The sequence below is a fragment of the Grammomys surdaster genome, unplaced genomic scaffold (assembly GCF_004785775.1).
Source record: "Grammomys surdaster isolate TR1022 unplaced genomic scaffold, NIH_TR_1.0 126013, whole genome shotgun sequence".
NCBI classification, from domain to species: Eukaryota; Metazoa; Chordata; class Mammalia; order Rodentia; family Muridae; genus Grammomys; species Grammomys surdaster.
Window position 1 is genome coordinate 2839577 of NW_021620828.1, and position 71080 is coordinate 2910656.

Genomic DNA, 71080 nt, shown 5'->3' on the forward strand with positions numbered 1-71080 from the left:
TTCTATTTCAGAGATTCTTTATTGATTTGCTTTCTAATAAATTCCAACTGAAAACAGTGCTTTTTAAAAATTTTTCCCTTAGGTCCCTATGATAGAGAATATGTGTGTGTATCAGGAGCCAGAAAGCTCTTGGAAAAGTCTCACAGACAGCTCCCAGCCCAGCTCACAGGGCTGTATTGAGCATAAACAGATGATCAGTAATTAGACACTGTTAGTAAGAAGCACTGGGAAATGCACACTCTATCCCACCTGGGGAACTGCAAACTCCTTGGTGGTCAAGACTGTGCCCTTCATTCGTAGGTCTCTCTGAACGTGTCGATTGACACATTAAGAGCGAGTCTGCTTTTAGAGAGAGACCCGTGTGTTGGGTTGGCTTGTTAGTGGTTTGTGGTATTAGAGATGAGACTCCAGTTCTTGCAGGTACTCTGCCACTGAGCTGCCCCCTAGCCCAAGGAGCATGAATTTACTGTCAAGTGGATGAGACACATGATAGGCATCTTCAGGAGGGTTTTGACATCTCCCTTGAGAACTTCAAGGACCCAAGGAATGAACATTTGTCCAAGATGGCTAAGTTGTCCATCTGCCTGGATTCAGGGACCACGTGTGCTAATCACTGAAGCAGTGGTGTCATGAAGCTTATGATGGGAAAATAACCACAAGGAAATGGCACACGGGGACTGTCAAGTCCTCTCATCCGTGCTTGGGGCCTTTAGACAGATTTTTAAGAAGGAAAGAAGACCAAGAGCCAACATGGATCACCTCTCTCGGGATTTATGTCATCCTGATGCTCCCAGTATCTTCCATCACAGCCAACTGACAGTCAAGCGAATGCTGTCGTCAGTTAAATTGTTGTAAAGTCTTTACACTGAGAGAACAAGACCCAGTCTGAGAAGAACAAGTTGAAGGTGAAAGGAAGCAAGGACCAAAAGAGAGCATCTTGGGATATGTCTTAGCTAGGTTTTATTACTGTAATAGAAGAAACTGTGACTTGGGGAAGAAAGAACTTACTTCATCTTACATGGCCACATCGCAGTCCGCCATCAAATGAAGTCAGGTAAGGAATCTGGAGGCAGGAACTGAAGCAGAAGCCGTGGAAAACCTGCTTTGCTTCTTATGACTCGCTCAGTTTGTTGTCTTCTACACCCCAGGACCCCCTGCCCAGGGACAGCATACCCTGCCTGTTGCCTATGCCCTCCCCAACCAGTCTTTATTCAAGAAAATGACTTGCCTACAGGCAATCTGATGAAAGCTCTTCCTCTTCTTCCTCCTCCCTCTTCCTCCTCCCTCTTCCTCCTCTTCCTCTTCTTCCTCCTTCTCCCTTTTTAGATTTATTTTATATATGTGAGTACGCTGTCGCTGTCTTCATACACACCAGAAGAGGGCATCAGATCCCATTATAGATGGTTATAGATGGTTGTGAGTCACCATGTGGTTGCTGGGAATTGAACTTAGAACCTCTGAAAAAGCAGTGAGTGCTCTTAATTCCTAAGCCATCTCTCCAGTCCCTCCCTGAAGATATTTTCTTAGTTGAGGTTTCTCTTCCCAAATAACTTTAACTTGTGTCAAGATGACAAACAAAAAACAAACGAACAAACAAACAAACAAACAAACAAAAAACCCTAGCAGTTTGGGAAGGGGGTAAAGGAGATTGAATATGACCAGATACAATGATATAGGAATGAAGATATCATAACATTATTTTTTACTCTAGGAAGTTATTTTAGAAGTGATTGGCATGCTCAGTTTAAAACAGTCAAGTGAAACAAAGCCTGGTAACTCTGACAGAAGGTGTAAGGATTGCTGTGGACATGTTTGGTCTTGTGTGATGAGAAGAAGGCTTATCCGTCTGGATCAGTGGTCCCCATCCTATTAGGCTTACACAGAATGTCTGCAGGTTAGCAGGACCCTCTGGGACAGCAGCAACAATCAGTATTGCTATGACTTCAACGGCCTGGATGATTCTTGGAATGACTTTATTTTCCCCCTGGATCTCCTAATCTAAGAGGATTCTATGTCCTGGGAAGTCCATCAGCCCTCAGAACAGGCAGCATCCACAGCAGAGGACTAATGTCACGCTATGAGAAGCACCAGGAGTGAACACCTGGCAGAGCCCATGACTGAAGGAGGCCAGAACTCTCTCAACAACTGTGTCACAACTGTCTTTCCTCTTGTATCTGCAATATGGGATGGTATTGCTTCTGTGAACTTCTCGAAATTGCACTTTCTTGCTTTTGCTTCCTGTGTTGCCCACTCTTATCTACAGTGTATTTAGGGAAATGATTATACCAAAAACAGGCACGGAGTGTTTTTGTTTGGCCTAAGCGTGAACATTCCACTCATTCTGTTTGTGACTGCAACCAGGATTTTTGTACATGATGGTTTCTGACCTGGCAGGGAAACAGATTTCTGCATTTAAATATTTTAAATAGTTTTGATAGGGTTTAAGGTATATGACATTGTCTTTTGGCCTCTGCAGGCACCTGCATGCACATGGTATACATACATACCCCCAGGCACTTAAAACCACATATAAAATAAACATTTTTAAAGTTTAATATTAAGAGTACTTCAAGTACACATGATTGATGGGGGAAAAACCAACTTAAAGACAGCCTCATTGTCTCTATTCATATTTGAAGCCTGGATCTGTGAGCATAAGGACAGAGCCTTCAATAAAAGCCACCACACATCTCCCCAGCACATGCTCCCCAGACCCAGGGCATCCAGGGCAAGATACGGATGAGACCAGCTTTTCTGCCTGGGCATCCGATGGGAATCAACATCTGAGACATCAAAAAAAAAAAAACAACAAAACCAACAAAAAACAACAACAATAACAACAAAAAACCCACAACACTGAGGTTTCTTCTCACATCCAAGGTCTGTGAGCTTCACTTTGAGCTCAGAGGGTCACACCAGATCTCAGATTCTGAACAGTGACAGTGCAGTGCCCTCTAGATGTAAGGACTCAAAACCAGCATCCCTGAAGGGTGCTCCCGAGGCTCATCCATGGGAGCCATAGAGACCACACGTGGGCTCTAGGGAAAGGCTGTGCGCCTGTACACTAACATGAACAGCCAGGTACATCTGAACCTGCAGTTAAGTGGAGAACCCTAGAAGGTGGTAGGGACATGGAGCAAGCCCATAAAGGGAGCCTTGGTTTCTATGTACTAACTCCAGTGCATGCTAGGATGTATGGCCTATCTGGACTATCTGAATAGCCCAAGTTCCTTTGAACAGAGTACAAATAATGGAGGACCCCATCCTGACCCCTTCTGATTCAGCAGAGATGAAATCAGATCAATCCTAGAATGTTTGGGTTTTTGGTTTTTTTTTTTTTTTAAGTTCTTCTGGGAGCTCCACAGGGTCCTCCAGCAAGAAGTGCTCCAGGGAGCTGAAAATGTTGCCTCTATCCCAATGGACAAACTTTATCTTCATTCTCAACATTTCCTAATTGGAGAGCCTTGCATCTACCGTTGCTCTTGTCAGGTGTGGTACATGTCTCTCACACCCTGCAGAAACAAGGCTAACGGCCTTCAGATACAGCTGCTGAGTATCTGAGCATCTCTTTGAAGGAAAGTCTGTGGAAATCACTTCCTCCTAAGACAAGTGGAAAGAGCCAGAGGCCTGCTCTCCAAGCCTCTCCAGGAACCCAGCCAGCCATGGTGGGTGACAGCCTTTCCCATTATTCCGGCAAAGCTTATTTAACACCCTCGGTTCCTCCAAAGCTGGAGAGTTGCATCATTCCTCTGATGGCCTTGCTTTTGTGAATTCCCTTAACAGTTCATCCCCATCTTGCTAATTTGGCTCCTGTGGAGCCTGGGAGTGAGCAAAGCCTTTCTCAGTAGTATTGGAACCCTTGAAAATATTTGTTCTGTTCTTTATTCCCAAAACCTCCTCCTTCTCACCCCTCTTCTCAGGGAAGATTCTCAGTACCGTGAACTGTCTCACAGGAACCTCCCAGCCCGTACCATTCTTGACCAGAAGAGGAAGCGTAGAGTTAGCAGTCAGCAAATGTTTCTGAGAAGTTTGCATTTCAATCCTGAAAGCCAGTTAGTCTGTCAATTAGCTAAAGTGTTCTGCTCTATTTATGAACCATTTTGTGGCTGCTGCTAGCATTGTTGCTGGGGGTTTTCCTTTTTTAAAATTGTCTTTATTTTTGATAGCTTCATACATGTATATGATCACCTATGACCGTATCTGCTCCATCAGCCTCCTCAAACTCCTCTTATCTCTCGCAACATGCATTCTTCCAACTTAATGTCTTATCTGTTCCCTTGACAACCCATCAAGACCAGTTAGTGTTGCCCATGCATGTATGGGCGGAGGACAATCTCTGAAGCATGGGAAACCCACCAGTGACCACATCCTTGGAGGAAAAAAAGACTCTCCTCCCCCAGCAACAATTTCCTGCCAACAGCCCATTAATAAGGGGTGGGGCCTGAAAATCTTCAATTCTGTCTATGGGGGGTTGGGGAGAAGTTGGTTTGACCTTGTACAGGCAACCACAGATGCTATGAGTTTGTAAGTGCAATAGCTGCATCTGATCTAGAAGATAGCATTTCATCGCACTCCTCTCCACCCTCCAGCTCTTGCATTCTCTCCACTTTTTCCTCTGTGGTGCTCTCCATGCCTCGGTACGGGATGCTCTCCGTGCCTCGGTGCAGGATGCTCTCCATGCCTCGGTGCGGGATGCTCTCCGTGCCTCAGTGAAGGTGGGTGTTGATATAGATGTCCAGTTTAGGCCTGAGCACTTAGCCTCTCATTCTCGACACATGGATCAGTAATGTCTGTGCATCCGCCGCTGCCCACAGCACAATGACACTTCTCTAACCAAGGCTGAGGGCAGCCCAAATCTGATGGCACCAGCAGTTGGAGACATTCATTAAGCTTTTGAAATAGGGTCTTGTGTGGCCCAGGCTGGCCTTAGACTTCCTTCATAGCTGATAGTGACCTTGAACTCCTGATCCTCCTGCCTCTATTTGCAAAATGCTGGGTTACAGGCATGTGTCACCACTCTCCCTTGTGTCCATTAAATATGAATGAATCATCTATTAAATAAGACTCAGACATAAGCAATTAAATGTCAGGTAACTTTTATCTAACCTTGGAGTGACAAGCACATATTCCCTAAAGATATATCCTAGAAGAGAGTTTGGTTTACTAAGAAAAAAAGTGATGTCTTTGCCACCTGGTCTTTGTCATTAAGGAGTAGGTCACACAACTCTGGCTCTGATGGGCTATGGGAGTTTATGTGTCATTCAAAGGGCTTAAGAGATTTAGAGTCCAAGCTGGTCACCACCACTCTCTGTGTGCATTGGCCACCTATACTTAGGCAAGTTACATAGACCCTTCCCGTTGGTTTCCATATGTATATAAAGGAAATATGTAATGGTCTCCTTATAGGGTTGTTAAATGAGTTAGCACAGGAAAAAACTAAACAGGCTGTTAAGAGGACTTGGTCTCTCAGTGAGCGTTGCCTGTGGTGATGACTCATCCTGGAGAAGCCTCCTGGGGCATCGGCAGACTTAGTTCTAACTCTACTGGGGTATTGCTTTGTGACTTCAGCATTACAGATTCCAGCTCTCCATTCCTTCGCATATGACATTAAAACACTAGCACTGGGGAGATAGCTCAGTTAGCAAAGCACTTGTCACATAAGCATGAGGACTCAAGTTTGATGCCCAGGACCCTCTTACAGGCTTGTAATCTCAACCTGGGGAAGGAGAAACAGGAGGATCCCAGGGACTTGCTGGCCAGTCAGCATAGTTTAATTGGAAAATGCTAGGTCCTAGTCAGAGACCGTGTCTCGAAAAATAAGGTGCATAGCTCCTGAGGAGAAACCCTGAGGCTGACCGCTGATCTTTACTTGAACGCACATACATACACACATGAACACTCCCAGAAATGGCAACACACACACACACACACACACACACACACATTTTTTTTTGAAGGCCAGCCTTAGTGAACACATCTTTAATTGCTGCAATCAGGAGTCAGAAGCAGGCATTGCTCTGTGAGTTGAGGCCAGTTAGGGCCACGTAGTGAGACCCTGTCTTGGTAAATAAGTAAATTAACAATAAATACATATTTAAAATATTAATAGCACAGTGTGTCTGTCTTATAGAGTAGCAGTGAAGTTCAAAGAACTAGCAGATGAGAAACACTCTGTAAACTACAGAAGCTTGGAGCCAACTGGAACTGGAGGTGGAACGGGCAACTCTACTTGCCTCAACCATGTGCAAGCATCCGTGTGCTTTACACGATGGCTACTTGTCTTTATCTGCTTCCTCCACTGGATTTGTCGAATCTTGCTCTCTCTTTCATCAGCTCTGATGTCTATCTTGTGGGATACTCATCCACTGTAGGAACTCAGTAACCTGGGACACTGCATCAGCAACAATCTCCTTGTGGCCATAGATTGCTGATGTCTGTTCCAGGAGTCTGCCCTCCAATGGACTGATTATGTTAGCTCTGCCTTCAGCCTCCTACCCCACACCACACACCCCACACCCCATACCACACACCACACACCACACACCACACACCCCACACCCCTGCATCAGACCCACCTCCACAGAGGGCATGCACAAAGCAGTTCCTGCAATGAGGTATCCACTCACACAAGGTCCCAGGGTGTGGACACCGGCTGCGGAGGTGCACAGTCCTGCAACTCCTGGATGCTTCCTGCCCTCTGACCCCTCTGATCAGCCAGCAGTGCCATTCCAGTCCTCCAAATAAATCTCCTTCCTATTGGCAAAGCCATAATTGCCAGTTTAGTTCCCTGCCTCATCCAAACGAGGGAAACTGAGAAACCAGATCTTGCCATTTTTCCTGACCTCAAGACCTTGTTTTCTTTCTTCTTGTCATGAGGTCTTTGCGAATGGTAATGGGTGGGGGGGGGGGGGAGATTGAGCTCTTGCTTCCACCTAACACACCCTTCCTAAGGTATGTGTATGGTGGGTGGGGGGGTTCTCATTTGTCTAACACCTGCCTAATGCAGCAGCCAAGCACATGGCAGCTGGAGGTAAGAGGGCTTGAGCAAACTAAAACAAGCACACTGAAAGGAGATGAGTTAGCAAGGAGGCGGCTTTCTGGTTTTCTGGGTTTGTTTGTTTCAGTACTGCTGGCTGCCTTCACATTTCCTGATGGAAGTGGGACAGGTCAACGGATGACCCAGGGTCACAGATAACTTTTGCCCACACATCATTCACTTATGGGAGCACTGGCTTGAAATTGAGGGGCGTGTCCATGCATGTATGTGTGTGCCTGGAACTGACACGCCTTCCGCAAGCCTAAGAAGTCTGAGCTTTTTCTTCGAATGGATGATTACAACACAGAGGATGTGGCGGCATTGTTTTTCCTGCTTGATGTCACACCACCACCCTTTAAAAAGTCCCGGGGAAAAAAGGAGGGAATCTAGCCAGGGATCCCCACCTCAGTTCTCAGCTTCTTCCTAGGAAGAAGAGAGAAAGGCCAGCAAGGTCCCAGCCTGTCTGGGAGTGTCAGATTTCAAACTCAGCATTAGCCACTCAGCGCTGTGCAATGCTGGGGACCTGCCTCAGACTTCTGGTGGGCGCTCTGTGCACTGTCTGGAGCTTGGGCACTGCCAGTGCCTATCCAGACACTTCCCCACTGCTTGGCTCCAACTGGGGAAGCCTGACCCACCTGTACACAGCTACAGCCAGGACCAGCTATCATCTACAGATCCACAGAGATGGCCATGTAGATGGCACCCCTCATCAGACCATCTACAGTGAGTATGGGCTCCAGGTTGGGAAAGAGGGGAAACTCTCTGCTGTTGACCTACAGAGGTATTGGGGAAGCCTTGGGCTAGATGGATTTTCTAGCTTCTGTATGTATAGGTGTGTGTGTGTGTGTGTGTAACCTAAAAGGAAGATCTTTTTTCTTCCTCTTTATTTGACTTACAGGTTTTTCTCGACCTGAATAATTGCTATTGTAACCCATTTCCAATAATGAGGGACAGTTTTCTTTCCTTTTGTTCAAGAATTGGAAGGAAAGATCGATAGAAAGACGAAGGCTCCAAGAGAATAAAAACCCAGACAGAACTTAACTGGGAGAGACTAATCAGGGTTGCATAGTGAGACTGTCTCAAAACCAAACCCAACCTTCTCAAGAGACATTATGTTAAAGACAGACCACGAAGATGCGTTGTCTTTGCAAGTCTGACTGAATGCATCCACTCAACAGGTATGCAGGGTGTTCCCAAAGCATCCTGTGTGGTTGGGTCTTCTCTGAGAAGCTGAAATGTGTTTAGTTGCTAACAAAACTGACTAGCTGGTGGTGAACTCACTGGTGATGTGAAACAGTTGAAATATTCTTAAGGATGGGGTCTATGGAAAATTGAATCACAAGCCATACCTGTCAATCAGCTAGATGTATTCAACGCAAAGCCCCTTCCAGCATAAGGAATAATACATAAAAAATAGAGTGACAAATTGGGAAAGACATATTTTCTATTTTACAGACATAGAAAAGGTATTCTAAATGGGGCTAGAGAGAAGGCTCAGTAGCTAAGAGCACTTGTGGCTCCTGCAGAGGGTCCAGGTTCAGTCCAACACCCAAGTGGTACCTTACAGTGACCTCTAACTCCAGTTCCAGAGATCCAATGTCCTCTTCTGACCCCCAATGGCACTGCACAAATGTGGTGCACAGAAATACACGCAGACAAGACAGACATACACACAAAACAAAGTCACTCCAAGAGGGTACAGAAGATGCAGCTGGGTTCGGTGCCAGGTAAAGCCCTGAGCAGTGGTAGTTTGCATTTCACTGAAGAACTTTCTGTAAGGATTACGGTTGCCTCTGTGCTGTTGTGATAGGTGAACCCGTTTCCTGGATGTGCCCTTGCTGTGCGAACAACCTTCTCTCTGCTAGAAACCAACAGACCTAAAACCTAGCAGCCAGGTACAGGCACATGCAAAGCCAGCATCTTACACCTGCCCACAGGCAACATTGACAGGAGATGTGAGGAGGAAGAGGAAGAGGAAGAGGAAGAGGAAGAGGAAGAGGAGAAAGAGGAGAAAGAGGAGGAGAAAGACTCTCTCTAAATACAAGGCATGTTCCCAAACACAGGGGGATAAAGGGGGGCCTTGAGGTGACCTCTTGGAAGTCGTGTTTGAGTCTGACGGGGAGAATCTGGGTACACTTCATGGGTTCCCAAAACTGCTTGTGTTCTGTGGAACAGGACCTACAAGATGCCTGACACCACACAATCCTCTGTCACTGGAAATGCGACATAATTCTTCATAGACTTCTTAGCTCCCAGTGCATTATCAAACTTTTAGGAAATGCCGTTGTACCCCTCTCCCTGGAAGACAGCCCTGACTTCCGCTGCACGACTACGTGTGATTTCAAGTGCTGGACAGTAGATAAGGGTGAACTATTTTGGTTCTAGAGATTGGGAATTTGTTTTTAATTAGAGAATGCACATACAACTTTCCTAGAATCATAGAATCTCTTTGCTGTAAGGTGGCCTTTCTGCAGTCAGTCTGGAATGGTCCAGGCTTAGGTTGGGAGGATTGTGAGGTTAGTCTATTTTGAAAGCAGTCTAAAGGGTAGACCTTTTTCCTTGGGAGCTTACAGACATCAGGATTAGAGGATGCCTGGAGCAATGAATGTGGCTGAGAAGCAATAAAATGTATTAACCTGATTTTAGCTGTGTGTAATTTTTGTCTTGTGTAAGCTTTGCCTTTGGGGGGAAAGGTAACACTAATCTGAGGTACTAGTCTCAGTTATTTGAATTTCCATAAGAACGACCCTTTACCTAGTTCTTACCTTTACATGCTAATGATATCATCTTCCTCCTAATCAATTACATATTTACAGCAGAGCATCCTTTAATTATGACCTCATTTATTCATTTTATTCCTTTATTTTACTTCATCTGTATGACTGTCTTGTTTGCATGTATGCCTGTACACCACATGCATGCAGTACCACTGGAAGTCATTACATCTTCAGGAAGACAAAATGAGACAAATGCTTCTACTGTCCCATTTCAAAGGTTTTGCTTTGGTAAATTCTTGGTTAAGATTTGAGTGTCCGACTCCTACTCGGGTGGTTGGTCTTGACAAGATGGAATAATCTTCCTTAAAGATGCTCCAAGCTCCCCTGAGCTCAGAAGGCTCTTGGGATCTCTTCGGGGTCAGTAAGCTTTTTCTAATATGGACAAGGCCAGCTTCTCACTCTCTATCATGCAGAGAGTTTGCAAACTGAAGAAGAGGCTTGCTTATCACCTTGTTTGGTAACCCACTCTTTTCTTCTGGCATGTGGCTTAGCATGTGCTTGGCCAACTGAGTTTTCTGCTCGCTTTTGTTGGTTTCATAAAACAAACAAACAAAACCCAAGCACTACCCCCCCCCCGGAAGCCACTCGCTTACTCTGCAGGGAGTTTTCCATTAAGACTGACCCTAGAGTAAAGACATGTAGACTGTGCTCACTGTCTGCAGTGCTACCAATCAGGCAAGCTGGCATGATGTCACGGTGGTCAACCGTCGACTTGTGTTTTTTTGTTTTTTTGTTTTTTTGTTTTTGGTTTTTTTTTTTTTGGCTTTTTTTTTTTTAAAGCCATTAGCCCATTTGATTGTGGTAACCCTGCAAAGCAGGCTGGAACTGCTATGTTATACTCTGGAGACAGGGGCTGTGGCAGCGAGACTCCTGTGGCCACAGGGTACTTAAGGAGCCACATAGAGGCCATCCTTTGTGGGCACAGACACTTGGTGTCCCCGTGGTACTTTAGCACTTTCTCTGTTAGAGGCCACAGCTGCAGGGCAGGAAGATGTCACTGACCTGAGTTTGAATCCTGCTTTGTCTCTTAAAGATGTTTCAAAACTGCTAAAATGATAATGATGTTCATTTTAACAAACCAACAGATGTTTTGAGAATTTAAAATGGAGTACTTAAGAGAGCACACAAAAAAAGAAAGAAAGAAAGAGAAAAAAAAGAAAGAAAAGAAAGAAAAGAAACTTCACTAAATGTAATCCCCTGGCCCCCATTTGATTGAACTGCAAAGCTCTTAGGACATAAATTCCTCCGTATTTCATATGTACGCCTGGGTTTACATAAATCAGCCATATTTCTGAGACACATAGGCTGACATCATTTTGGAAGAACGCATGTGGTACCTCTCTACTCTTACCAGTTTTCCTGAATGCTAACCCACAACAAATGAATGTTCCTGATTGGTCCTCTCTGCCGTCATCTCCTCAAGCTCATGTGTACCCTCATTCCCTCTGAGCCATCAGCCAGCTTCAGTCTGTACCAGCTTCTGTTAGGCAATATCTAACCTTAGCCTGCTCACTCCCCTTGAAAGTCTTCGTTTTGAGTCTATATGGGATAGGAAAGAGGCCATAGGCTTCAAATCACCCTGTAACGCTCTACCATATGCTAGGCACAGACTGTGTTCTTTCAAGGGGGATTAAAAGTCCTACTGGGGCAGGCTCCTTGGGGCTGTGAAGTTCCAGCAGGCAGTTGGAAGTGTCCTCAAACATTTAGTAAATTATTTCTAGCAGAAAATGTCAAGTCTTGCTGAATCACCATTCATTTTACAACACAGTGTTGCTTAAATCTTACCTTTAGTACAGAATGCCCGTTTAAAGGTATTGACCATTGTTTAAGTGAAGATGATACAAGCATGCTTCAGGCCTTAGTCAAAGGCAAGTTTGTAAGCAGGGCTATTAAAAGATGCCCAGGAACAACATCTACGAAGAATATCTCCAAGTGAGAAAACCACAAAGGACTGGGTCCAAAAAAGCAAATTCTATCTATCCCCTGGTATCTAGTAAATATGGGGAAAGGCTTTAGACATGCAGATGTGGTAAAGCCAGGTAAGGGGCACACACTGTAGACTCTGAGCATACAGGTTAGCACATGCAGTGGGGTGGGGGTGGGGGAGAATCAGGCTCTATACAGCTGGGTCTTTGAATAAAATTCAACATAGATTTTAAAATCATAGAAACAGATGTCTAAGACAGACACAATGGCTGCCCCAAACACTAAAAGATACTAGCCAGGCAAAGAGGGAGGTAGCAACCAGATGGAGGGCAATCTGTATGCTGCACAGATGCAGGATTATTGGGAGAGCAAGGTTCCTGTGAGGTAGGATGAAGCAGGAGGTGAGTACTGTTGATGTTGGAGTTGGGGTCACAGGGAATGAGAGAAAGTTAGACACGGAGGGGCTGGGTAATGCCATCCTCTACAGAGAGGTGTCTCTGAGGTGTCCTTTCAGAAAGCATTTCAAGGAAGGGATGACTGCCTATTTTGACCTGAGAGGTCCTCTTGCAGGTGCCCTGATGATTACGTCAGATGATGCTGGCTCCGTGGTGATAACAGGAGCCATGACTAGAAGGTTCCTTTGTATGGATCTCCGCGGCAACATTTTTGGATCGGTGAGTTTCTTTATGTGTTGGTCACTACATTATAATGACCGTCTCTCTCTCTCTCTCTCTCTCTCTCTCTCTCTCTCTCTCTCTCTCTCTTTCTAAGACTTGATTTTTAAAATCGTATGTCTGTGTGTGGGAACTGAACTCTGGGACAGGAGAATGTACAGGCGCTTAATCACTGAGCCACTGAGCCATCTCTCCAGCCCTTACTGTAATTCTCATCAGGGCTGTAGAGATTCCATTTACAGTGTCCCTTGGTCATTCAGTCTCGGTAGGGATTGCTCAAGATTTTATAGCTGAATGAGCTATAGTACAACTGAGTGAGGGCTTTGGAATGAGGCTCTGGGCCTCTAGTCTGCCCTGCCCCACGACCCATTCTTGCATGGAACACGGTCCCCAGTATGTCATGTTCTGAAACATGCCAATTCATGCTTTTAGCTTATACATTAGAAAGGGTGAGAGGCTGTTGGCATCTTCTCAGTCTGTTACCGATCGAGGCTTCGGGTAATGCCCATCACTCCTCTCAGTTTCAGTTTCTTCCCTTGGATTAAGTGGAATGGACCACGTGACCCGCAGCCCTCCCTCCTATTCATGACCTCCGATTAATGTCCTGTGCCCTCTGGGTGATGGCTGGTCCTTCAGATCATGAATCAAGGTTTTCTGAACCTAAAGGCTTAATGCGTAGTCCCAATAATTTTGAGGTAGTAATGAAGAAGGACCGGTTGATTCGGGAATCTCTTATCAATGCCCACTATAAGGTTCCTGAGGTAAAAGTTTTCTGTTTTGTCACTGGTGTGCACCTCCCAGAACCTACAACACCATCTGCCCAGGGTAGATAGATAGCTACACTACACAGGAAGCCCTCACCTCTAGAATTCTTTGTGCAGTTTAGGAAACAAATGTAGTATGTAAAGATCCAGGTAGGCACTCAAGAAAACTAGGTACTAATGGGAGAGTAAGGTTCAAACCCAGGATATCTGCTAGCAAGCGCATGTCACAGATCTTCAGTCTACAGCATGTCTTCATCTTAGTGTCCTCACTTCTATTTGACGCTTCCAAGTCCATCCCAGTTCTAGTCTCTAGGCAAAGAGACTAGCCACAACCAGTTTCCAGCCAGCTTTAAAAGGTATACAACCCAGGCCCAGTGACACAGGCTGTCAATAGCAGCTACTTGGTTGACAGAGGCAGGAGAACTGAAAGTTCAAGGTCTCCCTCTACACATAAGAGTTCAGGAGCAGTCTGGATAACTGCAAGGTTCTGCCTCAAAAAAAAAAGAAAAAAGAAAAGAAAGAAAGGACAGAGAGAGAGAGGGAGAGGGAGAGGGAGAGGGAGAGGGAGAGGGAGAGGGAGAGAGAGAGAGAGAGAGAGAGAGAGAGAGAGAGAGAGAGAGAAGAGGGAGGAGGAGGAGGAGGAGGAGGAGGAAGAGGAGGAGGAAAAAAGCCTGGCGGTGGTGGTGCACGCCTTTAATCCCAGCACTTGGGGGGCAGAGGCAGGCGGATTTCTGAGATGCAGCCTGGTCTACAGAGTGAGTTCCAGGACAGCCAGAGCTACACAGAGGAAACCCTGTCTCGAAAAAACCAAAAAGAAAAGAAAGAAAAGGAAAGGAAAGGAAAGGAAAGGAAAGGAAAGGAAAGGAAAGGAAAGGAAAGGAAAGGAAAGGAAACACATAGCATAGCATCTGTGAAAAATAGTCAATCCCCTGGAAGGAGATAGAGGGGCGAGGGGGGAGGGGTTGGAGAAGATGAATGTTAGTCTAGTGCTCCCTGCAGACAGTAGAGACAGATAGATATAAACAGAATGAATGAATACAAATACGAACGAGAATAGGAATGTTTAGTTCTCCCTGCGGCGAGCACTGAACAAGAAGAGTGTCATCAGGTCTTTCTGAGCCCTGCCCCAACAAGCTGGGAACGCTAACCCAAGGTCCTCCAGGAAGTGCCCTCCAGAGAGACCTAATAGCAGCCACTCTCCTGAAGCCTGAGCCAAATTCAGCGCTTTCCTAAGAGGAAGGTGCAGAGCTGGGGAAGCATCACCTAGCGGAGGGGCGGTCCTCACTTCCTCCTGTTTCCCTTCTCTTACAGTATCACTTCAGCCCAGAGAACTGCAGGTTCCGCCAGTGGACGCTGGAGAACGGTTATGACGTCTACCTGTCGCCGAAGCATCACTACCTGGTGAGCCTGGGCCGCGTCAAGCGCGTCTTCCAGCCCGGCACCAACCCACCGCCCTTCTCGCAGTTCCTGGCGCGCAGGAACGAGGTCCCGCTGCTGCACTTCTACACCGCGCGCCCAAGGCGCCACACGCGCAGCGCCGAGGACCCGCCCGAGCGCGACCCGCTGAACGTGCTCAAGCCGCGGCCCCGCGCCACGCCGGTGCCGGTCTCTTGCTCGCGTGAGCTGCCGAGCGCAGAGGAAGGTGGCCTGGCGGCCAGCGACCCCCTGGGGGTGCTGCGCAGAGGCCGTGGAGATGTTCGCGGGGGTGCGGGAGGCGCGGATCGGTGTCGCCCCTTTCCCAGGTTTGCCTAGGTCCCCAGCCCCAGCGGCCTCCGCCTCCATCCTCCAGTCAGTTCAGCCCACGTGGAGGGCTGGAGTACCCTGAGGATGTCTGTTTCTCTCCCCTTCCCTATGGGCCTGAGAGTCACCTGCGAGGTTCCAGCCAGGCACCGCTATTCAGAATAAGAGCCAACAGTGGGAGGCTGGAGAGGTGGCACAGACAGTTCTCAGCACCCATAACTACCTGTAATTCTAGTTCCAGGGGAATCTGCACACACACACACACACACACACACACACACACGCACACACACACGTAATTTTAAAGGTTAATTTGTTTTAAAGACCCCAACAGGTAAACTAGACACAAAGCTCTTTTTATTTTACTAACAGGTAAACTAGACACTTGGCCTTTATTAGCTGGTCTTTGGCCTAGCATTTTTATCGATCATTTAGCACGAAGAAAGAGTTCACACACAGGGAAGAGGCCATGTCTGCAGCTCCTTGTTACTGTTCTGGGACCCACACTTTTGAGTTTGAGTTTGTGCACCTTGACCTTAAGGTCTTCACTGGACACTCAGTTCTTCCCTTTGGGAAGAGCTTTCGATTGGAGGCTGACAGGGAGACCCAAACCGAACATGTTCCAGAGTTCAGCCTCCCTGCTGAATGAACAACACCTTTTGTCAGATTCACCAAGCCAAGGCGAATTCGCCAAGCCTGCTTACTTTCCAGGCTTCTGTGGTAGAACGTGTCGGTAGCTTTCTGAATTTGCCCTGGCTCAGCAAAGTCTACCTTACTAGAGTGGTTAGGTTAGGGTTTCTGTGAAGTGGAAAGAAAAAAAAAAGTGATGTTTTGTTTTGATTTGGTTTGGTTTTGGTTTCCTAAGTGAAATGGGATCCAGGATTAGCTAGCTAAAGTCAGGGGGGGACTCCTGCAGGGGTTAACCCCAAAATGGCAGCTACTTTTGGGAACTCTTAGGGCATTAAACAAAGACATCTTCCATTTGTTCCAGAATCCTCAGGGCTGTCCTGGAAGTGAGCATAGCCTCACAGTGAACAGCAAGAAGTGTTAGGCAGGCTTTGAGGTTCTCTCCCCTTCTGCACCTTAGCTGATGATCAACTCCAACAAAGGACACCCCTTTTCTACCTCTACACGAGAACCTGAGGGGCACAGTCATGGCCCAGTCCTTCAGACAACTTCGTGTTCCCCACTGTCTCATGTACCCAGACTTAGACATGGATCCACTGCGTTTGCTCGTCAGAGGAACAGCTTCACTCCTGAAGTACTAACACTGTGTATAGCAGCAGATACCATGCACCCCAAACCTTTCCTTCGCTGGCTTTCATTTCCCGTTGGGGTATTGGTCTGTACAATAGCCACCAGAAGCCTTCCTACTGAGGCAACTACATGGGAAAATCCAGAAAGAACCTGAGTAGCAAACTGGTTGTAAACTCACAAGCCCCACACCAGCATGGGGCTCTCTTTTTGTCGGAGCCAAGAAAGGTCATCTTGTAATTTCTTAGGTCCCTTTGCATGTGGCAATATTTATTTTATTTATTTGAAAGATTTTTGCCTATCACTCTATATTTATAGTTATTTATAAAATATAACCCCACTTTCTGTCCTTGTGTTTTAAATAAAAATAAGATTTCTCTCAGCTTCTGTCTCTTACCCTCTCTGGATGACCGCATAGATGCATGTTGAAACACAAGAGTAAAACTGGAAAATCTGGAAAAAACAGAATAGGAAAAGGAAAACGAATTTTCAAAGTAAAAATTTCTTCCATTTATAAACATATTCAACATTTTTTTTTACTGATCAAAAAATGATGAAATTCTATCAACATTGGGCTTCTGATTACCCAAGTGATTCCTTAAAAGAAATTTTAATTTGAAGAAGACACACTGGCATAACCGGACTGAAACCTCAGTTAACCAGATATACGATTGTATTAGTCTTCAGTTAACCAGAAATACATCATATTAGTCTTCCATCATTAGTGACAAATAGTGGGCCTGATCACTTGATGAAGATAAAAGGTTTGAGCCACACTTTGGAAGTTCTAGTCCACAACCTACAAGGCCTCGGTTCTCAGGTCTGTGTGTGTAGACAGCACATTGTGGTGGGAGCCTGTGGCAGAGGAAAAGAACTTCCTTGCAGGAAAAAGAGGCTTAGGCCCAACTACTCTGTACACCCCCAATGGTCTAAGAATCTCTCATGAAGCCCTGCCTCTTTATCTCCCAACAACACCACTGGCTGGTGTCCAGGCCTTCCACACATGGGGTGAGATTAGCTCTAAACTACAGTGTATGTTCTTAATAGACAGTGTTACTACCCTGTGAGATTCTGCAGAGATTCGGCAGCCAGACTGCTGGATGATGTGTTTCCTGGGAAGTTGTGAACAAATGTGTACTCACTCCACTTGGGAAACAGAATTGACAAAAGTTCAAGTATAGATACTCTCAAAATTCAGCTTGGTGAACCAACGTGTTTATCAGGATTACTTACGGGAATAAGGATGAGGGGCCATCTGCCAGGGTATATGACTTAGCTGTGTCACCGAAGCCAGCATGGGTAAGAACTGAAAGCTGGAACCCTGGAGCTCACCGCACAGCCTGCAGGCAGCTCAGCAGTTTGGAGAATGCCTTTTCCAGGCTCAGCTGGTCTGGTTTTTGAGCCTGGGGAGTCACTGGTTAGAACGGCCTACTTGGAGATCCTTCTTGAGGACAAAGGATGTGGCATCTCTCATGAAAAACACTTTATCCAAATGCCATCTTCACATTGATGGGATATTTTTATGCAGTATTTGCATAAAACAGGAAAGGCATATTGGAGTCTGCTATACTTTAGATTTGAATGTCTCTAGGACCCTAGTAGGAGGGGGTGAATCCCTTGGGAGGTTTTAGTTAGGTCATTGGGATTGTATCTTTGAAGGGATGATGGACTCCAGGCCCTTGCCTTCATGTTTTACCTCTTAGCTTAAGGAGAGAAGCTCCACACTGTGCATTCCTTGCCATGACCAGTTGCTTCACCACAGGCCTCAAACCATAGAGTTACGTGGTCAAGGGTTAGGCCCTCTAGAATGGTAAGCAAAAATGAAGCTTTTTTTCTTTGTAAGTGATTGGTTCAGGCATTTCTTCACAGTAACACAAAGCCAGCAGTTCTATCCATTTCTTTCCCAGACTGGTGAATGTTCCATCTGTCCTTGGGTAGCTAGGTGACTGCTAAACCTGGGTATATTCGCCTAGGAAGATCCATTTCACTTAAGGTAGGGCTTACATTGACTGAGCAGAGATACACGACAAAGGCATTAATTCAAAAATTCATTATGTGCAAATGTAAATATGCATATATGCAAATGTATATATTACAAAATATATTTACCTCTTCTAAAAAAAAACCAAATACTTTCGACACATTTTGAATAAACTTGAAAATTAAACTTATATGTAAAAATGCATAGGGGTCCGGGGAGATGGCTCAGCAACTAAGAGCACTTGTTCCTGACTGTACTGGGCTTGTTTCCAGCACAACACGGCAACTCACAGTCATCCATAACTCCGGTTTGAGGATCTGGAGCCTTCTTCTGGCCTCTGTGAGAACCAGAAACACACAGTGGGCATTCATACATACACGCAGGCAAACACTCATACATGTAAACTATCTCTGAACAAATAAAAGAAGGGAGGGGAAGATGGCACCCCAGTTAAGAGCAGGTACTGCTCTTGTAGAGGACCTAGGTTTGGCACCCAGCACCCACACAGTGATTCACAACTAGCCTTAATTCCAGTTCCAGGGGACATGTGACCTCCATGGTGCATATACACACACACAGGCAAAACACATACCATTAAAAATAATCTTTTTTTAAAGGAAAAATGCACAACCAACTAGAAGGTTTCTATGTATATTAACAGGATAGCCGAATTACACAGTGACTCATTGGGGTAGTTGAAAAAAACAAGCTAAGAATATAACAGCAGAGGGGTCACCAGTGCAGGGGACTGTCCATTTCTGTGTGAGGGAGTACACGTGGGCTTCTCAGCAGTTGGAGCTTATTGGCAGGTAATCCTGGTTTTCACTTATCAGATTACTAAAGTTGAGGGAGTCGGCACCTAGTGCTGGTATAAAGAGCTGAACACTGAGAGAGACATGGCTGAGTAGCAGGGGTTCAGGGTGCCATCTGGGTCAGACAGGATCTGGAACCACCAGACTGCACAGGAATGACACAGTAAGACTCCTTGGGCAGTGTGGAGGGACAGCTGCAGTCCAGCATTGAAGGGGTGAGAGAGAAGCATCTTGAGTTTGAGGCCAACCGGATGACATCGCAGTGAGACTGTCTCACAGCCCCTCCCACCAGAGACTTCCCTGTGACTCTGACCTACAGAATACTGAACAGACATAAACACCTTCTATAATCAAAAGATGCTTTATTTATTCAGTAGAACATTGGTTACAATTAAGTAGATCCACACATTCCCAAATAAATAGTGCTTCAAGCAATGCAGGTAAAGGGAAGACTACAGATAGCTGGGTATTCATGTACATTTGAAAGGCATTGGAACAATACTGTCCGATAAGCAGAGGCAGGCGGATTTCTGAGTTCGAGGCCAGCCTGGTCTATAGAGTGGGTTCCAGGACAGCCAGGGCTACAGAGAGAAGAAACCCTGTCTCGAAAAACAAACAAACAAAAATACTGCCCGCTAAGAAGCGGAGGACTTCCCGTGGTGCTCTGCGCCTGCGCTACACTGGAGCACTGGCTCACCTGGTCTTTCTTAAACGGGCAGGTTTGTTTCGATTTTTCTCCTTTTGTGTTCCCACCACCCCACCCCACCAATACTGAGGATGGAACCCATGGCCCACTGAGCAACACCTCCAAACCCTTCAGGTTTTTACAATTTTCCTCTCAAATTCACATATCCAATACTGGCAGAAAAAAAGGCAGTGCCGGGCACCCTAAGAATGGAGTAAACACTGGACTTTATATACAACGTAGATGACAGTCAGAGGAAACGCTGACCTCACAGAAAGGCTGCAACATCCACTCCTGGCATTCACTTGGCATGCCTCCTTCTGTGATGTGAGGCACATGCAGTTATTAACGTGGTAATTCAAAACTCACCGCACACTTCATTCAGATAGACTTCTTTTAACACTACGGTGAGATTTTGCTAACAGAATAAACTGGGAAGAGGGAGGGTAGGGGAACTTCCTTTTTGCTTGAATTTTCCATAAACCTGAAGTTGCTAAAAAAGAATCTTTGTAACAAATCTACATAGTGGAATGTGAGTGAGTCTGACTAGAGGCCATGGAGGTAGGGCGCAGCTCAGTACCAAGATGTGTACCAGTTCATCTCTGGGAGCTTGTTGGGGGCAGGTGAGTTCTGAAAAATTATCCTGTTGCTAGGCAAAGCCGCTGTTGTTTTCTTCTCACCTGATTTTAGATCAAAATAACACTTTTACTGCTTTGAGGTAGCTTATCCATTATGCATTTTTTTCTGGCCGACTTTTAACATGTTCAAAATGTAACATTTTATTGTCTACTCTTAGGGATGTGAAAATACAGGCTGATAAGAGGAAATCACTGTCAGGGGAGCACAGAGAGTCAGGCCAGATGAAACTGCAGATGAACCCAGCTGTCACAACAGATCTCTGGACCACTGTTGATACCTGAAGGCTTGTTGGGGGGGGGGGGAGGGTTTGGGGAGGGAACCTCCACAGAAGTAGGAAGAGAACCAAAACCCACAGCCTTTTTGTGTTTCCCCCCCAATACCGAGGATGGAACCAGGGCCCACTAGTAACACCACCACCCCCCCAGACCCCTCAGGCTTCTGTAACTTTCAAATTCCCGCACCAACACTGGCCCCAATGCTGACACGACTTGTGAGCTGAAGTTCACTGTCACCCATAGGGCAACTTTTCTGTGGCCTCCTTAATCATGTCCTTGAGTTTCTTGGGACATGGCCACACTTTGGACTCATGGTGTTAGTGATGTTTTTGTTCAAGGTACATAAGCATTTGGAATCTCAAGTCCCTAGTTTGGGGCCACTAGTACCCAAAGTGGTAGTCACCAGCTTCACAAAGTGTCTAGACAGGGGAAGGACAAACCAACTGTGAGCCCTGACCTACATCTTCCTCCGCAGGTGAACTGTATTGTTTCTAGGTTTCTGAAGTTTGTTTGGTGCCTCCTGTTCAATCAGCTCTCAATCCCACCAGCTATTCCTGGCGAGACTCCTCTGTATCTGGGTCCAGTGCTACAATTACATTCTCCTCATGTAATTCCTTTCCCTGAGGCTGTGGTGTGGGCCATGCATTTTCAACAATTCAATCGGTTTCCTAATTAAGGACTGGAGCTGCAATCAAAATTCCTTTCCTACAGCGCCACCTGGAGGGCAGACGATCCCCTCATCTTGCCTTCGGGATACCAGTTTCCAGCACGTCTTTAGATCATTCTTCAACTGGCAAGTCTTTACACGCAGGTTGGAGACAAAGCGAGGGATAAGTTGAGCGGCCCCCACCTGCCCCATTTGCCTGGAAAGCTCCTTTTGCCTTCTGTTCAGAGGATCCTTAATGTGTTTTGATCAAGTGGTGTGTTCCTTTCTTCCCACCAGGCTGCTTTTATTACTTTTGTATGCATGTGTGCAAGAGTCCGCAGAGGCCCAGAGGGGGCACTGCCCCCCTGATATGGGAGTTGCAGGCAGCTGTGAGCTGCCCAACTTGGGTAATGGGATCTGAACCGGGGTTCTCAGAGTAACAGGAAGTACTCTTAACTGCCCACCCACCCCTTCAGTCCCTCAGCTATATTTTGAGGTAATAATAATATCCCAAGAGCCAGTTTCTCAGGAAGACACTAGAGCGTAGAGCCATTTTACCTTACACACTGATGACAGTAAGAAGGTTCGGTCACTTTGGACTTTGACACAATCACTGCAACTATGCAGCAAATTATTTAAACCGTTCTTTCTTGCAAGCACTTGGTAAGCAAGTGGAAAATCATACAATCATCTTCAAAAGCCAACACCATCTAGACATCAAAAAAGGCCAATGAAAGGAAGGAAGCATGTGGAAAGAAGGCTACTCATCCCCTGTGTGCAATGCTGAATGTCCTCAAAGTTAATATAGTTCAGAGACATAATGGGACGGAGTGACAAAATCACTGTAGAAAATGATGTCTCAGAAAAGCCAGGTTGGCTGTGAGTGGACTCCCAATACTGTCTGAAACAGCCAGAACCCTGGTGGGTCTTTATCACATGAAGGAGCAGAGGACGAAAACACAAGAAGCCGAGGCACTCCCCTCAGAGGCGCCACTGTACGGCTTTAAACTCAGTGTTTCTCAGTCACTCCGTTGAGATGTTCCTGGAGGTTCATACAGACGCACTGAATCAACGGCTCGCGTGCTTCCTCGCAGTCTATGATGAAGACGCTGATCCCAGTGTTGGGAGTGATGGATGAAAGTTCAAATTTGTCTCTTGTTGCCGGCAATGAGCATCTGAGGTCACTCAGAAAATAACCAAAGAGGCTTCTCATGTAAGCTCCATGGCTCACAACTAAGATGCTGGCTGCTAAGCCCAGAGCGCCACCTTTGGGATTCGACCCCAAGCTGCCATGTTTTCCCACAGGGAAAACCTCCGCCAGAGAGCTTTCCAAACAGTGGCTTGGCGCTCCAGGGAAGACGCTTTCTCTCTGGCCTGTCTTGTCCAGGATTAGCTGACAGATGAAATCAAAGAAATCCTTTCCACGCATTTTTACCTACAAGAAAGAAGAGAGAGAAGAAATCAAGGGAAGTGAACGATGCCCTTAAAATATAAGTCTGAAACACAACTAATTATTCCAACCCCAAGGTTTCTATGGGACTTCAAAAGCATCACTCACTAATGAAGACATTAAGAAAACAGGAAGGGTTGGAGAGATGGCTCAGTGGTTAAGACTGCTCTTCCAGAGGTCCTGAGTTCAATTCCCAGCAACTACATGATGGCTCATGACCATCTGTAATGGGATCTGATGACCTCTTCTGGTGTGTCTGAAGATAGCTATAGTGTATTCATATATACAAATAATTCTTTAAAAAAAAAAAAAAGGGAAAAAGAAACAAAAAAGAGGAAGGCTGGGACAACGCCTCAGCAGGGAAGTCTCTCTCCATACAGGCAGAGACCAGAACCCTGGGTGTCCAAAGGTGGAGTCGGACTCACTGGGTGCACCCACTGCCTGTGCCTATACTGCCTCAGCTCATGTCAAGTTCTCCTCAGCAGAATCTATCATCAGTAATGGCTGCTGACTCACAGAGTAACTTAGAAAAATGGGGTGGGGCATGGGGGCGCTCAAAGCTTGCAAACCACTTGACTGTCAATCGCAAATACCATATCAACTGGTCAGAACTTAGTGCCTAGGTCACTGGCACACTGGCAAGTTCACTGCTGTGCCAGCCAGCGACCTGGCAGCTTAAACGACGTAGCCAGGCTACGTACCTGCTCTACCGTTTCTCCTCCAGGTGGGGTGAACATGGGACACTCCTCCCCAGCAGCTTTGGCCATGGCCCGAAGCTCGCTTAGCGGCCTGCCTTCTGCGACCCCGTACATCTGCAATGGTCCAGTTAGATCAAGGTTCGGCTTACACATGGACATAGCGGTAAAGGCCTGTGAAAATCTGAAACCCTCCTGGGAAGGAGCTCACAGTCCTTCCCCTATCTGTGACCCCGTCTGCTCAGAATACAGTAGGTGTTAATGAGACTCAGCAGAGGCTCAAGCCCTAGGCCACAGTAAGAACCTTGATCTAGGTCCAGGTGGCTGTGGGGAAGAACTTCCCGAGGCTAACCCAAGCAGACAGTGGGGCTTTATCAGACAAACATGGGGTCTGCCCAGTTCCAGGGACAGAGAGAGATGTGCTCAGGGCAACACTTGGGCTGCCTTACCACCCAGCACCCAGTGCCACGCCTGATTCTATGTTTTCAGCACTGGTTCTCAGGCACAGAGCAGGAATGTCCTTCTGCCAAAACTTTTGACTCTTGAACCACAGAGAACACACGCAAACTGAGAGGTGGGCCTTCTAAAGTGCCCTCCCATTCTGTTGTTTCTACCCAGGATCAGAAGGAAGCAGAGCTGACGGGGATGCTCCTGAGCTTGGAGTCGGTATTGTAGGGCACAAAAAAACAAAAACAAAAACAAACAAACAAAAAAACAAAACAAAACAAAAAAATCCCTGAATACTCTAGGCGGCCTGGGTTCACATCTCAGCCTGGAAATCTCCATGTGCCTTGCCCAAAGCTGAAATCTCAGCTTTCTAAAGACTCATTTCTGGTATACAATCTGGGTAAAGAAAACCAACCGACACTCACAGGGGTGGGGGAGGGGTAGGATGGAGAGCTCTTTGCCTATACCTTAAATCTCCCACAGTGTAAACAAGTTTTTACCAGTGTAACTATACTGACTGGATTTATGTATCAACTGGACACAAGCTGGAGTTATCACAGAGAAAGAAGCCTCCCTTGAGGAAATGCCTCCATGAGATCCAGCTGTAAGGCATTTTCTCAATTAGTGATCAAGGGGGGAGGGCCCATTATGGGTGGTACCATCCCTGAGCTGGTAGTCCTGGGTTTTATAAGAAAGCAAGCTGAGCAAGCTAGGGGAAGCAAGTCAGTGAGTAACATCCCTCCATGGCCTCTGCATCAGCTCCTGCTTCCTGACCTGCTTGAGTTCCAGTCCTGACTTCCTTTGGTGATGAACAGCAATGTGGAAGTGTAAGCTGAATAAACCCTTTCATCCCCAACTTGCTTCTTGGTCGTGATCTTTGTGCAGGAACAGAAACCCTGACTAAGACAATGACCTTCTTTTATAACTCAAGACACTTACCTCAGAGAGTTAGATAAGGCACTCTACATAAATAATATGTAGCATGACAGGTGAGTAGAGTCCCAGCCCTGTCCCTTCCCCCCATTCCTTCCACCCTCTCCTGGATCCTCCTGCCTCTGTGCTGAGAAATAAATCCAGGGCTTCGAACGTGTTCTACCGAGTTATCAGCTCTAGATCTTGATTTTTTTTGAGATAAGGTCTACATAGCTGAGGCTAGTCTCAAATTAAAATTAATAATCCTCCTGCCTCCACTTTCCAAGAGCTGAAATTACAGACGTGGGCTGCCACGCCCAGCTACACAGATCCTTAAGTTAATCCTAAATTCCCAAGAAAGGGCTGGAGAGACGGCTCAGCAGTTAAGAGCACTGGCTGCTCTTCCAGAGGACCCTGGTTCGATTCCCAGCACCCACATGGCAGTTCACAACTGTAACTCCAGTTCCAGGGGATCTGACACCCTCTTCTGGCCTCAGAAACCAGGCATGTTCACAGTACACAGATATACATGCAGACAAAACACCTACACATAAAAATATATTAATTGAAGCTAAATTTCTGAGGACTGCAAGTGTGCTTAGCCAAGTGACGGCTCATGGTGAACGTGCAGTAGAAAGCAACACAAACAAGTTACCCTTTCTCGGAGTCTGGAGTCATACTTCACCGCCATGTCTTTGCAAACTCTGCTTTTCTCCAAAATGCCGTGTATGGTCTGAAAACCAAAAGACAAATGTTTCTTTCTGTTTTTATAAGAATGGGTCACCATGAAGTTTCAAAGGCATGCCATTCTACTTTTTTAATTATTAGCAATAGTTGTGCTGTGCAAAAAGCTGCACACACAACCACAAGTTTCTCTGCCTGGGGCTGCAGCTCCCTCAGTGGCAGAGAGAGCACATGCCTAGCCCACAGGACACCCAGGGTTTGTGGCTTGTCTTCATGCCTAACCCTGGTATGTCTGTCTAGTCCAATTCAGACTACCACCTGCTTTTATAAATAAAGGCTCAATAATACCCAGACACATGGCTCACTGATAGGCATTTTCTCTCCCTTGGCTATGCAGATAGAGGTCAGATTAGATCAGATTAAACGTAGATCAGCAGGTTTATTAGGAGGCAGCTTTCTCTGTGTGGGTTCACAGATCTCACAGGCGAAGTCACGCATGTGGCCCAAAGCAAGGGGGTTTCATAGATCTCAGGCGAGAAGTGATGATGTGCCAGCCATGAGCTGGACTATGTTCAGACACAGTCAGAACTGAGCCTCTGGGCGGGCACTCTTGCGTGGGTTACCAGAAACACGGAGACTAGGGGTGATGACTTGCTAGCATAGTTTTTTCTGTGCAGGTCGGGTAGGGGAAGGAGGGCAGGGTTGTGCAGCTTGTTGGGGGGATAAGCAGGAGTTCTGCCCTAACAGGACTGTTCAACCCCGTGCAACTGCATTCATACCCCATCTGTGTGAACAGAAATGAACATAGACATCACAGACTGACAAACCTGGAATACTTATTATCTTACAGAAATGTTAGCTCCCACTGTGGCTCTTTCTGTGTGTGGTACACATGCACATGTGCACACTGATGTGAGTGCCCTCCTAGAGGCCCTGAGCTGACCTGGAATGTGTTCCTGGTTCTCTCTCTCCTCATTACTTATTGACAAAAAGTCTCTTGTTAAACCTGAGGTTCACCAGTTCTGGCTTATCTAGTTAGCCAGCTTGTTCCAGGGGTCTCTCTCCCTTCCTTCTCCCAATTGCTGGGACTTCTAGTGGCTCCCACATGTGCCCATCTGGGTTCTGGGGACACCGCCCCTCCATATACCTTGTGGGTTTTGTTGTTGTTTTATGTTTAGTATTTTAGTGTGCAAGCGTGAGTGTGTGCGTGTGTGCATCATGATTTGCATGTGTCAGAGGACGACTTGAAAGAGTTTCCTCCTTCCATTACATGGGCTCCAGGGATTGAACTTGGGTCATCGGGCCTTTACCCACTGAGGCATCTCAGCGGGCTTTAGAAACAGGTTTTACAAGCTCCATGTTGTTGGGATTCTGACCCATCGGCCTAGACAGGTAGCCTGAACTCACCTGCTTAGTCCTCGTGAGATCACTGGAGAAGGCATGCGTGAACTGCACATTGCTCAGAAACCGACCAGCAGCAGCTGCTTGCCTAAACCCAGTCTCGGAAAGGGGTGCATCTACTCCTTGTCCTGTGGTGGGACAGAACCATTCAAACATGTATCTAAGCAAAGTCACATGAAAGGGACCGAAGCCTCAGTGATTACTGTGACATGATGTGATTTCCCTGGTTCTGGACCACCTGACTTCTTAGCGCTGACTCTAAACACCATGACGTGAATCACAGCTCTACAAAGACTTTCCCACTCGAACACTTCCCTGAAAGCCACTTGTCTCGTGGGAACCCACACTGAGCACTGGCCGTCTGAGCTCCTCCCACTTTTCCATCTGTCTGTTTCTCCACTGGATGTTCTACACACGGCAGGCTATTCCTGCAGGCTGCAGCCCGCGACAGGGCCACTACTCGATTTTCTCCTCTTCAGTCCACTGTCTAAAGGCCAGCGCTGTAATGATGTTACTCCTCTTCCTTCAGTCCTCCTCATTTCACTGAATAGGACGGCTCACACCTATAACCTCAGTCCCTATAAAGCTGAAGCAGGAGGATTACAGTGAATTAGAGGCCTTCTTGAACTATGTAGTAAGTGTGGCTGGTACAGGCCAGCCTTGACTACGGAGTTGTACTGTCTCAAAAGAAGAAAGGTGAGATTTAAATAATTATTAAAATACTATGAAGCCAGTGGAAACACAAAGCAGACAAGGAAGGACCATCTCAAAAGGAAGGAACAAAAGGAACTCAAGGATGGAGCAGGCTTCTGAGCTACACTCAGACAGGAGACAGAGGCATTCCGCTGTCAGCACATGCTGACATGCAGAGGAAGTGGCTGTGTGGGCCAGAGGGCTGGAAACCACAACTGAACTGAAGCCACTGAGCCTGCGAAGAGTGTACAGGAGTCTCAGATCAGAAGGAAAAGCCAGCACAAATCCTCTTCAGAGAAAAACACTCTCAATAAGGAATAATAAATAAACTTCCATTCATTTAAGGCAAAAAAATAAAAGGTCAACTCAAAAATTCAACATGCACCTATGTGCATGTGGTTGTACACAGAGATAGATGTTCAACCCCCAGCCCCTCCCCGACACACGTGTAAATGTCTCACGAATGAAAGCCAGGAGGAACGGGGAAGGGATTTAGAACCACTGAAACTGAATATTAAAGCCAGCAGTTTAGAGATAGAGACAGAGTCACAATAATTGATGAACACAACCCACCACAAGGTGATTGTCTTCAAAAGGATTTCTTTTTTTTTTTAAGTGAAGGAACTGATGGGAAAAATCCTTCTCTGGGCAACAGTTTTGCAGAAGGGAGGTAAGGACCTCAAACAGAGCTGAAGACATGGTTCAAAAGGCAGCACAGGCACTGGGGGGAGCTGGACCATTCCACGGATGTGTTATGGTCAAACAAAAGGGAGACCTCTCTTAGTTTCCGCTACTGTAACAAAGCAGCAGGGATCAGGGGGCTCATGAACCGAAGTCCCCTGCCGCTCACTGCTCTGGACCGGAAGCTCTGTGACAGGATGACGGGATGCCAGGATGCTGGGCTTCCTTCTGCAGAGCAGAGTGCTGAAGCTCAAACGTCAGACAGAAATCAGGAGAGCTCCCTGGGTGTCACCCTGTAAGTCAAGTCTCCTTGGTGAAGCAGTCCCGATGATGGAGTCACCTCCCCAAGACACCAACATTAGTCTACAGCGTGCATCTAACTGGACCTCCAAAGGAATAAAGAAGTAGAGGCCAGAAGAATGAAGAGACAGTGATGGCTAGCTTCCTGAAATGGAGGAAAGGCATGAACCTAGGGGCGGGGAAAGCACAAACTACATGAAGTAGGATAAATAAAAAGGGGAAATCCCTGGGCCACTGGAGAGATTGTTCAGCAGTTAGAACACTGGCTGCTGGCTCACTCACTCAGCCTGCTTTCCCTGACTTGGCGTCCTCTTCTGGCCTCCTGGGACACTGCATGTAGTGCACAAACAATATGCAGGCAAAGGGTTTACATGTTCAAATAACAAGTAAATGTTTAAAAACCCTTGTAGGTACAATAAGGGAAAATGAAGAACAAGAGCCAGTGAGAAGATTTAAATCGTGGCTACAGAGACTGATAAGGTGGCCGGCCACTCCCTCACCACTGCTGACAAAGGACCTGACTAGAGCAAGGGAGGGAGGGTGGAACCAGAGAGATGGCTACGCAGCTAAGAGCAGACAATCATCTGTAACCCCAATTCCAGGGAACACAGTGCCCTCTCCAAGGGGCGCACACATGCACAAACATACACACACACACAGGGTTCAAGCCACTCATAGGCATAAAACAATAAAAGGAGGGATATTTTGGCTCCAAGCCCATAATGACAGGGGAGCCATGTAGGACTGAGGGTGCAGCTGGTTAGACTGTGCCCAGTTAGAAATTCAGGGATGAGCCGGGCGGTGGTGGCGCACGCCTTTAATCCCAGCACTTGGGAGGCAGAGGCAGGCGGATTTCTGAGTTCAAGAGTTCGAGGCTAGCCTGGTCTACAGAGTGAGTTCCAGGACAGCCAGGGCTACACAGAGAAACCCTGTCTCGAAAAAAAAACAAAAAGAAGCTCAGGGATGAATGGTCCCCTCGCTATGGGACTTGGAATGGAGCCGCCCGCCTGGAGGATGGGTCTTCCCAACTTAATGACTGTAATCTAGATGATCCCTCCCAGGCAACCAGAGGCTCCCTGATAGTGGTTCCCACAATTCTAGATCCTGTCAGGATGATAAACCATGTTAACATTCACAGCTGACAAAGGACCTCCTTCTCCGGCTACGCTATAGCTCGGGGCTGGGGATGAGGCCAGGGACCAGCACATGCCAGCCTAAAAGCCTTACTCCAGAGCTGCATGCTCGGCTCCACCAGCTGGTGAGAGCAGGAGACTAACATCGGGTGCTGAGAGAACCGTCGGTCCAGAAGTGTGTCCAGGTGCTGACTGAGAGTGCTGTTCCACCAAAACACACCAACGACCAGAAGAGAGGGACAGACTGCTGCCAGCTAAGGACTGTGCTTAAAATCCAGATTTACTACTTCTGTAAGTTATGGATGGCTGTGTCAGGGTATGGGCATTTGTCTGTAAGTCCTGTAGAGGCCAGAAGAGGGTGTCAGATCCCCTGGAGATCAGACCCAGAGCTGGAGTTAAAGGTGGTTGTGGGTTACCCAGTGTGGGTACTGGGGACCAAACTGGGGTTCCCTAAAAACAATACACTTTCTCAACCACTAAGCCATCTCACCAGTCCCACAAAGACTGTGTGGGAGACGAGGGAGCATCCAACTGACAAAGTCAGGAGGAGACCAACCATCTTAAAAATGGATGTGAGTGCAGCCAGAGCGGCTGGCTTTGACAAGCACAGGAGCCGCACACAGGGGCACCCCACAACAGACTTTCACAGTACAGTAACCAGAGCGGCTGGCTTTGACAAGCACAGGAGCTACACAGGGGCACCCCACAACAGACTTTCACAGTACCGTAATCAGAGTGACTGTTCAGGAAAATACTAATACCAGCCTGTAAATGTCTTATTTCCTAATATAAAATTACTTTTTACAGCCTAAAATAATCCTGAACTCTTTGTATAGTGCGGATACTGGCCTCAAACAGAGATCCTCCTGCCTCAGGCACTTGCCTGCTGGGATGACTGGCATGTTTCACCTGGCTTTCATCGTGTTCCAAGTCGCAACTGTGGTATTTCAAGTCCTTAAGAACCCAACGTGACTTTCGTGACCCTGTGAGGGTCTGCATAGAGACACAACTGTGAGAAGCCCGTGTGTGTCAGGCCCAGAGACTTCTGCTCCTCCTGGTGACCTGTGGTCACCATGGTACCCTCACCCCCATAACCCTAATCCACTTCAACCCTATTACAGTGTGGCCTACCTCCCCCCACCCCCCGCCAAGTCATCAACAGTGAAACTGGGCAATAATCTGATGTCACTAACCTTGAATGATTTTCTCCTTATTAAGTCTTGTTTCGCCACTAAAAGAAATGAAAAAAAAAAAACCTGTTACCATATTATTTTTTGAAAAGAAGAAAAAAAAAGGAACAGCAATGAGATTCATAACAAATCTTTTTTTAAGTCATTTTTTAAAAAAGATTTATTTATTTTATGTATGTGAGTACACTGTCACTGTCTTCACACACACCAGAAGAGGGCATGAGATCCCATTATAGATGGTTGCGAGCCACCATGTGGTTGCTGGGAATTGAACTCAGGACCTCTGGAAGAGCAGTCAGTGCTCTTAACCACTGAGCCATCTCTCCAGCCCCCACAACAAATCTTAAACTTCTAAAATCTAAATATTTTCTTTTCAATTATCTACCCCAACTCTTGAATTCCAAATCAAGCCATCCCTAAAGCAAATGTATATGGATCAGGAAATTAATGAACGCTGGAGGAAAAAGGTACTTAAAATGCAGGTGTGTACATATTAGTTTTATTAATGATGAGGCAGCCTTGTTAAAATAAGCATATTGATTGAGCAAGACTACGTCAAGGCAGCAGGCCTGTAACCAGGGTGGCCATCTGTGAGCTACTTCCCTGAAGGAGCTCGTGACAGGCATGAAAATGGAAGGAGAAAGAAGTTTGAGGACCCTTAGCACGCACCCAGAATTGACCCAGGTCCTGGACCGGAGGCAGTCATACTGTGAGGTAGCTATTGCCACCTTGCAGACCAACTTGTGTAGAGTGAAAAATTATAGATACTGGGTATATAGAATTCTTTTTAGACATATAAAATATTCTTTAGGCTTTCTTTATAAAGACATGGAGAAACCGAGCCATGAAGCAAGTTAAGAATGTGGACAGGCTAGTTACGGGAACTGGCTAGAATGCAAGATAGCCAGGTAGAGCCAAGCTGAGAACCGCAGTGACAGGGCAAGGCCAAAGTAACAGGGCAGGACCACATTCTTGAGAAAGATTAGCTATAGAGAGTTTTCACCTGACCCTGACTCATGTAGTTTGGGTTCCTTTGGAATGTTCCGCTATTTTTATGTTATGCCACCTTAACAACCCCTAATCCTCCTCCCCATTCCTTGGTTTGTGGTTTTTCCCTTTAAAAACCCCTCTCAAACTGGCTGTCGGGGTCAATTCAGCTCCTGCGTGGGCATACGTGGGCTGCGTGGGCTGTCACACACCCTAATAAACCTCGCTATTGCTCCGGTACACGGTGTCTCGAGCAGATTACTGGGTGGTCGCAACTTTCTGAGACTTGAGTGAGGGTCTCCCCTCTGCGGAGGTTTTCATGTGCACCCAATTGAAGTGTGGTTACACTTTGAGGAATTAAAAATCAAAACAATTCCAATCTTAAGCAACCAGAAGATCAACAGGACTGACTGCAAAGATTTCCAGGAAATAACTGGGTAAACTGAGGCTGGAGGAGAGAAGTAAGAGAGAGCCACTTGGGCAAGCCTAGATGGCAGGTTAGACCTAGAATAAAAGTCACCTAGTAGGGCTAGGAGGCTGGTCAGCTGGTATAGTGATCACCACACAGGTGTAAGGGCCGAGTTGGTGATTCCCCCCCACTACGGAGAAAGCTAGACATGGCGACGTGTGCCTGTAATCGCGGCACTGTCAATCTCTGGCCTCCACATGCAGCGACTCTGAATAAAGTTCATTCCTTAAAAACACAGAACACAGATTCTAAGAGACATCAAGAGGGACTGGAGAGATGGCTAGTGAGTATAGGAACTGTTGCTCTTGTGGAAGACTAGGGCTCCATTGCCAGCACCCACATGGTGGCTCTCAACTCAGGGCCAGAGGATCAAAGACCCTCTCTTCTGACCTCAACAGACATCAGGCACACGTGTGACACATGCACAGATATGCAGGCAAAACATTCATACACATTTAAAACAAACCATAAAGCATGTGTGATAAGAGAATAAACCTTCACCATAACGGACTAGAAGGCAAGGTGTGAAATAATATTCGAGTGCTAACCTCTTAGAAATGAGGTAAATAGAAGATGTCTGGATTTACATAAGGAAACATTGGAAAGATATATTTAATAGGTTCAGGTATGATGACACATACATTTAATCCCAGCACTCATGAGCCAGGTTTGTCATGGCCTTAGGGGGACAGAATGACAGGTTCCTGCCCCTGGGACAGGGACAGCAGGCGTGGGCCTTCGCAGAGTGTCAGGGCTGCAGTGGGCATGGCTTGTTTGTATAATAATGTACATATTTTTACATTCCTCCTTCAAAGAATGTCCTTTGTGCTAACATTAATGACTCCATGATAATCAGAGCAGCTTGGGTCTGGGAGGTGGGTGTGGCTACCAAAATGGTAGAAGCTGAGACCTTCAGGACAGCCCTTAAGGCTGTGGAAAAGAACTCTAGAAACATGGGTTCAAAATTATGTAACTTCTCAAAAAGTAAGGATGTAACATGAATCACAGGAGGGGCTTCACGAAACTAAAGGAAAGAAGCAGCTGCACTATGAGCCAACTTGTCAGAACGACACTTTTTTTTTCAAGTTTGACAAAATTTACTGTAATTTTTGTAGAAAGGCACTTTTTGTTTATGCTTACAAGGCAGGCAGATTCCTGAGTTCAGGGTTGGCCTAGACAGAGCAAGGTGTGTGGTAGTAATGACGATTTCAAGAGCCGGTCCCACCAAGCTAGTTTATGGCCTGTGCTTATCAGAAGCAGGCAATCTCTGAATTCGTTTGCAATGTTTAAAGAATCAGGGATGTTGATCCACAGGACAATCAAAAGGGAACCTGGGGTAAACGACTGGATTGATACGCAAAAAAAAAAAAAAAAAAAGACTAGGCTTGTAATCTGCAAGAAATGAGCTATACAGAATTTTTTTAGAACAGCAAGAGAGAACTGTATTGAGCAGAACGGAGAGCTGTCTGGAGAAAGTAGAACACAGGCCACTGGCGTGGACCCACAATTTGACTTTGAGTTGTTTGTTTTTGCCACTCCCACACACCCCTTCTCTCAGAACCCCTCTCCAAGCAGAGGCTGGTACTTGATATTAAAGAGGCAGAAGTAGAACTTTGTGAGTTCAAGGCCAGCCTGAACTATATAGTGAGTATCTGTCTTAAAAACAAAATATAGGTTTTTTTCTTGTTTAAGTGAAAAGAAGAGTAAGGGGTGTAGCCAGTGGTAGAGCACTTGCTTACCACGAAAGGCCTCGGGTTCAATACCCAGTACTGCAAAATAAACTAAAATACAAATAAGTCAATAATCCCGGCAGTGGTGGAGCATGCCCTTAATCCAGCAGAGGCAGGCGGATTTCTGAGTTCGAGGCCATCCTGGTCTACAGAGTGAATTCCAGGACAGCCAGGGCTGCACAGAGAAACCCTGTCTCGAAAAACCAAAAAAAAAAAAAACCAACAAAAGCCCCAAAGAAGAGCATTAACCTCTGGCATACAGGAAGGTCAGCAGCAGAAGGCTGGGCTGGGTCCTAATCAAGGGCAAGAAATTGTGTCCTGGGTTCGATTCCTATCTGAGCTTTAAAATCATTCTGAGGAAAAAAAAAAAAAAATCCTGCCTCCAGATGACTCATGATTTAATTCCAACACTTGGGAGGGTGAGAAAGGAAAACTGCTTGAGTTCAAGGCCAGCCTGGGCTACATATCAAGTTCCATGTTATCTCAGGTTACTAAGCAAGACTTGCTCAAAGCACCAAAAGCTGTTTTTGGTGACAGCCTGTAAGTCTAGCAACTGGGAGATGGAGGCAGGAGAGCCAGGAGTTCAAGGTTACCCAAGATGCACAATATCTCTGAAACCAGCCTAGGCTACAGAAGACCTATCTCTAAAATCTAAAAAAAGAAAATAGAACTGCTTTTAAGTAGAAGTATCATCTTCCCAATTACTCCCAGCAAGAGGCAAAGAAGCACCCTTACTGTGCACATCTAAAATCAAGGATGGGGGGCAATGGAGACGGCTTGGTAGGTAAACTGCCTCCCCGTACAAGCATGAGTACTTGGGTTTCATACCTGAAGTAAAAACATAGGTGGGCCCATAATCCCAGCCCTAGGGAGCCGGAGCCAGTCAGTCTAATACAATTAGAAACCTCCAGAACCAATGAAAGAACCAGGCTCAAAGAATTAGGTGGAGGGGCTAGAGACTCAGGTAACTCACAACCATGTTTAACTCCAGTTTCTAGGGGGATCTGCTGCCCTCTTCTGGCCTCTGGGGGGAACTGCATGCATATGATGTAGACATTTGTACCCACAAGACATTGATGCATATAAAACAAATATAAGTAAAATCTTTTTTAAAAAAATGATGTTGATTATAGACACACACAAATGAGAATGTTACTAATTTTGTCACTCCAACATTTTGCAGGCAACACCAAGAATATGAAATCTCTCCATATGGGTAGTGGCCATTCTTTTGAACACTCACTGAAAAGAATCCAAGTGACACGATAGTTCTGCAAGGGCGCCACCCCATACCTAGTGATTCGTTTCAGTAAGAAGTTTAAAAAAATGGATTCGATATAGTGAACAATTTCCTTTAGCTGTAGGTTGATCCTGCTGGGGCTGGAGAGGGCTGTTCAGCGGCTAAGAGTGCTTGCTCTGTAAGACCTGAGCTGAGATCCTGGCCGGGGGATGTGCCTGAACCCAAGTGCTGGTGACTGGGGGAGAGGCAGGAGGATCACTGGGACATGCTGGCTGCCAAATTAGCTCCAGGCTCAGTGAGCTACTGAAGTCTCTCATCTCCCCACCCACATGTGTGTATACCCCCCTCCCAACACACACACACAGAGAGACACACAACTGTTACCTTTTAGTGTCTAGCAGGCAGTTTTGAGCTCAAGCCATGTTATAAATATTCAAAGATTACATAACCCAAAATAGAACTGTTTCTCTCCAACCTGTGTAAATATTTAGCATTACAGCTTTTAGCAGCTTTAAAAAGGTTTCTATAAATCCTTGAAGCAGGTGCAGTATAAACTTAGGGGATGGGCAAGGCTAAGCAAGAAGCAAGCCCTTCACTAGGGAGCCACTCCCCCCACCCCCAACCAGAGAAGGCAGAGGCTGCCGAAAGGTCAGGGCGGTGTAATTGGAAGGAGTCGAGAATGTATCGCTCATTTACAAATTCTGCAGGGTGATCCATTTCCAAAACAGAACGCCAGCCTCCACAGAAGTCTAGACACTTATGCCAAGAGCTGAAGTCTCATGACCGGCCATTTATAGGCCCTGTGGGCAGGGTGGGGGGAGGGGTGCTGCATGGGACACCATGGGGACACACAAGACACAAGGCAGGCCCTACTCAGGCTGTAGGCTACCCTTTGCTATTATTACCTACAAGTGAGTTCCTTGGCTCAGGTTTACATGCTTAATCCCCTGTTAGATCCTTATAAGGTTTCTGATTCAGTTGACGGCTTCGAGCTGGCCACAGCACAGAAGCTGATCTTTGTGGGAAATTAGTGCACATCTGGGATTTCCACAGCAGTTATTCAGTGTGTAAATTACTGCCTCACCTGATGTCACCTGGTCCTTAACCTCCTTTTACCAATACAGATTTCAAAGGCTAGTCTCAGAGGAAACATAGTTAAAAAATAAAATAAATTAAATAAAGTTTGATATATATATATATATTTTTTTTTTTAAGCTATTCAAGAGAATTCATGCCTGCTGGGCAGTGGTGACGCACACCTTTAATCCCAGCACTTGGGAGGCAGAGACAGGCGGATTTCTGAACTCAAGGCCAGCCTGGTCTACAGAGTGAGTTCCAGGACAGCCAGGGCTACACAGAGAAACCCTGTCTCGAGAAAAAAAAAAAAAAAAAAAGAGAGAGAGAGAGAGAATCCACGTCTCTGAGGCTGCTGGGTAGGATCACTCACCCAGCCTCCCTGTGTTGGGTTACAAGGCTGCAACTTACTAATGAGAGACCTGAAGTTTGGAAGCCAGGGTGTTCTAGTTCAAAGATGACCACCTCCATTTCAAGATATGGGGGGGGGGGGGAAATGGAGAGATGACTCAGCAACTAGAGCACTGACTGCTCTTCCAGAGGACCCAGGTTTGATTCCCAGCACCCATCCACGTGGCAGGCTAACAACTGTCCAGAGCTCCAATTTTAGATCTGACCCCCTCCTCTGGTCTCTGCGAGCATCAGGAACATACATGCTATACAGACCTACATGCAGACACCTACACACATGAAATTAATTAATAGAAAATTTAAAACATGACAAATTAAGAGAAACATAAAATTTCCATGAAGGAGATTTGGTTAGACACAAGGAAATTAGAAATTGTTTTACATTTGTCTTGCATTATAGTCCATCTCAATGTAACTACACAACTTTTCCAGGAGTCATTATATTTACCTATGGTGACTATGACTACCAGTCAAATTTGAAAGTACGTTTGTTCTTGAACCAACCAGGCTTATATCTGTCACAAGTCCAACAGAAAAAGGAAACCTGGGATAACCATGCCAGGACAGTAGCTAGCCACAGCCCTGTCTATTTCAACATACTTGTCTTTCTGTGTCTAAAAGAGAATAAAACTTTGAGACAGGATTTCACTAGGTACCTCTGGCTGCTAATGTAGACCAGGCTGGCCTTGAATTCCTCTGCCTACTGACTGCTGGGGTTTTAGGTATGCTGCCACAACTGTTGAAGAAAACTACTCCTACTATCCCCTAAAATTATAGCAGGAGGTGATATTTTCAAGTGACTTTCGAACACTGGGCTTTAAGGTAATCAAGAGGCCGAGAATAGTGGGTTAATTTGCTCTGGTTCAAATACTTGCCACATGACTTTAAGCTACCTGAAGTCTCCACTCCCCTTACTCACCAGTGAATCACAAAAACTCTCTATTCACACACATACCGCCCATTAAGAATCTAAGCAGGAATGGTTTCCCAGACCCAGATTTCCTATAGCTTCAAAGGGGCTTTCCCAGCTGGGTCCAGAAAGGGACTCACGTTCCTTCAGTGCTCCCAATAAAGCTGTATCATCTCCCAGAACATTCTAGAAAACACAGGGAATGACACTTAAGACACGGGGAACCAGACTTCTAATTTAGCCACTAAAATCCCTGAATCTTAAAGGTCCACTTCCCGAGATGCTAGAGATCTTATCTTCCTGTAAAGAAGGCACTGGACAGAAAAGGCATTGGTTGAAGAAAGCCTGACAAGGTTCAAATGATATCAGTGATCCTGTGAACCCTATGAAGACAAAGTCCTGCTCTGAGAAGCTGTTCTGGTTAAGTCTTGACTACACAGGTGAGACTCAGCTGCGTTTTATCTGAGCTTTGCTTAGAGAAGAATAAGTTATTCAATTTTCGGGTATATTTCTTCCTCTCTGATGCCATGGGCTCCATCTTCTCCATTTGGTTCTCTAATCCAGCGAGATTAGAACTGCAGCTACCAATCTGCTTATCAGGACACAGGTCAGAAAGATTAAGTCTGTCCTCAGATGCTTAGGCTACGAGGCGCACCTAGCTGGAATCCTAACCAACGCCTTGAAGCACTCATCCTGAATTTGCCTACCATCATCACGAGGCAAATATGTACGGAGAAGGAAACCGATGGCTGACCTAAAGCCAGATTCTACTCCATGAACTGTCATGAAAAACAACAACAACAACAACAACGTTTGTTCAGGGTGATGCGGTCGACATGGAGGAGAGCTAGGACCCTCTATTTCTTTTCTCAGAACTGTAACCTCTGAAGAGAGGTAAATTTCAAAAGTATCCCCGATACAAGGACAAACGGAGGAGGGGGGTGAGAAAACAAGACCACCAGCAAAGGACCGATGAGGTGTGCCCCAGCAATTCTGGGGAACAGAAAGGTCACACTGAGAAGTAGAGAGGTCAGGTCATGTCTTCACTCAATGGCTGGGAACCTTGATCATGTGCTTCTCCACACTTCTTCCCTCGGGAAAACGCTATGCTGTTTACAGTTAAGACCTGACTTCCTCACTCAAGGCGTCGCGGATAAAAGATTGAACACGAAAGTACGCAAAGGAAAGTACATGGAAAGCCCACCTTCCCCGGACTGGAACACGTAGAGACCAGAAGAGAACCAGGCCAGGAAGCTCCCAGCAACTGCGATACTCACTGGCGGATGACGGTCAAGGCGAAGCGTGGCATCTTGGCCCAAGGCGCGTGAGCCACGATCCGGCTCTGCAGCACCTCCTTGCTCCTGACTGCGGGGCCACTTTGCCGGCACTACTTCCGTCTGCCCTGCGGACCGGCTCCGTAGCTATTGGTCGAAGCGGCTGAACGTCATCAGGAAGCTGCCAATAGGAGCGGAGGCTGAAACCTGGAACGGCCCCGCTCAGGCCAGTGGCGCTTGCGCCCCTGCGCGCCGGCCTGTGATTGGCGCCTGGCAGGTGCGCGCGGCCCCGCCCTGGGTTAACGCCCTGGGAGTCTTGGCAGAGCTAGACCGCCGCTTGCACCAGGGACAGATAAGGACTGCTTTGATTCTTTTATACTGAACTGATTTGAGGAATGCGTGCAAAGTGTAGAGCCTATAGTGGGCCAAGGCGATGGGTTTCTCTCTCATGATTACACAGCCAGGCTGCATCCTGTGGGGGTTAGCTGTTATCCTTTACCTGGGAAGTAAGGTCAAACTAGGTATGTAGATCTATACCAACCTAGTTTCTCTCCCAACTTCTTAACCAAAGACTTTTGTCAGGCCCCTTTTTTGCCTTCTGCTTTGTTGAGCCTGATCCTCCCAGACATTATTACCAAGTATTTTCGCTAATGCTGCTACCATTCATTCATAATTAAGTCACTCCAGAAGTCCCCACTGATATCTGTTATATTAAGAGTTGAGTTCAGCCGGGCAGTGGTGGCGCATGCCTTTAATCCCAACTCTTGGGAGGCAGAGGCAGGCAGATTTCTGAGTTCGAGGCCAGCCTGCTCTACAGAGTAAGTTCCAGGACAGCCAGGGCTACATAGAGAAATCCTGTCTCGAAAACAAACAAGCAAACAAACAAACCAAAAAAAAGGAACATAGAGATAAAAGGGCTATAGGGGTTGGAGGTCATAGCCTGTGCCCAGCAAGCCAGGCCTGGCCACCTAGCCTTTCTAAGACAATTGAGAGCCAAGTAAATGGTAAGTAAAAGGAGGCTTATTCAGTGTAATCACCATTCCTCGCCTCAGTTCATCCATCGGATCCTAAAATTTCTCTGGATTTTTAAGTGGAAGCTAAGAAACAGACATGACTAAGTAGCCACTATGGTATGGCCGCCCACAGAGGGATGTCTCAGATCCACCTATCTCTAGTGATTTTCCTCCCAGAGAGAGTTCCCTCCTCTGACTGCCTTCGGGACTTTTTCTTCCTCCAGCAAGAGATTCCTGTAGAGCCATTGTTTCAACAGACTCACAGCCAAAGAGAAGGCACAAGAGTCTCTTTAGGATATATTTATTCTTGCCAACTTTGGTGGCACATACCCTTAACCCAGCACTCAGGAGTCAGAGGCAAAAAAAATCTTCTGAGTTTTAGGTCAGCCTGGTCTACACAGGGAGTTCCAGGCATCAGGGGCTACATTGTTAGCCCCTGTCTCATGGTGGTGGTGGTGATGACGATGATAAAACAATGTGCTGGTTATTGTTATCTCAAAGAAGTTGTCTTAGGGTTTTATTGCTGTGAAGAGACACTGTGACTGATATTCCCAGTTGGCAACTTGACTACATCTGGAATGAACTACAATCCAGAAATGGGGACTCAGCTGTGATCCAGATGTTGAGGCTGGAAGACACAGGCTTTTGATCTGGATCTTGAAGCATAGTGGCCATGAAAAGCTTAGGCCCAGGCAAGATGGTACATCCTTTAATCCTAGGATAGAGAGGCAAGCAGATCTCTGAGTTCAAGGCCAACCTGGGACAGAGCAAGTTCCAAGTAAAGAACAGCTTAGGCCCAGGCATAGTGGTACATACCTTTAATCTAGACCATACCTTCTGCTGGAGGCCTACATAAGGACAAAGGAAGAAGGAAGACTCACTCTTCTTTGCCTGCTTGTGCCTACTTGCTAGCATAACTGTTGGAACCTACTTTTTCAGGATTCCAGCTTATCCAGAAGACCAGCTGGAACACCTAGCCTCGTGGGACTGAGCAACTACCAGATTCTAAACTTCTGATTCACAGGTGTTCATTGTTGGGTTAGATGGACCACAGACTGTAAGTCATTTCAATAATTTCCTTTAATATATAGAGATATTACATAAGTTCTGTGACTCTTAAGAACCCCAGCCAATACAGACACCATGACCAAACCAACTTGTATAAAGGACATTTAATTGGGGCTGGTTTACAGTTTCAGAGATTACGTCCATTATCGTCAAGGCAGGAGGCATGGCAGCATCCAGCCAGGCATGGTGGTGGAGGGGTCAAGAGTTCTACATCTTGATCCAAAGGCAGCCAGAAGGGGACTGACTCTTCCACACTGGGTGGAGTTTGAGCACTAGAAACCCTCAAAGCCACCTACACAGTGACACACTTACTCCAACAAGGCCATATCTACTCCAGCAAAGCTACCCCTCCTAATAGTGCCACTTCCCATGGACCAAGCATATTCAAACCACCACAGAAGGGAACCTCAATTGAAAAATTTCTCCCATAATGTCTAGCTGTAGGACATTTTTTTAAAAAAATTAGTGATTGATTGGGAAGGGCCCAGCCCATATAGGACTGGTACTATTCTCGGACTAAGAAAGCCACAATGAGCAAGCCCATAAGCAGTTCTCCTCCATTCCCTCTGCCTCAGCTCCTGCCTTCCAGTTCCTGCCCTGTTTGAGTTCCTGTCCAGATTTCCTTCAATGATACACACTAAGATGTGGAAGTGTGTGGGGGCTGGAGAGATGGCTCAGCGGTTAAGAGCACTGACTGCTCTTCCAGAGGTCCTGAGTTCAAATCCCAGCAACCACATGGTGGCTCACAACCATCCGTAATGAGATTGGATGCCCTCTTCTGGTGTGTCTGAAGACAGCTACAGTGTACTCATAAATAAAAATAAATAAATAAATAAAAAAATCTTTAAAAAAAAAAAAAAAAAAAGATGTGGAAGTGTGAGCAAAATAAACTCTTTTCCTGCCATCTTGATTTTGGTCTTGGTGCTTATGAAGATGAAGACAATGATGAATATATTATTATTATTATTATTATTATTATTATTATTGGTCTACGGAGTGAGTTCCAGGACAGCCAGGGCTACACAGAGAAACCCTGTCTCGAAAAACCAAAAAAAAAAAAATTAATGTATATATTCTTGCCAGGTGGTCTTGGTGCTTACATCGATGACAATGATGGTGATGATGATGACAAATAATAATAATAATAATGTATATATTCTTGCCAGGTAGGTTGTTTAACTATAGGCCCAAGCATTACATGGGTCATAATTTTGGATGTGTTGTCTTTTTGCATTCTTAACTAGATCCTTGCATTTGACAGTCCATGTGTTGTAGTGATTCCCCAATTATATTTTAGATAAGAGATAGAATGTCTGAGACAGGGCTGGAGAGATGGCTCAGTGGTTAAGAGCACTGACTGCACTTCCAGAGGTCCTGAGTTCAAATCCCAGCAACCACATGGTGGCTCACAACCATCTGTAATGGGATCTGATGCCCTCTTCTGGTGTGTCTGAAGACAGCTACAGTGTATTCATATATAATAAATAAATAAATCTTAAAAAAAAAAAAAAAAAAGAATGTCTGAGACAGATTCAAAACCGTGTACCATGTATCGTGGCATTTGACCTTGTAGCAATGGTGGGGGCGGGGGAGATGGCACAGTTAGGCTTCCTTATCTGCAGTACAGAGATGAGAAATGTGGCCTCAAAAGAAACTAAGGCAGTTTGTCTAGGCTCACAAAGCTAGTCGGCACAGGGCTAGTTCAGAGACCCTCAAACTTCATTCCCAGTGGATTGCCCTGTTAGGAATTTTAATCCAGCAAACATGGCTGCTTCAGCAAGGGATCCATCCAAAGACCTAGGTCTGTGTGATCTTGCTGGAATGACTCACCTTTAATCCCTCTGGTTGAAACACTGACATGCCCTTATTATACACTTTTAATCCCAAACAAGTGACATCTAATAGGTGATTCAGAGAAAGAATTGATGAATCAGAGAAAGATTTGACAGAATGAGTCAGAAACAGGATAATCCCAACTCTTATGAGAATAGCACAGGAAAGAGAGGCTACTTAAGACAGCAGAGTGGGACAGGGGAGACACAGAAACAGACAGACAGACAGAAAGACCCCCCCCACACACACACACACATAGACAGAGAGAGAGAGAAACAGAGAGACAAAGAGAGAGAGAGAGAGACAGAGAGAGAGAAACAGAGAGAAAGAGACAAAGAGAAAGACTGAGAGAGAGAGAAACAGAGAGATAAAGAGAGAGAGAGACAGAGAGAAACAGAGAGACAGAGAGATAAAGAGAGAGAGAGAGAGACAGAGAGAGAAAGGGGGGGTTATATATTAGAACAGATTGCCAGAGAATTTGTTTGAGGCCAAGCAGAGTAATTCAGAGTCCCAGGGAAGCCAATTTGAATCAGTCAGCTTGGAGAGGAATTTAGGCCAGAACAGCTGAGTTGAATCAGCCAGTAGGAGTTCAGAAAGAAAAAGGGAGAGTTTATTCAGCAGTAAGCCTCTGAGATGACAATTATATCTGAGGAATAGAAGTTACATTTACATTACCCAGGGACATTTTAAATGCCAGGCAAGTTAGTAAAAGTTAGTATTCTGTCTAAACTCCACCTCCACAGTTATCTGGCAACACCCAGGTATGCTCCTCCCCACAGTTACCTGGCAACAGCCAGGTAGGCTTGCCCACTATAAAAGTGGCTGCTTGCCTCCTCCTCTCTCTCTTACTCTCTTATTCTCTTGCCTCTATCTTCTCCTCGCCCTTCCTTCCTTCCCTTCCCCTTCTCTCCATGTGGTCATGGCCGGCCTCCACTTCTCTCTCTCCTCTTTCTCCACCATCTTCTCCCGTTTCTCTCCCTACCTTTGCCCTCTGCCCTGAATAAACCCCCTCCCCTTTAGAACCGTTTGGTCTGGTGTTGTCTGTTCCAAGCTGCGCGTCGAAGTCTAACAAGGCAGATCTTCAGAAAAACTAAACCCGACTAAACCTGTGAGGAAGCATTCCAGACACCCATATGTTTCTAATGCCTAGTCATTGTTGGCCCTGAGAGTTAGCTGTTTGCAACCTTCTTTTTTCACCAAGTTCCCCTCTTACTTCCGTGGCCCTTCACTGTATTTGTTTATTTTTAGGTTGTTTTTTGATTGGTTGGATTGTTTTTGGTTTTACTTTTTTTTTTTTTTTGGTTTTTCAAGACAGGGTTTCTCTGTGTAGTCCTGGCTGTCCTGGGACTCACTCTGTAGACAAGGCTGGCCTTGAACTCACAGAGATCTGCATGCTTCTGCCTCCTGGGGTGCTGAGATTAAAAGTATATGCCACCATACCTGCCCCTCCACTGTATTTATTGAAACAGGGTTTCTCAGTGAACTTAGAGCTCCCTGGTTCATCTAGACTGGGGCCAGCAAGCCCCAGGGATCCTCCTGTTTCCATCCCTAACCCCAGTCCTGGGATTAGAAACATGCACCATACCTAGGCAGGGGCAGGGAGATCAGAAGTTCAAGGTCAAGCCGGGTAGTGTTGGTACACGCCTTTAATCCCAGCTCTTGGGAGGCAGAGGCAGGCGGGTTTCTGAGTTTGAGGCCAGCCTGGTCTACAGAGTGAGTTCCAGGACAGCCAGGGCTATACAGAGAAACCTTGTCTCAAAGGAAAAAAAAAGAAGTTCAAGGTCGTCCTTGTCTTACCTTTCACATAGGTATTAGGGATCACACTCAGATATTCATGTTTTTGTGGCAGACACTTCACAGCTTTTTTAAATCATTTAAAGAATCTAAATTAAAATGTATTGACAATTCACCAGTATCTATAGAATCTAAGGTAGTTGATGGATAGAAATACAAATGTCAGACTCTTTATCATAATCTATCATCACGTAGTAAATCCAAACAGCGTAAATATATGCAGTTTTTATATACCAATTATAAAACAATCTGCTAAACTAAAGAAGGACTCATCAATACAAACAGGACCCTAAGTCTAACGCCAAAGAGGACAGAGTGAACCATGACTGTAACCCTAGTTCTCCAGAGTCTGGGGCAGGAAGTCTCAAGTTGAAGACCACATAGCTAGTTCAGAGTTCCAGGCCTGGGGTACCTAAGAAAACACTCTCCAAAACAAGTGACAATAAGAACAATTGCCATTCAAATATAGACTAGGGGCTTTCAGGGTCCAAAGAACTGCAACTCTGCGACAGAGCGAACTATCTGCCACGGTACGGTGCGGCATAGGCAAATCTTTTCATGTTTCCGGAGGCGGAGGCTGCAGTGGTTTATTCCAGCATTAAAGAGGGAGATGTTTGGATTTACCGGCAGGAACCTTCACGCTCCGCTGCTGTCATAACTGATTACATGCTGGACCCCGAGGGAAGAATAGGATCCTGAAAGCAACAGAAAATCAAGGCTACACGGTAAACCATCTGTTTTACGCAGCCACTGAGAAATAATAACACAGCCAATGATCCAAGCAAGAGGGGCCTGCCAGGCCCACTGTGCCCAGCTCTCCATCAGCTTGGTAGCTGGGGGGTGGAGGAAGATTGGTTTTGGCAGTCAGTCTGCCAACACCTGACATCTGTTAGCAAGATCTCCCGATGATGCTCATAACTGCCAACCTTTTCACTGACCGACAGTTGAAGGCCGCCTTCTCAGCCTGACCTGCTTCTGGGGACCTCACTATTATTTGAAGACATGTACCCAGTAATCCCTTTTCATGCCTTGCCGTTTAGCCTGTCACTTTGTCGGGAGAAAGAACCCTTTCCCAGGCCAGGTTCATGGTTGTTTGGAAGCAATAGCAGTGGCGGCGTGGGGTATTATAAAAGTCCCAAGTGCTGACCGGGATGGCTTATGTTATCAATAGTCTCTGCCAAGAGCCTCAGAAATGTCTTCTTCACTCCTGGACTAGCCTAACTTTGGGGAGCGGGGAGAAGAAACCATGTGTGCTTATGACACTATTAAGGGAAACATGTTTCATGTGTTTGTTCAAGGTTGGCTGAGTCATAGGGTTGTTTTATTTTCTTTTTTCCTTTTCATTTCTTTTTTCTTTTTGTATCACTGTGTAAATCTGGCTGGGTTGGACCTCTTATGTAGACTAGGCTAACCCTGAACTCACAAAGATCTGCCTACCTCTGCCTACCTACTGGGATGGAATACATGTGATACCATATCTGGCTTCTTAGAGAAGTTTTCTGTGTCCCAGACTTTACAAAGACTGCCTCCTTAATCTTCCTGATGACCCATCAAGCTCTCCTACATTAAAAGGCACAAGAGACTCAAAGCTCAAGCCAACAGGGTCTGTTAGAGCTCTTATAGCTTAAGCATCCCCCCTCTCTTCACAACACCCCAATTCTCCATCTCAGAATTACTACATAATATATACATGTGTGACAGCGTTAATAATTTTCCAGGTAGATATCAAGCTGAGCTTTGGGGCTATTGACTGGGAAGGCAGCACAGCCCTGGCAGAATGCTTAAGAAAAGACGTTTAGTCTGGAAATGTAGTTCACATGGTATACTGCTTGCCTAGGACGCATAATGATCTGAGTTCAATTCCCAACACTGCATACACCAGGTGTTGTGGACCACACCTATAATCCCTGCGGAGGAGGCAGAGGCAGGACAGATCAGAAGTTCAAGGTCATCCTTGGCTACAAAGTGAATTTGAGGATGACTTGAGCTCCTGTCCTAAAAAAAAACAAAGAACAAAGCTGCAGGGCAGTGGTGGCACACGCCTTTAATCCCAGCACTTGCGAGGCAGAGGCGGGCAGATTTCTGAGTTCGAGGACAGCCTGGTCTGCTGAGTGAGTTCCAGGACCCCCAGGGCTACACAGAAACTCTGTCTTGAAAAACAAGCAAAAGAATAAAGCAATCTAACAAAAAGCCTATTAAAAAAAAAAAAAGACTTTTAGTTCCTAAAACCCTGGTCTTCTAGCACTAATACCTAGAAAGATTTGGAAGGAAGAAAATAAAGTAAGATCATAGGTAATGGTATAGAAAAATAAATATTCCATGGTCCCTTTATTTGAAATTTACAGTGACTTGGAAAATGAAAGTGTTTTTAAATGTCTGATCTTTGAGACTTTCTTAGACGGTGAAGATTACCTCAAGTTTTGGGGTTCAGGGTGTTTTTGATTTCAGAGAGTTTTCTGGTTTGTGTTGTGTGTGTGGAACTTATGGCTGTGCTACCCTAAAATTCAAAGTCTGAAATCTGAAACCGTTAATAGGTATGAGGGGCAGAAGTCAGACATTAATCTTGGGTGTGCTTCGTCAAGAGTCTTCTACTTGGGTTTTCAAGATTGAATCTCACTGGCCTGTAGTTGTTCCAGTTAGGTTATATTAGGAAGCCAGGGATCTACCACCTCATGTCAGGACCGAGATTACAAGTGAACCTGGGGCTTGAACTTGGATCCTCAGAGACTTACATGGTAAGCACTTGATCAGATGAGCCATCCTCCTAGCCCCTAATACCAGAGACTTTTTAAAAAGGATTATATTTAAAAGAAAGGATCTGAGGAGTTTTGATGTTTCGCTATGTTGCTGGTCATGTGCAGATGGCCATGCTGGCCTGACCATGAGCAGAAACACCTGTAGACCCAGAGCGCATGTCTCCTTGTATTCACACCAGCATTTTCTGGGTGTTTGTAGCATGTTCAGCATCGCCAGACCTCAGCTTGTTGTGCCCACGAGAGACTCTGATGCTCTAAGTGATCCCCTGTGCTTTTCCTCCACTAGATTTCCCTACATTTGGGGGGACCTCCTCCACGTCTTATTATAAGGAAGGTGACCGTAAAGGGTCCAGGAAAAGACTGTGTCCTTTCTGTCTCCTGTTGGAGGCAAGAAGGGATTTCGCCAGAATTCCAGGTCTAGAGACTCGAGGAGTTCCTAAGTCTGGGGAGGGTCCCTGGGCTGAGAGAGGCAGGAAGAGAATGGCAGAGAAAGATGAGAAAAGCATGTATGTTGGTAGATCCCTGGGGAACAGGGACCAAGTTGGGAGTGTGACTTGCTGTGCATGGGCTGGTCTGTGTGTGTGTGTAAGTGTGCAAGCATCCATGTGGAAGGGGCCACAGGTCAACCTCAGGTGTCATTCCTCAGGAGCCTTCTGCCTTTTAAAAAATCATTATTTTATTTTATGTGTGGGGTATTTTGCTGTATGTGTGTCTGTACAGCAAGTTCATCCCTGGATCCTGCAGAGGACAGAAGAGAGCATGAGATCCCTTGGAACGAGTTACAGCTGGTTTCGAGCTGTCACAAGGGTGCTGGGAACTGATCCCAGGTCGGCAGTGCTCTTAACCACTGAGCCAACTCTCCAGCCTCTTGTTTGTTTTTGAGATAGGGTATGTCTCTGGCTTGGAGCTTTTCAATTAGGCTAGGTTGGCTGGCCTGGGAGCTCTAAAGACCCACCTGCCTCTGTCTCCTCAGTGTGTGGATTACAGATGTGTACCACTGTGCACAGAAAATTTTTTAAAATGTGAGAATCTATGGATCAAACTCAAGTCCTTATTGTTTGGTGCAAACACTTTATTGACTTAGATATTTCCTTAGCTCAGAGATGTGAGGTGTTTTGGGGGGCCTTTTTTTTTTTTTGGCAGAATCTCCCTGTGTAGTCCTGGGTGGCATGTAACTCACAGAGATCTGCCATTGTCTCTAAGTGCTGAGATTAAAGGTGTTTGCTACTATGCTTGTTTTTCATGTGTTTCAATGATTATATGCTACGTGTGTAGCTGCCAGCAAAAGCCAGAAGAGGGCACTGTGTCCCCTGGAGCTGGAGTTTGAGGTGGTTGAGAGCTGCCAGATGGGATACAGATGCTGGGAATTGAACTTGGGTCCTCTGAAAGAACAGAACCACTGAACTGTCCCTGTTTACTTCTTTCCTCCAAGCAGAGGCTGTTATAGTTGGATCTAAAACGCTGCCCCATGGGATCATGGGTATTGAAGCCCCAAGCTGCTGACACTGCTCTGGGAGGCTATGGATCCTCTGGGAAACATGCCTTAGCTATCAGAAGGAAGTTGTTGGGGACGGGCCATGAAGCAGTTCTCTGACCCACCAAGACATAAACAAGCTCTACAGGCTCCTCCTGGTCCTGACAGCGTCTGTAGCACGAGCTTCCATAAATCCCTCTTCCGTGAGACATATTGAGTATTTATTGGTGCAACAAGGAGAGTAACTAATAAAGACCTTGTTTTATCTACCTGAGTGAGAAGGTGACTCTTAATTTGCTTAGCTCCAAAATGGAGTCACACTTAACCAGAAGAGTCTGAGAATTGTGAACAGAATAACTTCTCCTTCTTTCTTTGTTTCTGAGACAGGTTTTCTCTGTGTGGCCCTGGCTGGCCTGGAACTCACAGAGATCCTCCTGCCTCTGCCTTTGCAGTCCTGAGATTAAAGGTGGCACCACGCCCAATCTTCACCTTGAAGTAGTGGGGCTGGAACCCAGAGATTGTGTACACCAGGCAGATACTCTACCACTGAGCTACCCTACCCCTTCAGCTTGTAAATGTTTCTTTACATCCCAAAGACACTCAGCTGGTGGTTATCTCAAGTCCTTTATCTTGACATCGTATGTTGGAAGCATGGGTGCCTGTCTATAAAATTATCTTTTTAGAAAGACTGAGTTAGGTGACTTTTTTTCCCCCTCTGCTTTAGCCCAGGATGATAGCAAATGCAGATCAAATGCTGGGTATCAACCTGGCTCTACGCTTTTCAATGAATCAACTCACTTCATTCTGACAACACTCTTGGAGGAAAGTATGATTATTATTGAGCTTTGTTTCACAGATAAAGAAACTGAGCTGAGTTTACTGTGCGTCGCTAGGCAACTGTACCCATGGCTCCCTGGTTAGCGGAGGACTGGCGGGGATTCCAGAGCAGGCAGCATACTAGAGCTTCTGCGTTCTCTAACATTACAGTTGGGCCTGTGACTTCTTGTCTGGCTCTGCCACTAGCCACCAAGATCAAAGTGTACAGAGACCTGGTCACTGCCAAAGTAGCCATCAAAGACATATTTGTTGACTGAGGGGTTCCCAGCCAATTCTTTGCTCTGTAACTTGCCCTCTTCTGTGCAGTGAACTGTCTGTACCTGCAATCATCTCTGTGAAGTTGTTTGGGAGAGTCGTAGTTTTGACATTGAGCGATCTCTCTAGCCAAACAGCTTTTGCCCCACCCCCTTGCTATTCAGCCCTGGATGGCCTGGAACTCCCTACGTGGACCAGGCTAACCTTGAACTCACAGGGATCTACCTACTTCTGCCTCTATAAGCCACCGTGACCAGCAGATTTGCAGTTAAACAAAAAACAAAACAAAAAATAAATAAATAAATAAATAAAAAACCAAAAAGCCCTCCAAAACTAAAAATCTTACAGGTAAAAGAAAATGCCCTTTGAGAGGCTAGAGAGTTGGCTCAGAGTCTGAGCATTTGTTGCTCTTGCAGAGGATCAGAGTTAAGCTCCCAATACCCACTTCACGGCTCACAACCATCTGCAAGTGACCAAGCCAGCTCAGTCAATCAACAGATTCTCCAACGCAGAATTAAAAAGGAAAAGACAATTAGACAACACTGCAGCACGACCCCAGCCAGTTCGGAGGCTGAGGTGGGCTTACTTTTTCCCAATCTGTTTTTATACCATTTTTAATTACATGCAATAATAAGACCTTATTATTCTAGCTTGAGGAACAAACAATACAATAAACACAAATAGTAAAGGACAAGCAAGGCAATAAACAAAGTCCTGAAATTACAACAGTGTTCTCGGTTTTTCAGGGCTTATCAGGATGACCAAGATACCTGAGCTCACTTCCCTGTCCTAGCCCAAAGTCAGATTCTTGCCTGAAGCCTGCTTTGTTTTAGCCTAAGATTAGATTCCTCTATGAGCTTACTTCCTTGTCATGACCCATTGTCAAATTCCTGCCAAGCAGCCCCAAAAGCTCTCCACATGTAACTCCAGTCCCAGAGGATCTGATGCCCTCTTATCTCATCAGACACCATGCATACATGTAGTTATGCATACATACATGCAGGCAAAACACTCATACACATAGAGTAAAAAATGCTCCCCCACCCCAGCAAATAAAAATGAGAGCAGCTCATGCTTAATGCACATAGGATTGTATCTCCTGGGTCAGAGAATTTCAAAACTCTGGCCCTGCCCCTAAGTCATCTAACTAAAACTCTAGGGCAATAGACAAAAGCTTCATCCAGGGGTCTCTTGTCTTCTGGGAAGAGAGTTGCTCTTAGAAGTGGGACGTTCTAGAACTGTGCTCTGAGGTTTCGTATAGCTTCCTCAGACCTTGGAGCAATGCCGCTGCACAGCCAGAGGAAAGAACAGAGCCTAGGCTACAGAGAAATGGTGGGGGCTGGGTGGGTAGAGGAAGAGGGAGAAGGGGCTGAGAAGACTTACTGCAGCTCTCCCTTAGAGCCCTGGGGTCTCCGTGACCTAGATTCCCAATGAGTTGCTAAGATCTTGATTTTTATACAAGAGATCTCTCATTCTACTTTAGTGACTGTATGAATCCTTCTCACTCTGTACAGGCTGGATCTGGATGGTCTGCCACCTTTCAAGGTTGCTGCCTCTGTCCTAAACACTGGAGAACACAAACAAAAGGAATCAGGGTCCCAGCTGGTCTAAAGGGGTCCATGAGGGGCCCGTGTGAGGAAGTGTTGAAGGGCCCTGGGGGCTTTTGCCAGCCTTACACCCACTCACCTGGGTCAAGGCTAGGTCAAGTTCCATTCTTCACCCACAGGAACATTCTTGAGTAAAAAATTCTCAGAATGTACTGATTGATAGTCACCTCTCTGGAATGGAAAGTCCCAGGTAGAGTTCAAATGTGTGTCATGCTCGATAGCCAATAGATTTCGAGTTCAATATGCTTAGCCAATAAATTTGAAATGCCACCTTGCTGATGTAACCTGAGCCCATAAAAAGTATAAAAACTGCTTGTAATAGCCATTCAGGTTCGCCTTCTCATCCCTCACCTAGAGGGACTGATTGAGGGCTGACCCCAACGCCCTGAAAAATAAACCTCTTGCTTTTGTATCCATCCGTATCTCAGTGTCTCCCTCGGGGAGTGTCTCGACATAAGTACTACTGACCGAGGGTCGGGGTCTTACAGTGTCATGGTTCATGTGTGGGACAGGTCTCACATGGATCTCTGCAGGCTGCTCCTCCATCCTCTCAGGTCAAAGGCTAAAAGCCTGGTCTCTAGATAAACCCATCCTTAGTGGCTTTGCAGTTGGTTCCATCTATGACACCAGCATCCCCTTGTGGACATCACACGAAGGGCCTCATACTTAAGTCTCACACTGGGACTGCTCAGTCTCAGGAGCCGCAGAAACTTGTCATTCCCTGAGAAACGGGGAGCAGCGCTTTTAGTAAGCAAAGCTTTGGAAGGCTGATGAGGTAACAATAGGGAGGTAAAGGGGGACAAAAGGTAAGCCAGACTGTCAGACTCGTTTTCTCTGGCAGCCAATTCAGGTTGCTCAAGCCTGTGAACAGAACGAGAGGCATTTAACCAGTTATGATCCTTCAAAAAGGCCCTCAAAACCCAGGACATACAAGTCACCAGTCTTTTACCTGGGAATTTCCAGCCTATGCCTTCCGGCCTCTCAAGAAATCAGGTAAGTGGTTGTCCCGAGTCAGTGTCTGTGGCCGAGTTTATCCCACTTCCCAGGACCACATGTATTTATGGAGTTTAAAGTCTGTTGTGCTGTGGGTGCTTTGCAGGCTGCCTATTTGAGTACTTCCCCTTCCCTTAGGGAGACAATCACTTCTCATCTCTTTAGTTTTGGAAAAAGTCAGGGTCCACTTTTCACGGTTTCCAAAGTACAAGCACATCCTAAGAAGCGTTTTCTTCAGTTCATGAGCAACCTCTCCATTCTCCACGGCACAAGCCCTGCTCTTCTCTCAGCACCAGCTCTTGCCACATCCAATCCTAGTCGCCAAGCTGCCTCCATGCATCTGCACGAAAGCCCGTGTGCTTTGTCTCCTCACAGACAACTTCTTCAGCCACCGAGCTGCGATGCTTTCACTGTGTTTCCTGAAGCCCAGATGGAGGCCCCCCAACACATACTGGCCCTGGATACTGAACTCATGTTAGTGCCATGAACCCTCATGTCCACTGTCAACAGCATTACATACATACATACATACATACATACATACATACATACATAGTGTATATATATGTATATATGAAATCTTTATTTATGTGTACATTTGTGTCTCATGTATGTATATGTGTCATGTGTGCAATGCCTCCAGAAGCCATAAGAGGCAAAAAGAGGGCACTGGATCCCCAGGGACTAGAGTTACAGTTGTGAGCCACCTGATATGGGTACAAGTAATTGAACCAGGCCCTCTGCAAGAGCAGCAAACACCCTTAGCTGCTGAGCCATCTTTCCACTCCTCTCCACAGCATTTCTGCCACTGTCCCTCCCCAGCCCAAGGCTGAACAATATACAGCCTAACATGCAGCTTTTGGACACTCTCTTCACGGAAGGATGTTAGGAACCACTGCTAAGCCAACTGAAGGTCTTATTTGGTTGTTACCCCTGTGTAACATAGGAGATGTCTACATCCTATGTAACATAGGATGTCTGAGTCCTGGGAAAGTTGTTCAAAATACAAAAGCAAGCCTTTGGGCGGCAGCACATACCTTTAATCCCAGTATTGGAGAGGCAGAAGCAAGAAACTTTCTGTGAGTTTGAAGCCAGCTTGGTCTAGATGATGAGTTTTGGGATAGTCAGGGTTAAGTAATAAGACGCTTTAACTCAAAACACAACACACACACACAGCAAACAAAAACAAAAAAGAGAAATACAAAAGTATAGGTCTGAAGAGATTGCTCAGCAGTTAAGACCTCTGGCTTCTCTGGTCTAATCCCTAGCACCCACATGATGGCTCACAACCATCTGTAATTCCAGTTCCAGGGGACTCTTATGCACTCGAAGACCACACCTTGCATGAGAGATACGGTGAAGGAAAGGCATTATATGGTAACCCGGAGGAACACGAAGCTCATGTTCTTCACCTGGCTAAGGGCGGGGATCCCTAGAGACAACCCTGAATCTGGAGATAGCACAGTGGGTTTCTGGCAACCACACCAGGAGACACTTGCTCACAGCCAAGAGAATGAGTATTTGGCAAAAGACAGGGGCTGTTCTGGAAGCCCAGCCATGACATTGCTGCCTTAGCCACCTCCTGAAGACACTTGCAGACGTTTCCACACGCATCTGGCTATAGTCATGGTCTAAAAGGGGAAAAAAGGAGGCAACTACTCGAATTGTAAAACATGGATGTGGGGTTGCTTCTGGCTTAGGATCTCAATCTTACATCATTCCCAACCGTTGCCAACAAAGTTCTGACTCAGGACGGGTATGTTCTCGTCTGAGGGCTAGCAGTCTAGAAATAAGTCAATGATAGCCAGACATTGTAGGTCAAGGTGAGTTTATTGTCCAAATAGCATAACCTAATTGCATTCAAAACCTCTTTCAACATCATCGGCAAATCCAACTTCAAACTAGTCAGAAGTACAAGTTATGGTTGTTTTTTTTTTCTTTTTTAAAGATCACTTAAAACTTAACGGCTATGTCATATCAGCACTGTAGTCAATACAATGTGCTTCCCCCCAGATTTCCTAAAGACCTTTTCTTTTTGATTCACATTGACCCTGCTACTTTAGCATCTCCTAGTATCCCAACCATAAACCCCACCCACACCTGTTATAGAGTATACCGTGAGAGAACAACATTGATTTGATATGGCATCACACTCTTAAAGCAAATTTTAAAGAAAGAGAGAGAGAGAGAGAGAGAGAGAGAGAGAGAGAGAGAGAGAGAGAGAGAGAAACAAAATAATCCAAGACAAGAGATCACAACTGATAGATCTGAGGTACATGGCAGAAGGATAATGAACAACATGGAGATAATTCGATGGCCCGGTGACTTGCTGGGGACATACAAGATGATCAGCATAAGAATGACAGCCAATAAAAATTAAGAGACACTTTAAAGTTTTTTTTTTTTGTCTTTTTTCTTTTTTTGTCAAAGATAGGCACCAGTTGACTTTACTGTGTCAGTAAAGGCACTTTTCCCCCACAAGTGGGCTGCAGGCAAAGGAACGGGTCTGCAGCGCCATCAAGTGTGTGTATGTGTCAATGGCTTTGTAAAATCACAGCCAAGAATGGGTCTCACAGGCCAACCACGTTCAAAAGCAGAGTAGCACACTGTCTGGCTCGAGGACTCTTTCATGCTGTTGAGAATCCAGAATCATCAAAAGCCACTTGGTGTAAGGAAGTTAGAACACCTCCTGGGGGCTTCCCTACCCTATTTCATACAAATAGATGCAGCTGTTGACAACCACCTGGAGTCTGCACTGAGAAAAAAGCCCGTGTGTCGTGTGGACCTATGAAGGGCTGTCAGCTTAAGGGTACTTCACTGTCTCAGTATTAATTTCCCTTTTAAAGCTATTCCCAAGGCTGCACTGTCTAAGGTAACCAAGGAGGAATCCTTTGGGCTTAGAAGTAAGCCATACTTAGACTTCTGATTGCTATCTCCGGTTAGCACACCACCAGTACACTGTCCAGGACATAGGGTACAAGTGTGGTCCTCCCAGCCCTGTCCCCATAATCCATGGAGACAAAGCTCCTCTGCCTCCTTTGTGAAAGCCACCCCATCTTAGCCTGTGGTCTTACAGTTCTCAAGGCACAGTCTGGTGGGTCCCCAAAGAGCTAGACTATAGGAAAGCTATTAAGCTCCCCCTGGAGGGGTCACTTACCCTGCTAGCAACAAGATGGGATCTGGGGGTGCGTACCCCAAGACTGCCTGCTAGAGAGGAGTCTGTCTTGGTAGGCATGCACCTTAAAGTTAGCTGCCTACAAGACACGCTCTGCTTTCCCATGGTGTCCTGGGGACAGTTCAAACCAAAGCAGCCTCTGCAAGCTGTCTCATTGAGAAACAGCTCACCACTCGCAGGCTGCCTGGTTTTTAGGAGCCATTGTGAATCTCCTTATGCTTAGCATATTATTTTTTGGCATACTAGGGTTTCTTTCCCCTAGGATTTGGTCAAAACAGGGAAGGATCAAAATTTGGCAGGCTAGGGGTACAACTTAGCCCTCACTGATGGAGGAAAAAAACAAACAAACAAACAACAACGACAAATTAAAAACAAAGAAGAGATCATTAGCAAGGCAGAAAAAGACCAGAATCTGTAATCCCTTCTGTAGGATATGAAGAGGGCTGGGGAGAGCAAGCTGAAATCGTTTATACTCCTCTGGGACAGAAATACTAACAAAGAGACCCAGATCTAAGCAGAAGGTATTGGTCACCAAGGGCTCCAGACTCCCTTCCTGTGTGTAACTGAGGAGCAGGCAGAATGGCCACTCTAGGGGACCCATCCCACTAGGTTCCGAGGATGCAAACAGGAAGTGTCTCTTAGGTTCCAGGTAAGAGGGATGGAGGGGCAGACAATAACCGGCCTCTCCCCTTGTGTGTCAGCTTCCTTCATTCAATGTTTCTGTTAAGTTCAGAGGTCATTTATCAGGCACCCCAGTTGCCCAAGAACTCAAGGGAGTGTGTCCGTCAAGTTCTGTGGGGTTTCTTAAGGACTGGGAGAGTGGGCTGTGCAGTGTGAGCTCTGGATAAACACTGGCTAGCTGCAGGCCTCTCCCTTTTCCCCTCTCAAACTTCCCAAACTATTACCCACTGTCCCATCACAAAGTCCCTAGAACTTTAGGGTTATACTAATTCACCAAGTCCCAATCCTTCCTAAATACACACGAGTCCACAGAAACAGCCTCTCCCTTCTTTCAACTTGCATTCCAGACTCATTCAACCTGTACCTCCTACCTTGCCCACTCAATGGGATCCAAAACCTGACGCCTTTCAATGCCACACACAGACACCCTGGCCACGCACAGCGCTTGCCTGCCACTGTAAAGGACAAGAGAGGGAGAAAGGAATACCACCCACGTGTGTGGCAGACTCTGCACCACAGACTCAGCCCTAGGGAAGGCTTCGGAGACCATCCGAAGTTGGGGTGTCAATGCCAAGGAGAGGGAAACTGGTCTGTGTTCATGGTGAAGGGACCCCATTAATAGGAAAGTCCTGTGTCTGACTGGGCTACGAGATGGGGGAGGGTCCCCTAACTGCCAGAATTCTCCATCACTGAACATGGTACATGCATGCAAATCAGGCTGACCTAGTCCACTGCTTGTGTTTGCGGAGTATCTGCCTTGTAGAAGAGCCCTTCAGCATTGTCTTCTATCATAAGGAGGGAGCCTGGTGACCTTCGAGACAGAAAAGACCTCTGGTCTGAGACCCTAGGGTCAGATCTCTCCTGCCTTCAACCTAGGAGGATGCCCAGCTCCCGCCTTCTGCCTGTCCTGTGCTTCTTGCCTTCCAAACAAAAACGGTATAGCTGTGAGGTATTATGGAAACAAAAAGAAGTACATTGTTACCATTATTGGTTTTGTTTTGTTTTGTTTTGTTTTTTTTGTCCAGTAAACCTGAGGTAAAGAATACTCTCTTTGAAGAATGTGATCAGAGGAAAGAAAACCTGGAAATGAAGAAGCACGGAAGAAAAGGAACAAAACGAAACCAAACGAAACGCAAACCCATCAACACTACCAGAAGAACGGGCACAGAGGAAAAAAGCTTTTCCAGTACAAAGAACTCATGTCTCAACCATCTACTTCGGGACTTGAAATTTAAGCAGTAAAATAATATATTATAACAATGTTTCTAAAATAGCAGCACACCGTGAAACATTACAGCTCGGTACTGTTACTGTGAATGGGGACGAACCATCTTAGCTTCTTAGCAGCGAAAAATAATAATAAACAGAACGAAAGAAAATGAAAGATAAGAGACCTTTAGATGTTTCTCCATCTTCAACCCTCATACTGTGAAACAAGGCAGAACCTGTGTAGATAACTCTTCAAAGCAGCCCTGTTCTGATCTTTTCTCTTAAAAAAAAAAAAAAAGGCAGATATTTTAACAAATAGCTTCATCACCTGTCAATTATAATTGTGCAAAAAAAAAAAAAGAAAAAAAAAAACAAAACAACTGCGGCTCCAACTTCTGTTTACTGACGGCCTCAAAGAAGTGGGAGAGGAGGTCTTCAAGTACAATGAATACAACTTTGCACTAAAATTAACAAACAAACAAATAAAAACCAAAAAAAAAAAAAAAACCGGAAAAGGGACCAAAATGCCACACCCTGATGTTCAGCCTTTGCACCAGAAGTAAGTTCTCTTTCCATGTCCAAAGGAGAAAAACATAGACGGGGATTCAATCCTTCTAAACCACCAGAATGGTTTAGACCTTTGTTTACAGGCTTTTCCGAGGGATGCTGGAAGGGAGTATCAGCAGGGGGCTTTCTCAGCCCTGGCAGGGACACCAGCGCTAGGTACCAGAACATCACACTCCAGAAATGAATAGTAACCGAAGAGGTCAGCAGGGGGAGGGGCAAAGAAGGAAGGTGAATTCAACATGATTTGCATAAACCATCCCATATCCCACCCCACCCTCCCCCAAAATTTTCAAAGTGCTTTTTCTAATAGAATGGTTTATCACAATGTTAAACTGTGGACCAGATATGCCAATCAGCACCAAAAGTTAAGTTTTTTTTTTTTTCCTTAATAAGGGATTAAAGATCACCTCACCCTCTTCCGTTACATAAGGAAGCTTTGTTTCAGATTCCATTTGTGGTCTCCATCTGCTCCCTCTTAGATGAGTTTTGGTCATGGCCCATAGCTAATTCCCTCCATCAGACGAGAGTAGGATACATCTACAGTGAACCATGTTTGGAAGAAGAAGCCCAAATTGACCAAACATGAGACTCAGGAGCCAATCACCTGTGTCCAACTGGCAAAAGACATATCCCTTAGGTAGCAGCTACTGTAGTCAGCAAGAGTATGCAACGGAGAGAGACCCCAACACGCTCAGTCTTGGAAACACGTGGTGAGGCACCAAAGGCGCTTCTTACATCCAAAATGGTTCAGTCATGTGGTCGGGTGGTTCTGGGCAACCTCCCCCGGCATGTCCCTTCTGATTCCTTCTTGGGTTCACTGCTTTGCAAACTACTGGTGCCTTCCTGGCATCCATGGTTCCTTGTGGTTTTACTAACGGGGGCATATGTGTCACAAGCACAAAAGACAATGTCCTCTAATTTGTTCCCATACTGCAGGTATACACATTCTCTAGCTAGTCTGCGGGTTCTCCTGTAAGCATCTCACTATAACGTTTGCATCATCAAATAACAACGGTTCACATATACAAGGAATCCCCTTACACTGGATTTTGAACAGGCACCACATGCATTTCAGCTACACGGCCTTTTCCTCTCATTTCTAAAAGACCTTTAAATAGGATCTAGGTGGGGCAGATTTTGCTTTTTTGTTTTGTTTTTTGAAGTTTCATCCTAAAACACAAAGAACAAGACATAACTAGAGAGAGAAGGGAGTAGCAGGTGATGAACACGACTCTCTCTTGCCGCCCGAATGGCTTCCTCACAGGTCAACATCCCGCACGTCTGTAGGGGTGGTGGCTTGGTCCGGATCTTCCACAGACTTGGATCCGTTATGCTGCTCCTGACGGAATTGCTGCAGGCTGTTAAGCAGCACAGCCTCAATTTGCTCCTGGCAGGCTTTGAGACAATCCTAGAGGAGAGAGGTCCAGACCAGAGCTATTAGCACATGCAAATGCACACGACACCTCCCAGAGGCAGACATTGTCCAACTCACATTCTCATTTTCCTGCAAAGGAAAACAGGAAAGTTCTCAAACGCAACGGAAACTCAGTAACAAAGTGGGGTCCACAGCCGGCAGCGTCAGCACCATCTGGGAACTAGCTAGAAGCCTATCTCAGATTGAGCAGATCAGAGCTGGCACATCTGCTAAAGCCCAGGCATTTCTTATTCTAAACTACATTGACTGGCAGGCGATCCAGCTAGAAAAAGCCATTGCCTGGTCATCAGGGGATCAACTGGAGGTTCTTCTGTCTGGGAAAAGTGGCACAGAAGGTTTGGTTCCTGCAAGGTGCTACACTGTAAGCCATGCAAGCAATCAAGGAATGGATAAGAAGGCTGATGCCTAACCATTTCAAGTGCTCAGAAACAAAAAGTCCCCGAGTTCTCTGCTCCTTTACCACCCTTGGACCCTTCTCTCGAAACCACAATGCACATGTTTACAAAACTCAGGACGCTCGAACTTGTCCAATTTGGGAATAAGCAAGATTTTGCACTGTTGCCTCTATTAGTCTATATTTGGTAGGGAAAATGCAGAGTGAGCTGCCCCAGGCAGAGGATTCTATTAGCTGGGAGACGTGGAATGTGAGGGCAAGTCATGGCTGTCACTGGGATGGGACTAAGGCTCAGGCTAGAAGGTTGGGGGGAGGGGCGAGCTGAGGAAACTGCCCCTAGTAGGGATTTTCACCCTAGCTTCTTGGTTCCACCTCCCTGTGCTACGAAGCAGCCCGTGCATACAGAAGGTGATAACTTGAATCTCCTGGTGCCTGCTCACAACTCAACACACACTTCCCTGTTTATTTCACTGTTGAGACCTCACCGCCTAGAAGTTGCTATTTATGTTTCTAAACACAAAGGTATTATTTTTATTTTTCCAAAGACCTGAAAATAAAGTTGGCAACAACTACCAAGGAGCAATGGTTCCATCCTCTACCCCCGCCCAGCCTACCCCCTAGACCTCCATTTTTTTCCCGTTCCTATCCCTCATCTGCTCCCCAGTTAAGGTAGCTGGAAGATGAGGAATGACAGCTGATCAAGAGCAAAGGTCAGAGAGGTTGAAATGATTTCCTGAACCTAGGAAGGGTGGGAAGCAGGAGGGGGATCTTTGGTGCTCACTCCACACTGGCAGGCCACTGCTCCATTTGCAAAACCCCAATCTGTTTCGCCAAGTATAAAAATGAAGGGCTAAGTAGCAAATCAATAAATGATCGGTGTGTGTGTGTGTGGGGGGATATGGCTCCATCTGTCCTGGAATCGGAAAGAATCCTTTGGATTTTGAGACAACATGTTTCTCAGGCTGGCTTTAATCAAGTGATCCCCCTGCCTCAGTCTCTCGAGTAGCTGAAACTTTTAAAGCACACGAACATGTCCATCTTAAATTTCTTTGAACAAAGGTATAGATTACCAGTTACTTAAGACAAGGATGTACCACAGGTTGGTCCTAGAGATGGTGTGGTCCAGCATCAAGGGGAGGGGTGTCACCAGGCTAATTTCAACAGTATCAAGTAAAGGACTCATGTGCCAAGGCTCCAGCATCTCTCATCCTGATCTTTGGTACCTGCCACTCTCATTAGCAATTAAAAACCTGGGTCCTGCCATCGTCTCTTTTGTTTGCCATGTTTCCTGCTAGGCCAATCTGGCAGCATTTGGCGATATAAATAGCTTTTTTCCTGGGAGGCAGAGAGAATGAGTGGGAACACCCCAGAGACAGCAACCACATCCATGCCTCCAACCGTGTACCCGGCCACAGAAATCAAAAACTTCCTGAGACGTCATAAAGTCTGGGGGTTTTGGTATTTTAAGACAGTAGGATTTGTAGCTGATGTGGGGCCCTTTGTGAGGCTGGGTGGAGAGGAGAACTCTGAACCATTCCATTTCAAAGGAAGCTGGTTGAGGAGAAGGCTGGAGGGTTATGCCTCTGAAGACAGCCTGGGCTGCATAGTGAGCCCTTCTGTTGATGATGAGGAATCTTCAAGGTGTGTGTGTGTGTGTGCGTGGTGGGGGGTTACTTGGTGAATATTTCCTGATGTAATCTACACAGGAGACTTTGCTCCACAGTAGGAAATTGTGCGCCTCTTGGCCAAGTCCATACACCCTTTTTTTTACTAGTCTGCTATCTTCTGATCCCTGGAAAAGATCATCTGGGTTGGCACATCTATCTACCCCATTACCATGACCATTGTACATTTCCATTGTATTAATCATGCCAGATGGTCCTCGGAAAGAAACCAGCCTGCAGAAAGCTTAAGAACTGGGCCTTAGGATCTGCAGTGTGCCTACTCTTCCTACAGTAAGCCTTCCCTTCTAGCTGCCTGAGACTTTAAAGGGACAGTTGTGAGAAACCCCTACAGGGAAGACAAGACATCTGGCAGTCACTTCTACTGGGCATTCAGAGCCAAGGGCTCAAGATAATACAAGCATGATGTACCGGTTCAGCCAAGGGTAGGCTCACTGGCTAGTCTAAGCACTGGAGGAAGATCCAAAGGTTTCATATAAACTGTATGCTCTCCCTTCAAGTGTTAACTCAAAATTCAAATCATTACTGACTCTGGATGATCTTTGCCCCCTCTCACTTGGAGAGGGGAACAAGGACTGGTGTAGTTATCCTAAGAAAGACGGCTTCAACGCCATTTGCCACTCACCCAGTAGGCTGCTAAACCCATCAGGTTTGCTCAACCGGCCACTTCCTCACAAGTGGTCAGCTACTAGCTCTACTTTCAACTAGGGTCCTTCAGTCCTGACTTAGCCAGGTAGAAATCCTCTACCTGCAGGAAATGCCTAACATACTCCTTCCTGAGGGTGGGTGCATGGTATTCCTCCAATATCAATCAATCATCCATCAATCATCCATCAATCAATCCCAACAGTTACAGCCTCCCCAGCTCTGTAGGATCCCCTCTCAGAGTCTATAAGGCAAATGCCCTTCCTATGAGCTGGTGGAAAGCAAGGAAGAAGACACCACTGCAGGGCAGTCATGATCTACAATGGAGCAGAGCAGAGGCTGCAGGGGTGGGGAGCTGGTCATTTGTGTCAGGATCCCACAGGAGAGAAGCATGGGGTTCAGAGTAATTCCAAAGGGCTAACAGGTGACATCTTAAAAACTAATCAGAGGGGGGCTGGAGATATGGCTTAGTGGTTAAGATCACTGACTGTTCTTCCAGAGGTCCTGAGTTCAATCCCCAGCAACCACATGGTGGCTCACAACCATCTGTAATGAGATTTGATGCCCTCTTCTGGTGTGTCTGAAGACAGTGACAGTATGCTCATATATATATATATATAATAAATAATAATTTCAAATATATATATTTAAAAAAAAACTAATCAGAGTATCAGCAAATTTGGAGGTGTAAGATGCCTGCAGAGACCAGCCTGGGAACTGGGAGTGGCTTGTCTCTGAATGACAGCAGAAAATCAATGCAAGGTTCAAATGTGAGAACTTTCTCTTTCCAATTTTCTCTACTTCTTTACTGATGTAGGGTCATAGTGGACAGAGATTCTCCAGAAAGGAAGACCCAGGCCATATGTGCCCGTGCGCACATGGATGTGTGTAAGTAAGCATGTCTGTGTGCAAGCAAGTGCCTATGTGTGCGTGTGCATGTGTGCGTGTGTGTGTAGGGGTGATGACAACAGTGGCCCTAATCAAAAGATGCTACACCCATGTGACAAGCAGGAACTCCAGGACCTCGGCTTTGAGGCAGCCTCCAAAAGCAGCAGGCATTGTGTTAAGATGCCCCAAATTAAGCTGATTAAAAGGAAAGCCATAATGCTAGTCTGTCAGCCCGGACAGGTGGCACTCCACTGCGCTGGAGGTCGGGCACCCCTCCAACTCCTCTGATGATGGCCCCCTCCCTGCACTGCCCTGGCCCCCCATCCTCAGAGCCCTGACAGCAGCGGCTATGATCTCCAGCTCGTTACTCAGCCCCCTGACTTCCTCCACTTGCTGGCTCGAGCTCTCAGCCCCGCACCCTCCACTGCCTCCATGAATGGGCCCACGGAACTCCAACCATGAGCCCCCGGTGTAACTGCATCCATCCATTGTCAGTACACACGCACAGCACTCAACAGTGGGACAAAGGGCTGAATGAGCCACAGACCCGCGGCCAACTCAGGCAGAGACAACTTAGGAAACTATCTCACTCTTCCTTTCTTCACAGGCTGCTTGGCTCATTTCCTCGCATACAGAATGAGGCGGCCAAGAAACGAGGAGGGAGGGAGGCAACCCCCAGCCCTACCCACCTCCCCACCACCAGCCTGCCTTCCAGCCATGCTTTCCAGAGCTCCAATCCCCTGCAAAGCACACTGAAGATGACATCGCTCAGAGGCGCTTTGAGAATACAAGTTTCAAGCTAAGGGGGGAACAGAAGAGATGCTGGGGACACCCTCCCCCCTCAGAAAAGTTTGGGTTCAAAGTGAGCCATACTCACCTAAGTTACTTGTTTTGTAATGACTCACTGAGAATCTGTATCATAAAATACCAAGATGACCCTAAGGGATGAATATTCTAGAATCTATTCTAGGCATGTTCTGGAGAACATGGCAAGGGGTTCTGTTATAATTCAGGCAGAACTGACAGCATTACTAGAGCCCATATTTGTTCCATTAAATATCTTCTAGAAACTTCCTCAAATCTTACAGTGCAGAAGCCTCAATTCAACTTTTGTGGTTTTTTTTTCTGCCTTGAAGTGCTGGGGATTGAACCCCCAGAACCTAGCACACATTAGGCAAATATTCTACCACTGAGTCTCATACCAGTTACACTATACGTTGCCTTAAGTGTGTGACCGTGAAAATTAAGAGGCTTGCTCTAAGATAAATCTTCTGACATATAACTAGTGTTTAATTACCTAGATGTAGCTGGATAGACAGGGAGATACAGACAGATGATAAATCTTTCCTAAGGTCCTGAATGAATGAGAGGCGCATTTGAAACTCCTGGCTGCCTTTTGTCCTTCGATCCTCCCTTCCTCCAGCTTCAGTTTCTAATGACTGCCGGAGGTTTGGGATAAAAAGCCAAGTTCAAGGTTCTTGAACAGTGAGGTAAATTCTGGACCACAGCAAGATTACACTGTGGAGGAAAAAGAAAGGGAACCTGATTCTGTGGAGGACTGAGATAGCCGATCCTTGCTCTCAAACTCACCCTTGGCAACCAAAGTCTAGGTATGCAGAAGTTCCCGGAGAGCCAGCCTGCCTCCCTGGCTAGCATCTGTTTTTAGTAACTCTTAACTTGTGGCTGGAAGGGGAAAGTACCTAAAATACACTACCCTCTGAGACTTCCCTCCCTGTAAAACTGTCAGGCTTCTCACTCAGAGTTCTCTTTGGAATGGAGCAGTCCAATTTATTTTGGCAACCAGATGGAAAAACAAAGCCCCACTTTCTCAGAGCCGCGTGGGTCCCTGAAGTCCCAACTATCTGCTGCCAGTGAGCTGGGCAATGTTGTCTAGGTGTGGCAGACAAGTCCAGGGGACCTACTGTCAACCTTGATCTCAGGCCATCCATGAATTGCCACCTAAAGTGAGAGTAGAACTTGGTGGCTCTGAAAAGACTGTGAAAAACACGGGGAACTGAGGAACGGCAGCCAGCTAGCAGTGTCTCCTGGCTTCTATTTGTCACAAGGGAGCAAATGTGGTCCTGGGGGTTGGTTTAACTTCTCCATAGGAAAGAGCAACATACTAACTGAGATTTCCCAGGGATGGTCCATATGAGTGTGGTATATTTATATGGATAAAATATCATGACATGGGGACTGGAGAGATGGCTCAGAGGTTAAGAGCACTGGCTACTCTTCCAGAGGTCCTGAGTTCAATTCCCAGTAACCACATGATGGCTCATAACCATCTATCATGAGATCTGGTGCCCTCTTCTGGCCTCTAGAAATACATGTAAGCAGAACACTGTATTCATAATAAATCTTTAAAAAAATGACATAAAATTGACCATTTCAGTGCATTTTGGTGCAATGCACATACATACATACTCTATGTTATGACTATGATGCTCCACCTCCAACTGGAAACTCTGTGTGCACTTACATTGCCTGGCCTGCCTTCCTTCCTTCCTTCCTTCCTTCCTTCCTTCCTTCCTTCCTTCCTTCCTTCCTGGTCCTGGGAACCTCCATCCCAATTTTTGTTTCTATGAATTTGACCTCTCCGGCTGCTTCATATATGACTTGTCTTTTGTGTCTGGCTTATTTCACTTAGCACAATGCTTTTCAGCTTAACCAAATACTAAGTGTCTATAGGATAACATTTCTTTTGAAAGGCTATATGATATCCCATTGCATGGAAATACCACATCTTGCTTCTCTAGTCGAAGGATATATTTTGCAAATTTTTGCTCAGCTCAAATTCTGCATTAGCCATCATTAGGCATCGTCTAAAGAAATGCCCTGCCTCTCTTAAAGCGCAGAACGCACTAGCGTTTGTGAGGACCTTGCATACTTTTTTACCTTTTCTTTATTAAATTTTAATTAATCTATGCTTATGTGTATTGGTGCTTTGCCTGCATATGTGTCTGTGCACCGTGTGTGTGAGGTACAGATCATTGTGAGGCGCTACATAGGTGCTGGGAATCATACCCAGGTGCTCTGGAAGAGCAGTCAGTGCTTTTAATCACCAAACCATCTCTAGCCCTTACTTTCCACTCCTTGATTAATCACTAAATTATTGTCTATGCTCCGTCTGCCCATTCTAGCTTCTACCATGGCGTCTAGGGACCATGCCTTGCTCATCTATACTCTGTAAGGCAGCAGTCTGCGACAACTGGCTATTCTAAGTGCTTCCAGAAGTGAGTCAGGGGCATGATTCAAACACACCACTTCTTCATCCACAAAAGGGTGAGCAGAGGTCATGAAATCAGAACTCCTCTCCTTCTGAACAGCATGGCAGCCAATTGGTCTTCATTTAGACTTCAGCCCTTCAGACGACATATATTGATGGAGGGGAGGGGAGGCCTTGCAGAACCTGGGAAGCTGCAGACAACACCCATCCTTTCCCCTGAAAACACTTCTGGAAAGCAAGTGAAGTGAGCTTCCAGGAGCCAGTCATACATGTGCAACTTTGAGGCACCAGCTGTGTACCCGGACAAGTGAGGTCGGTCTTACTAGTTCCTATGTCCACACTTCGATTTTAATACTGCAAGGTTTATTCTTGAGCCCATTGTAGGCAAGAATAGACCTGTCCCCTAAAATAAGACAAAACACGAGTCCCTTGTAGGAAGAAGTACCAGGGAAAGTGAGATGGCTCAGTGGGTAAGGGTGCCTACCACTAAGCTTGCTGACCCAAGTTCGATTCCCAGGACCTACATGGCTGTTCTCTGACCTCCACATGCAAGTTATGGCATGTATCACACACACACACACAAATAAGCAAAGGTAATTCAAAAGTTTGTTAAAAGAGATAAAGTACCAAATCTATAGCTGTAAACAATGGAGCTGCGTTGTCTGCATTGACCCTAGTCTGACAGCAGACTGGGATTCTCTGACTGTTGCACGGTGCATGAGGTGAAGGTGGCCACCTCCAGTTTGAGATGACAGGCTGGGGTGCGGTCATGCAAACTGGGGTGGAGACAGAGAGCCTCCTTCTGTGGAAGCTCGCTCGAGCAGTGAGCGGTGAGCGGTGGTTTCTGCTCATATGGAACAGTAAAAAGGAGTGGGGTGAGAGAGAAAAGCAAAGGATGGGACCCTGGTGGGGATGTCAGCCAATCAGAGCAGGCCTACAACTGTCAAAAGTGTGGTGATATGTGTGTTTGTGTCTGAGGATGTATGTATGTGTGTGTCTGCATGTATGTGTATATATGTGTATGTGTGTAAGATGTGTGTACATGTGTCTGTGTGAGTATGGGTGTACGTGTGTGAAATGTGTATCTCTGTGTCTGTGTGTGTGTGTGTGTGTTTAGAAGCTGAAGAAAGGAGTGCTTGTTACTGGCTAGCATCCTATCTATAAAGGAATCCTTAACAGGAGACATTAGGAAAAGTGAATACAAGGGCTGGGGTTGAGTCCCTCCACGCATGTACACACGCACACATGCACACATGCACACATGCACACACCCACTACTTGGATAGTTACAAATGCATTCTTCATGCTGTACTGAGGTTGGGGGTGGGGAGTTTCACAATCCATGTCTTGGAGCCCTCACTAAAAACCATACATTTTGGCACCAACATTTAAAATGCCCCATTTAAAACCTGGTTCAGAGAAAAACTCACGGTTAGTTCTACCAAGGCCTCTAAGTCCTTCACCTCTCTGAGAGAGTGTCATGGCCAAATACAGGTAAGTTGATGGATGGCCTTGAGCTTCCTGAGTTTAAACAGCCTGTGCTCAGCATACCGAAGCGAGGCACCAGCCATAGGCATGTGCATTACACGACATGACCCTTGAACCCAGTAAATTCCCTCATGGGGCAGTCTCAAGTCCCCTGAATATCCAGAGGGTGTCTTGTGAATTTCCCCTGCATTCCCAAGCCTCTCCGTGGTGAAGTACCAGGACCTAAGAGCCAACAATACTCCTCTCTCTGCTTGGCCTTTCAGCTGAATGCTTTTTGCGAATACAAAGCTCTCAAGAGCCACAGCAGTGAGCAAAGTTTCCAGGCTGGAGACAGAGCTCAGAGGCCTGAGTCCCCACTCTGCCTTTACCTGTCCTACCTCTCCGCTGCATCCCCCCTCCGCTGCCTGGGGGGAAAATGCAGGTAACTGTCTAAGCTCTGAGAGTCATCCCAGATGGAACCCTTCCCAATTGTTACATCCTAGCCAGTGAAATCAGGACCTTGTGCGATCCTGGTCCATCTCAAAACCTCTGTGTTTAAGAGCCCTGAATTCTGGCAGCCAGCAGCAGACTCGGGGCCATCCACACAGAATGGAAAAAGCCTAAAGCTAATAATAGTTCCTGACTTTCTACTGGACTCCATCCTTGTGTGCTTTGTCATCTACCAAAACTTTGAGCAAAAAAGAAAGCCTGAGACAGGGTGGTGGCAAGGCTGACAGGTTGAGGTATCACTCACAAGGCCATGTCTCAAATCTGCTCCTTCTGCCTCAGCCACTGGCCAGCTTTAGCTGTCCCCTCTTTGTGCCTTACCGCCTCATTGGAGAGTGAGTAGACCTGGACGCTCTCCACGGCAGAGCAGAGGCCTGACAACGTGCACATAAATGGACATGAACCCTACGCCGCAGAGGAAAATCACTCACCAGCCCTCCCCCTTCTATCAGCCTGCTGAGGTCCTGTCTGTATTCTAAGGTACAGGCATGCTTTCAAACCCCTAAGAGGAAGCAGGAAGCCATTGTGCACACCTGTAATCGCAGCTATAGGGAAGCAGAGGCAGGAGGATCACAAGTTCAAGACCAGCCCAGGCAACTTCGTGAGACTGTCTCTCAATAAAATTTAGAGAAGAAAGGCTAGAGATAAGACAACTGACTATTCTCCCAGAGGTTCTGGGTTCAATTCCCAGCAACCACACGGTGGCTTACAACCATCTGTAATGGGATCCGATGCCCTCTTCTGGTGTGTCTGAAGACAGTTCTAGTATACTCAGATACTCACATACATAAAATAAATGAATCTAAAAAAAAAAAATTAGAGAAGAGCTGATGATGTAGCTCAGTGGTACAGTGGTTGCCTGGGATACCAAAAACCCAACCCCCAGTCACACCTCCACACATCCATACACATACCCTACACACACACACACACACACACACACACACACCTCGAGCGAAGGCATCACTCTGCTGGAGTCTGACCTTTAAAAAACAACAACAACAAGACTCTGAGCCACCATCATAAACCAACCATCTTTCCTGGAACTTGAGGAGAGGCATCTGGTTTCAGTCAAGGAGGCGGGTACCTACCACATCAGTGTGGGTGATCTTGGCCAGCAGCTCAGTCAGGGCATCACACGTGAGTGTGTTCACTTCGTCATCCTGCTGAAGCCCACAGATGGCTGCTCCCACGCTTCCCGTTGCGATCATCGATGGCGGGTACATGGCAAACTTGAAGTCTGCAAAGAACGAGAGGCTAGAAGTCAGGCACAGAAGGAAAACGGGGCTCAGTGCTTGACAGCCAGCACATGCTCGACACGGTGCAGACCTACTGCCCTAGGATCCCTGGATGCACAGCCACTGTCTCCCTCGACTCCTTCTTCCACAGGAAGCCCTTTATTGATTTGTCAGCTGTGGATATTCTCAAAGAGACAGAGGCAGGAGAGAAAGGGCGCATATCTGAGTACATAGCAAATCACCTGGCGCTCTGAGTCCCAGGAAGTTAATAGTTGCCAGGAATTTTTTTTTCTTGACCAGAGAGGTGATTAAAACATGGCATCTTCCATGGGGTGGGGGGGGAAGACGAAGAGCATGCAATTGTACAAGTCAGTGCTCTGTCTGTCCTGCAGGTGGGATAGCTATGGGCTTTCCATGTTTGAAAGAGGGAGGACAAAGTACAAGGCGATGGGAGAAACCATGAGAATTTTATGATATTCCAATAGGATCTTGCCTTAATCTCTGGCTAGTCATAAAGAAATACTAATGAGGGGCTGGGTAAGAGTAAGAGTACTTATTACACCCCCAGAGGACCCAGGTTTGGTTTTCAGCATCCATACGAACTGTCTGTAACTCCAATCCCAAGGAGTCTGATACCTTCTTCTGACCTCCACAGGCATCAGGCATATGCCTGGTACACATACGTGTGTGTGTGTGTGTGTGTGTGTGTGTGTGTACATGCGTATGCACGTAAGCTAAACAAAGAAGCAGAATGAGAGAATGAGATGGCTTAATTCTCTTGATTCTCAACTTCTAACCCCATGTTCAGGATCTTCAGAACATTAGGGCAGAGGACAGGATTTTTCTCAAATACCAAAGACTAACAATTAAATTCTAATCACACTCGTATTTTCTAAGAGTTAAGACAGGGGATTTACCTTAAATAGTAGGGGCAACCTTGGACCTTAAACTCATTCATCACCGAGTGATTCTCTAAGGGGCTGTGTAGCTACAATCCATTAACTACTAGTTATATGCAGAGGTGAATCCTGTCAAGGTGGGCTGGCCCTGCTAACTGCTAACGTGCATGCATTGCATGTGGTATCTGTTTAACACACAAAGCCACCATGGAGGGTGACGTTATGGATGGAAGGAAACCTGGGAATTGTCAAGTTGATCTTGTCTTTGTCCCTGCCTTGGGCTCGAAGTTTAAAGAGGTAACAGTGTCATCATCTAGTAGCAGCTGTGAAATGGGGGCCACTTTCCAGTGTCTGATCTCTAGATATGTCAAGATACCAATAAGACCAGTGGAGACTGAAGGCAGATCACAGAGGGACACATGAGTCACACTTCAGCTCATAGTGAGAATCCTGGGCTGCACATGGCACACTCAGAGCAACCTGGACTCTTCCCTTCTCTTAATGCAATGGCCTCTTACAGCAGTGCATCACAGAGAAGCTTTTA

General features: G+C 46.2%; 3 protein-coding genes and 1 long non-coding RNA gene across 4 annotated transcripts in view; 2 read left to right on the top strand and 2 right to left on the bottom strand.

Moving 5' to 3' along the window:
* Positions 1-7548: 7548 nt before the first annotated feature.
* Fgf23 (fibroblast growth factor 23) lies at positions 7549-14929 on the top strand. The gene is made up of 3 exons (XM_028754354.1): positions 7549-7759; positions 12310-12413; positions 14489-14929. The coding sequence occupies exons 1-3, from the start codon at positions 7549-7551 to the stop codon at positions 14927-14929; spliced, it is 756 nt and encodes a 251-aa protein (XP_028610187.1).
* Positions 14930-21682: 6753 nt separating this feature from the next.
* On the bottom strand, positions 21683-38991 carry Tigar (TP53 induced glycolysis regulatory phosphatase). The gene is made up of 6 exons (XM_028754494.1): positions 38894-38991; positions 30799-30836; positions 26805-26926; positions 25369-25446; positions 23361-23471; positions 21683-22644 (listed from the first exon to the last, which is right to left on the bottom strand). Exons 1-6 carry the CDS (start codon positions 38923-38925, stop codon positions 22219-22221), a joined length of 807 nt encoding a protein of 268 aa, XP_028610327.1. The 5' UTR covers positions 38926-38991; the 3' UTR covers positions 21683-22218.
* A 244-nt stretch (positions 38992-39235) lies between these two features.
* Positions 39236-41648, top strand: LOC114609960. Its single transcript, XR_003709616.1, has 3 exons — positions 39236-39411; positions 40843-40960; positions 41547-41648. It is a non-coding gene; the product is annotated as an uncharacterized LOC114609960 (long non-coding RNA).
* A 12683-nt stretch (positions 41649-54331) lies between these two features.
* Ccnd2 (cyclin D2) overlaps positions 54332-71080 on the bottom strand; it is a 27252-nt gene continuing 10503 nt past the window's right edge. Inside the window, exons 4-5 of the mRNA XM_028754432.1 lie at positions 69491-69639; positions 54332-59560 (exon numbers count right to left, since the gene is read on the bottom strand). Of these exons, the coding sequence (XP_028610265.1) occupies positions 59411-59560; positions 69491-69639 (299 nt within the window). The 3' untranslated portion in view covers positions 54332-59410. The remainder of the gene's footprint in view (positions 59561-69490; positions 69640-71080) is intronic.

Coding starts and splice junctions, on each gene's coding strand:
- Tigar (XM_028754494.1), bottom strand. CDS start 38,925: ATGCCACGCTTCGCCTTGACCGTCATCCGCCA. Junction 23,472..25,368: donor ACTCCAGACTCCGAGAAAGG/GTAACTTGTTTG, acceptor GGACCATTGCAG/ATGTACGGGGTCGCAGAAGG. Junction 22,645..23,360: donor GAGGAGAAACGGTAGAGCAG/GTACGTAGCCTG, acceptor TCTTTCTTGTAG/GTAAAAATGCGTGGAAAGGA.
- Fgf23 (XM_028754354.1), top strand. CDS start 7,549: ATGCTGGGGACCTGCCTCAGACTTCTGGTGGGCGCTCTGTGCACTGTC. Junction 7,760..12,309: donor CCCTCATCAGACCATCTACA/GTGAGTATGGGC, acceptor GTCCTCTTGCAG/GTGCCCTGATGATTACGTCA. Junction 12,414..14,488: donor GCGGCAACATTTTTGGATCG/GTGAGTTTCTTT, acceptor CTTCTCTTACAG/TATCACTTCAGCCCAGAGAA.